At 36.2% G+C, this 72,089-nt stretch overlaps 5 protein-coding genes across 10 annotated transcripts in view; 3 read left to right on the top strand and 2 right to left on the bottom strand.

Moving 5' to 3' along the window:
- Window positions 1-612, bottom strand: part of RB195_021442 (uncharacterized protein) — a gene marked incomplete at both ends in the record, with an annotated part of 9,817 nt that extends 9,205 nt beyond the window's left edge. For both annotated transcript variants that reach the window (XM_064208171.1, XM_064208172.1), the window contains one exon: window positions 510-612. In XM_064208171.1, coding sequence (XP_064064052.1) covers window positions 510-612 — 103 coding nt within the window. The remainder of the gene's footprint in view (window positions 1-509) is intronic.
- Window positions 613-10,659: 10,047 nt separating this feature from the next.
- RB195_021443 (uncharacterized protein) lies at window positions 10,660-12,577 on the top strand (the record flags this gene model as incomplete). Its single annotated transcript, XM_064208173.1, has 3 exons — window positions 10,660-10,812; window positions 12,468-12,514; window positions 12,568-12,577. The coding sequence occupies 3 exons, from the start codon at window positions 10,660-10,662 to the stop codon at window positions 12,575-12,577; spliced, it is 210 nt and encodes a 69-aa protein (XP_064064054.1).
- A 1,288-nt stretch (window positions 12,578-13,865) lies between these two features.
- Window positions 13,866-28,768, bottom strand: RB195_021444 (uncharacterized protein; the record flags this gene model as incomplete). Of its 2 annotated transcripts, XM_064208175.1 has the most annotated exons (18): window positions 13,866-13,942; window positions 14,070-14,085; window positions 14,146-14,217; window positions 15,204-15,320; window positions 16,475-16,609; window positions 17,071-17,211; window positions 17,298-17,376; window positions 17,441-17,578; window positions 17,687-17,818; window positions 18,004-18,147; window positions 18,363-18,426; window positions 18,503-18,638; window positions 18,744-18,836; window positions 19,044-19,172; window positions 20,259-20,324; window positions 21,131-21,214; window positions 22,038-22,051; window positions 22,520-22,571. In XM_064208175.1, the coding sequence occupies 18 exons, from the start codon at window positions 22,569-22,571 to the stop codon at window positions 13,866-13,868; spliced, it is 1,689 nt and encodes a 562-aa protein (XP_064064055.1). The 2 variants fall into 2 exon arrangements, with proteins under 2 accessions (XP_064064055.1, XP_064064056.1); XM_064208174.1 differs by lacking the exons at window positions 13,866-13,942; window positions 14,070-14,085; window positions 22,038-22,051; window positions 22,520-22,571 and adding exons at window positions 21,484-21,585; window positions 28,239-28,347; window positions 28,614-28,768 and having other exon boundaries at window positions 14,113-14,217.
- Window positions 28,769-40,974: 12,206 nt separating this feature from the next.
- RB195_021445 (uncharacterized protein) lies at window positions 40,975-54,022 on the top strand (the record flags this gene model as incomplete). 4 transcript variants are annotated; one of them, XM_064208179.1, is made up of 35 exons in its annotated part: window positions 40,975-41,051; window positions 41,133-41,204; window positions 41,275-41,357; window positions 41,434-41,608; window positions 42,512-42,652; window positions 42,705-42,852; window positions 43,087-43,239; window positions 43,398-43,529; window positions 43,608-43,784; window positions 43,847-43,969; window positions 44,030-44,181; window positions 44,996-45,143; window positions 45,450-45,606; window positions 45,669-45,789; window positions 45,967-46,063; window positions 46,408-46,545; window positions 46,641-46,742; window positions 47,473-47,630; window positions 47,810-47,896; window positions 47,969-48,065; window positions 48,161-48,226; window positions 48,285-48,410; window positions 49,210-49,364; window positions 49,457-49,745; window positions 49,884-49,983; window positions 50,048-50,168; window positions 50,235-50,364; window positions 50,424-50,510; window positions 50,602-50,718; window positions 50,947-51,039; window positions 51,562-51,624; window positions 51,738-51,917; window positions 51,997-52,069; window positions 52,888-52,934; window positions 53,951-54,022. In XM_064208179.1, the coding sequence occupies 35 exons, from the start codon at window positions 40,975-40,977 to the stop codon at window positions 54,020-54,022; spliced, it is 4,257 nt and encodes a 1,418-aa protein (XP_064064057.1). The 4 variants fall into 4 exon arrangements, with proteins under 4 accessions (XP_064064057.1, XP_064064058.1, XP_064064059.1 ...); XM_064208178.1 differs by lacking the exon at window positions 53,951-54,022 and adding an exon at window positions 53,391-53,489; XM_064208176.1 differs by lacking the exons at window positions 50,947-51,039; window positions 51,562-51,624; window positions 51,738-51,917; ... (1 more) ...; window positions 52,888-52,934; window positions 53,951-54,022 and having other exon boundaries at window positions 50,602-50,742.
- Window positions 54,023-67,706: 13,684 nt separating this feature from the next.
- RB195_021446 (uncharacterized protein) overlaps window positions 67,707-72,089 on the top strand; it is a gene marked incomplete at both ends in the record, with an annotated part of 22,399 nt that continues 18,016 nt past the window's right edge. The window contains one exon of the mRNA XM_064208182.1: window positions 67,707-67,709. Coding sequence (XP_064064061.1) covers window positions 67,707-67,709 — 3 coding nt within the window. The remainder of the gene's footprint in view (window positions 67,710-72,089) is intronic.

Below are 72,089 nucleotides of genomic sequence, written 5' to 3' on the forward strand. Positions count from 1 at the left end.
TCAACATTCCTTCTACGAATGTCTATTAAATCCAGAGAAAACAGGCGAAATGGCAGTTATCCTGACACACATGAGGTCACATAAAAGACAATATACACTTCGACGAAACCAATTCAACGCCACCATATTTTTCGTAATCATAAGTTATTGCTGCCTAGAAAATCCAGATTTCACTAAATACATAGCTGGAATGAAAGAATATCTTCACAAATTTTGAGATGTTCCTCGAAAACCGTGAAAAAAACTGTACGGAACAATTTTGTTTTGTTTTTTAAATGTTCATGAACACAAAGTTATTTTCAAGTAAATTTTAAGTAGATAAGGAGAAACAGACGTAAGACGATAAGTGAACGTGTAAGAGAAGCATCTTTTATAAGGATATGATTGTTGTATTCGAAAAAAGAGGAAAGAAGGCTGATTAGAAGTTCATATACGCAAATTATGAGCATCAATGGAACATTGGGGATTATAATAAGTATAGAAGTAAAATGTTACAATAATATACTTACCTGTACATTGATGTAAGATTAATGTAAATATTAGAAGTGAACAGCGCATTCCCAGCAGAGCGAATGAAGCGTTCGGAGGAAAGTAGAGGGTAGTGCGCAGCATTGACCCCGCCTACTGCGCGCCTAGCCTCGCCGAGATAGCCCCTTGACTCCTGCGGTGATGACGACGGTGGTGGTGGTGGCGGCGACTGCGACAGCAGCAGCAGCAGCGTCGTCGCCGTCGTTGTCGTCGTCGTCGAACGGATCCGCGCGACCGTCCGAGAACTTCGATCGGCAGATCAAAAAATATCAATACAACAGATCAATACGATCTACACCTGAGATCGCCTCTTTTGCAGCGTAGAAACTGTAAAAGAGAAACTAAACAACGATTAACTTTACGAATCAAGCAAGACCGACGAGAATAAAAAAACAGAATCCATAGAATTTTCTCGGGCACATCTCAAAAATAGCTTCTCAAGCCGAGAACATGGAACGAAAACATCTATATCCGAACTAATTAAAAATAAATACGCAATTCAAATACGTGTCGAAAATAATGAGCGTCTGAGCCAATTACCATCGCAATGTTATCCAGATCTCTCCTTAAATAAATCACGGATAATAGCTGTAGTTCTATGTATGCAAGAAATGGATCTTCCCTAAGATCACGTTTCGAAAAACGTGCATATTCGCGCTTAGGCGCCAAATTAAACATAAGTTTTCACATCATTAAGGTGTAAATTCGATTTTTAGGCAAGAATGACAACATTGTGGATATGCGCGCTGCGAAACTACATTAGTTCCATGAAAATCGAAATGAAGAAAGGATACACTCCAGTCTAAAATCTGTTCTTTTTTTTTTGCAGCAAGGTTTTTTTTTTCTCATTTTTGTGAGCGCTTCATTTATTTTATTGTTTTTATTTTACCAAACAAAGGATCAACTCATTAGTTATTGGAAAAATTGAATGAAGATTCAATTGCATTTAGAAGGAAGATTTAAAACACCTAAATGAAAAGAAACAAAACATTTAAATACTGCCCATGTTGCAACATAATTTTTTAATCAGAAAAATAGCGATGATGGAATCCTCTTACTCCGTTCTCTGATGCCGAAAGAAATCCAAAGACTTTCGCCATATAACTTGGTAATAAAGTTAATAAGGTCAAATTAATTATCTTCTCATATGCGCCCTTGATCGACATTTCGTTTATTTTCTACGGTTATAACGTTTTTTTTTCTTGGAGCAACGGGCGTAAAGAGGAAAGAATTCCATTCAAAAAGTGCATATACAGGTAAAAAATAGAAGCGTTTAGTTTTAGTTCTTAAGAATCCGATAAAGAAATTTAAAAAAAAAAAACCCTATAACAAACCTCATGACTAGGGTGATTTTCTTCTACCTCTTAGAACTCTTCTTTGTTTGCTACACAAATTGAAGGTTTTCGGGATAACACATGTAGTGACAAGTCAAAAAGAAGTGAAGCTTAAGTCAAACCAATTAGTATCTTTTACACGTTGAGAGATTTTAGAATTTTTGTTTTGTGTACAGAAATACATTTTCGACAATGTTTGTGAACAGTACATAGGATAAGTTTTTTTTTTGCGATTTGACTTTGATGGTGTAAATGCAAGGAACACATTGGGATTTTACAAGAATAACATTCTTTCTACAGACTTCATGAACGCATAAAGAAGAAAGTCAGGTCAACCTTGAACATTACCACGCTTGATCGCACATGCTCAGACGACAACGCATGGATCTATAGGATACGCGAACAGAATTTGTTCTCATATTAATCATTGTTGTTGGGTACGTTTCTCAATGATCTGTGTCGATTTCTCATCAATAAACGATTGAAAAACGAAAAAAAAAACATATCTGGAAGTGTGAAATTGAAGTTGACATCGTCCAGGATTTATGCGTCGCGGAAAGCGTCACACTGCTTTGTATGTAGCAAGTGCAAGCGTAATTGACTTTTTTTTTCCGTCTTTCTTTCCTCAAGAAAGTCATTCAATTCACCAAAGTGTTCGTGGAGTCTGGAGAATCTTTTGCTAATAGCTTATCTAGGATGGTCAGTTACTGGAGTTACAGGATTCTTTCTAGCGAATAATAAAAAGTGCTTCATGGCTAATAACGAGAAATGTCGACATTAATTTGCTGCCGATAATTGAAGAGAACAAGGCATATGATTCGGAACGTTTTTTTTTTTTAATTTCAGTTATCGAACCAACTCTAATAATTAGATATCCTGACAGCTGAACACGAGACTTCATTATGGGAAAATTGAAACCTTCATAGATACATCAAGCCTCTAGTTATTAAAAACAAAGTAAAACATTCCGTTTTTTGACTTCTCGCAGTTCCAGAAACTTCAAATATCCGCAACACATTGATCCAAAAAAAACTCATAAAATGTCAAAAATTTGCTAGAAACCCCTTTCCTAGAGCTCTATCTACATAAATTATCACTACGTACTCCCACATCTGGGAGTCTCCCTATCATCTTATCGATCGCTGGTAAGACTTCCTGAATTCGGCGTATGATTGGCGGGTCTCCTATTGGAGGACGAGAAACCCGCCTCTCTTCACATTTAACTACTTAAAGTGAGTTCTTTTTTTTGAACTTTTCAAATGTTCTCCAACATATACTATTACTTCTATCATTTTCTGCAGACCCTACCTCTGCAGAAATCTTTAGAAAAACGTGGAAATATTTTATATTTTTATTTTATCATGTTCTATTTTTAGAGTAGTCATCAACTTTCTTTATATCTTTCCTTCCCCTGAATGGTTAAGCACTTACACTACCATTTCACAGCAAATTATCCTGAAAGTGTGCTTGGGTGTCAGTTGACTTTGAGACTTCTTATGGCATCGTTTGCGTCAAATGACGTGTAAAATTCCTAAGGAATATACTCCACCTTCACGGTTTTTTTTTTCTTGTGAAAAACCAAAAACAATTATTCGTAACAGTAATTTAATTACCTTTCGGGAAGTTTCGCAATGGTCCATAATAAGAACATTTCCCGCTATTTCCCGCTTACTACTTTAAGAAAAGTTATCCAAAGTTAATTTTACATTCACGTTTTTCGAACGTCACATTTGTCATCCGTGAGTAATGTCCTAAGTGTTGGACAAAGTTCTTCTTTCTTGACTTCTTTGAAAATAAATGAACCATGATTTGTATACGCACGGAACATCTCTAAGAAACAAAATAAAAATTGTAAGGAAGCGGAACAGAAACGCAAAAACGAAAATTTGGAAGCGGTACTACTCTCAAAATATCGACAGTTCCCTCGGTCTCGGATTTTCTAACGCTTCAAGCAATTCAGTTTTTTTTAGAGCTCTTAATGCAGTCTGAATTTGGACCCTCGGAATCTCCGCGCAGTGAATTATTGCCCAGTTTTCGAGGAGGATGCTTCTCCTAATCTAGTTTCCTGGTAAAAGCCGAAGCGCAAATGTAACAATGTTTGACAAGTTTTACTCGCTTCTGAATTCCCCAAATCAGTCTCTTGACGATGGATTGGACCTACAGGATTCAAGTATTTGCATCATATGCACATATAAAGTCTAATCATTACATGAAACGAGAAGAACTGTAGCAAAAACTGAGCCTCACTTTTCCGTTAATTATCCTTGACGTTGAGGATAGTGTTTCTATAGGGGTTTACCTTCATTTTTCAAAATTTCAGCTGCTAAAAATCCCAAAAACTCGATCTTTTCAGCTAATTTAATTTCCAAATGCTTCAAAATCGGAGGAAAGAGTTCTAACAAACCGCATTGTCGCTTGAATAAATACTGAGAAAATTATTCGAGACTCACTTCATTTAAAAATCATGCGTTAGAGCATTCCATCCACATCTTCTCGATACCGAGTTCAATATGAAAAAAAAATGATAGCAATATTGGAAGATAATTGAAGAGGTTTACAACAAATATTGAGATTTTATTTAAACAGTATAATAAAAAATACGGATCGAAGTAGACGACAATGGAAAAGGTTCAGTTTATCTATATACACTGAGGTCAGATACTGGACTTGTTGACAAACGAAAGAGAATGAGCGGTTCAAAAGTTGCCGAAAAAAAATGTACGACAATTTTTTCCTGTCCAGTAGTAAAATTGTCCCGTTTTTCGCTCGAAAGTGGTGTGATTCTGTAGGATTTTACTGTAAATACACATGCAGTAAGTTTATATTAAAAGTCCATAAACCTTCTTGCTAGAGATCCCTCCATTCGCATGTCAGCCCAGTGCTTCAGTGGGAGCTCTCCCGGAAGAAGTTGTTCACTCTGATTTGATACTTTTTGCCCTTTTTAGTCTTTTGCTGTTGGTGTCTAACTTGTAAATTGTTACTTGTGTAAGTTGATTGAAGTGGCTTTAACGGCGAACTGATTTTATTGGATGATGCGATTGCTCGCATCTTCGCCAAAGTATTTCACTCATTTTCATTAGTTCAGAATTTCCACATTCTATTTTGTGTCCCTTTATACCTTGAATTCTGGAGTACTTGTTTTTTTTGTCGTTCTACTTGATACTCATTATAAAAACCTAAGACTGTATGTTCCCCTCGAGCATTCACCTATCAGCTCTTGCAGTGCTGGGTGACAGCTCCTTTTTCCAATGAATGGGAAACCTCCGTCATATAACGGTGCAAACCGTAGCCTTCTCATCCCGACTAAACAGAATACTCATTTCCGTGATTCCCTTTGACATAGTCTGGTCAAAACAACTCGAGGTTCGGTCCAATTGCGTGGGCGGCGCGGTGGAAATAAATAATTAAATCAGTCGGTGCCCCAAGACCTAAGCATTAGTCTTAGAGGATCTATGACATGTAAGCTAAAGTTACTAAGAGAAAAAAGTAAGATAGAGCGTCCAGAAATAAGGGGGCTTCTGAATGCTCCCCCCTCCCCGGAAAAACATTTTCCCCGATAAGAGGCGAGAGCAAGTGTCTTTCCTCCTCTCAATGCTACTCGCTACGCTCCACCGCGCCGCTTCAAACGCAGCCGCCTACGCAACTGCACCCAACTTCAGGACGTTTTCATCCAGCTATACGGGGAGAATCACCAAGAGCAGGTAGCAATCGGAAATTTACGTGTATACGACACCACCTTTAGTGAATAAATGAGTGAATAAATAAATAATAAATGAGTCCATATTGAGAAAAATGTTCTCTGTACTTGTCAAAGGGGAGATATCGATGAATGAGTGCAGAAAGTCACCATTCACCAGAACTGAGTGATTATGTATGTAACGAAGTTATATCAAAATATAGGAATAATGGAAGGGATAACACGAGAAGGTTGGAATGAAAATCCATTCCCCTACGGACTGCTACGTAACGGAGAGCGGAGAAACCGTTACAAAAATGATTCTTCCGTAAAAGCGCAATCTTACGATCAGTTTCTAAGTTGAAGGTGGCTAGTGGCACAGGTACTATGTGTCGGGGTGAGGGTGAGGGTTGTTTGTATACAAAATTCCCCTTTGCGAAATAGTGATATCCAGGCTTCTACTGAGTATTTTTTTTTTCAGTAATCATCCCTAGTTTAGCATTGTTTTTATATAGCTTGAGTTTTCATGATATAGATGCCGAAAACGAAGCAAATCTGCTATCTGACCCCCCCCCCCCCTCTCTCTCTCTTAGGATATATGCTGCCCCGATTTCATACTGTCTGATTGAAGGAGTGATCTCGGTTAGGAGAAAAACCTTCGATTGAAAACGGTGTGAATAATTTCATTACGGGACTGCTCACCACTGTTTTCTATATTCTTCGTTGGCCAGGAGCTTTTTTTTGATAGATGTCCCGGCAAACATTTCTTTTCCGGTGACTAAAACTGGGATTTCAATTAGAGATGTCGTCTCTTCACGGTTATTCTTCGCAACTAGCACCGTCAGATGTTTGAAGGCATCACCCCACGAATCTGAGGTGGTACGGACTTCAGGTGGAGTATTCGTATACGGGATCGTAGATTATAGAGAGAAGTGTGATTCCGTCCATTTCGTCCTAATTGCCGTAAAAAACGGTCCAGAAGATGCGTGCACAAGGCTGGCGCGCTCCAATCGGAATATGTAGTTAGAAAATAGCTCGCCGGAACTCTCGAAGCCGTATCGTCCGGGCTGTTTTTTACGGCAATTAGGAAGAAATGAACGAAATCACACTTTTCTCCATAATCTGCGACCAAGTATAGGCATATCCCACCTGCAACCCGCACCACCCCACCAGATTCGTGAGGTGATGCCTTTAAGGCAGCAAACCACCAATCTAATGTAGTGAGGGAATCCGTAGGAAAACCTAGAGGTGGGGTTGCAGATTCCGGAATTCGGATGGAATCGTTCATCATTCCCTGATCGTCGCAAAAAAAATGCATAGAAGACCACGTTTTTTTCACGACTTCAGCTGCAACGTGACATCATCGTGTCACACTTGTGCACGTGCCTCGCAGTCGAAGGTCATTGATGTCTTCACTGATGTGAAATCAGTGTATGGGCTGCTGAGTGGGCCAGAACGTGTACATGGATGCGCATTCTAACGTACCTCGTAGGAACTAATGCGGTTCTCACACCGTTTTTGAAGACGATTAAGAAAAGATTAGCGGAAGGATGAAACTATGAGGCCGTTGAGAAGGATGGAGAACGAGTAGGTCACAGCATCCGGATCTTATCGATAACCACGTGAACTTGTCGCCTCACCGCTTGAGGATCCATTGTTCTGAGTACTGTAACTTCTCACAGCAATTAGTGTGATCATGGCATAAAGAAATACATATGCGTATTTCTTAGTCCCATCCCTCTACGTGCGCTTATACGTAAAATTTACGACTAAAATTAAATTGGCACCTTAGCAACGTCACCATAAATTATTTTTGACCTAAGCGCGAAACTGTTGTGTGCAGTTCCTAGAGACCAATCAATCTGTGTATCGCACACTACATTTAGTGTACTCGCTAACACATCAATTCTGGATTTTGACTTTATTTCTCGCCATCCTCTCAACTCTACAATCCCTTCCATACACAGTTACCAATAGGCGCGTTCAACCAGTCTGACGCGACGCGTCGGTAGTTCCACTGCTCCCCGTTTCTGACGATTTTATCTTGTCAACACAGTTTCACCGCAGTGCATTTTCGATCTATATGAATGACTTCGGGAGTGAGTATATGTAAGAAAACAAAAATATCAGCGTTTAAAGACAACATACTACAAAACTGAAAAATTTATGATCTTTGTGGGACAACAAAGAGTTCGGATTGTAGATTCGGATTACGAGTATGTACGTGACCACACTCAACTTCCCTTAATTGTTCTGAAAAATTCAGTGGGATGGACTTATTTTCTACGAGTTACTTTTCGTTTCCGGAATACGGCGAAAACTGCGAGGACATTTCATTGCGGACATAGGTATATCGCGGCAAGTTCCTTCAGGCAATTATCCAATCGAGTTGGGACCCTCGCTGACCCCACTTATCTCTGCAGTCAGAGTGGACCTGGGGATGATCCTACATCGATCGTAACCGCTAGCTCCTCAATGCTGCTTCAGGCGTACCCGTCCACCTTTCAGTTCCTTTGGACCCGACTATACTTCAGTTTGTTTTTAATCGACGGACATTCTGCAGTCTGCATTCTAGCGTCAAAAGTTCCATCGTTGGGGAGGCGGCATCATTCACGAGTGCTTCAAACGCCTTTTTCTGGATAACTGCAAGGAATTGAGCGTTAGCACGCTCATATGCATGAATTACACCCCCACTCCTATCTACTCCTGGAGACAGATTCGTCCATTGCGTGATACGTTGCCTTAAATGTTGAAGCGTGGATGATGTACTATAATTGAGGAAACGAAAGTTGATAAAAGGTACATGAAAATAGCGTCGACGAGAAAACGAAATCAAGGTGATGTCAAGTGTTTCCCTGAATTATCCGTTTGAAACATACCCTTCTGAGCAAATAAATCATGATAAAAACTGTGGACAAATTATCCACGAAAGAACACCGATTGAACATTTAACCTATTAAAAGATGATTTGTAGATCTTCCTAAAGACATGAGACAGATGGATTAAATTTCTTATGCTAAACGATCCTACGAATCCTCGTTTCTTCCAGCAATTTGTAGCCGAAAGAGGGATTTTTTGTCCCTCGGAAGTTAAATGGTACCTCAGTTTTTTTCAAGTAATATTTCGAACGAAAAACGTACAAAATGAAGCAGTACGTGTAATTTTTCTCGTAACAAACGATCGAAATTGTGAGAGCGACAGGAGTGCAGTTATTTCAAGTGTGGCTAAGAGTGCTTAGAGGAAAAAGAAAGCCTATTTCGGCCTTTTCCATGCTCAAAGTAAGTGGTTGGCATATTTTAAGGATTCTCCCACGATAAGAGAATGCAGAGTAGAATTGATGCCTGTGAATGACGCAGTATGGCTTGACTCTACTAAGTATGTACTGGAACTTTTGTTTCTGGAAAAGAATATTCAAATTGATGAAGTGTTCTAGAGTAACGCATTTTAATGCATCCTTTCTCGTACTAATCACTTCCAGAACATACATAGAATAGGAAAAATCGAGTAATTAATGAAAAACTCATTTTCGTGCAATATGGTTGTCAATCAAATCAAAAGCAAACGATCCGTTTGCATGTTTCGATGCTATCGAAGAAAAAAAGTATATAAAACGAATAACGTCAGCATAATTGATAACTTGGTTGCTATACAATCGCATTTCACGGAACCTACTTCATTTTTTTTTGCTCTGCGAGAAGAAGATTTCTGTTGTAAATTTCTCCTATAACAAAAAGTTATGGATTTTACAGCTGTTTCCCTTCAGAACTGAGTATGCACTAAAAAGGACAATCACTTCATTATAATCTGACATATAAAATTTTGTTTAAGTCGTTTTAAACACAAAAGGATTTCACTAGCACACAAAACGAGAGCGATTTTCTCCAAGTACGTAGGAAAATAAATATTTTATTATAAATCCAATATTGTGTTGACTTCTTCATGTTTTCATGAAGAAGTATGTATAAATCAAGGAAGATATGTACCAATTTCCGTGAATTTGAATTTCCTTCCATATATTTTCTTTTTCCATCCAACAACAAAACGATATTGTTCCACTTGCAAAGAAAGTGCATTCAATTTCCAAAACAAAATCAAGGATATGATGTTGTGGGCATCATAAAAGCAATTTTGACTTCAACTCGACGACTGAACTTCTAGAACATTCATTCTATTGATCTTCGAAGCATATTAAATTTCATTTATCTTTCCGAAGTAGTAGCGTCAATAATATTTTCCCATTTTCCTTGGTTTTCCTTCAAATGTAACAGCTCGGATGTTCTGGGAAGTACCTTTTCGTTTAGTCCTACTACTTTTTATAATTCTATATGGAATTCTTAGTGATGATATTCCTAAATGAAATTTATCCAATATTAGGACAATTCCAAACACATTTCGCAGTATATAGCCTTCTATCCATGGAAATTGACATAGCTGCTGATGGATGTGGAAGCTGGTTTAGGAGCTGCAACTTTTTTCCATGATTTCATTAATGTCAAAGTCGTAAGCTACATTTCTTTCATTTGACTAAGACATGAATTTTGTTCTCTGGATGCGAATCTTCGGATGCAAAGTGTGTTCATCGGAGGGCCGTGCTCGACTCTGCTGGCGGCCGCCGTCGGCTCCGCGTTCTCCTCACTCCACAGCCAGGGCTCGCGAGTGAAGCTGCGCCCGCTTAATAGAGAGAGAGCTGCGGCAGCCCGTATTTTTATTGATTTCCTAGACTCTCTCCGTCCGTCGTTGTTTATTTTAAGCTTTACCTCACTCTCCACCCTTTCCGTCCTCCTACCACATGTGCTCCGTTAACTCATCAAACTATCCTTAGTTCGTTAATGAAATTAGTCTTTCTTTTATTTTTTGAATGATATATTCGTTCATCTGGAAAGCGTAAGTGGAAATCCAGTAATTACCGCCTTCTCATTCTTTTTTCTCTCTATATTACATCTATTCGGGTATCCAAATAAATAAATAAATATCGCAACAGAAAATGTAGCGACATTTTGCATGCTTATTGCTATTTTGCAATTTACAGGGTGTTTGATTCGATTATGACATGTTTTTTTTTGCTTTAAATGCATTTCTCAGTTAAAATCTTCCACTTTCAGCTACTTTTTTCTTTCAGCTATGGTTGATTTGAAACAGCAACTGAACGCTATTGACTATTTTGGAGTGATTGCAGTATGGTTGAGCTTCTTTTCTATAATATTCATCATCTCTGTAACATGTATTCTTTGGTGCTGTGTCAGCAAAGATGACGATTCGACTGTCTTCGCAAAGGTTTTTGCTTCTTTTCTTTAATTTTTAATTTACAAAAGCGGTCAAAATCTCTTACTATTTCGAAGAAAAAAAAGAAACTGAACGATATTAAAAGAGGAGCGTATTTGGCTTTTTTTTAACAGTATGTGAATGCATATTTGCTGTTTAGAGAGGAAGGTTAGAATTTTTTAATTGAGCTTGAATGAGGTACATAATTTCTGGAAATATTCCACTGCTTTCTCCGCACAGTTTCAATTGCAGGTTTTAGCTTTTTTCGATACTAGCAGTCTAGATACGTAATTATAAGTTTTATAAGCATTGAAGTAGACTTGGTTGCTTTTAGAAGCTTTTACAATAAAATAAAATAAAACAAAAACATTACTTTGTAAGACAAAGTAATGGCTAATGTTTCGAATATATATTACTCTTGTAAAAGCAGCAAAGAAATCTGAAGAAAAAAACTTATAATGATTATGATTCCCATAAAAAGACCACTAAAACATTTGTGCTATTAAAACACCGTTTATGTTACTTGCTAAAAACATAACAAATTCTGTTGACCTAAATCTGCTCGAGATTTGCACTCGGTGAACAGCCCTACAAATTTTTGGGAACTGAATAAAAGGGCAATTTTTCGAAAGTTACACCTACTAAAATAGAATAATTTCACATATAATTTTTTATGTGGCAAGTGATCAAGATTTCACGGACAAAGTGTATTTGAAGCACTGATAAAAAGCATATTTCGCCGCTTTTGTGACGTTTCCCGAAATACAAGGGATGATTTTTCAAATATGTAGAGTTTTTTGTGTGATGTCGATCTGCTACCGTAAAGTATTACTATAGGCTATTCTTAAACATGTACCATATGATCTTTTACAAGGTAGCAGTGAGTCAGTAAGTAAAAGAAGTCTGAACCAATCCTTGGAAATCCTCACTAGGTTGTACAACGTGATGAGAATTTGTGTTACGCCAGGAGTAATACTCACAGTATTAGTAATATTCACAACGAAACCGAAATTTTTAGGTTGCAGAAAAAAGCCTTCAAAAAATCAGATCCTAGCAGTTTTTCTTCTTCGATACTTTCATTTTCTGTGCACTTGTGTTTTCACGTATGCTCCTGAAAATACGTAGTATCCATCCGAAGTTCCTCGTAAATAAATGTAGTAAGCAATAAATTGTCGAGTCGCCTAGCACAAATTCAGAGTTTTATGCCGATTACCTCTTTCTGAAAGATTTATGCGTCAATCCAAAATCCTGCACATGTTATGGTACCGTGAACTTCGGAAATTCCTCACAAAATTTGGAAACTAGACTTGTGACTCTAACCAGCAGACAGAAAAAGTTAAACAAATAAGAGCTCCAATATCAGCAGCTAGCAAACATCGCAAAACAACCAGCGATAGGAGAATCGAACAAATCAAACAATTCTGCTTTGCGCACGGTAGTTTTCTACCGACTCTGTCAGTCGAAAAATTCGAAAAAGAAATTCCAATCACTGTATTCTTCGGATTGTACCCTGTAAACTTGGGAAACTGTAGAAGATAGGTAAAAAAAAAACGTATATTTAGATCCAAGAAGAAATTTTTCAAATTGTGGCAGCTAAATTGCTCTAAATCAAGTACAATGTGACTCATTATCTAGGATATATCCTGACTAATTCTATTCATTTTTAGTATGGTATGGGACCTCGTCAACGTCAAAGGACACCAACACATGTCGAGTAAGGTCTACTAGATAGAACAGGAGCGACGTAGGTACCTGATTTTCTTACAGGACCTATTGAAAAAGTTCACCTCGTCGTTCAATATTCAACAACCTATTGAACTAGTAGTGTTCAAAATTGTGAATTTTGCTTACACATAGTTCGAAAAAAGCTTATGTGCTCATATATGCGTTTGTATTTCTTTTTCTTTTCTATTTAGTTCGACTGGTAACAGCAGAGATTGTCAAGCATAAATCCTCAGATTCTCATGTACCACCGGAATTATCAATTTTTTAACCTCATATTATCAATTCTTTTACTTCACTGAAATATTGATTATGCACGATATTGTTCATTAGAGTCATATTTTGACTTTTATTTAGTTGAATCTAGTAAACGAATGTTAGTATACGGCAATTTTTTCTTACAGTTGAAATAAAAAACACCTTTCTGGAGCACATCTAAGATTTTTAGTGCGTTCGTTTAGTTGTGTAACCTAGAGGGAAGAAACTAAAATGATTAAAGAGGTTTGTAAGGACGCACGCACATAAGTCAGGTGAAATAAAATCCAATATCCATCAAACTCATTCTCGTATTTCAAGAATGTCCATCATTTGTTCATTCATTGAGTAGAATTTAAAAAAAGCAAAAAAAAAAAAACCATGCACTCTAATACTAAGAATTTTCTGGAGAAAGTGAAGAGTGACGAGACAAATTGACATGAATCAGCAGTACGCTCGTTGCTATCAATAGGAATTTTTCACTCTGCAAGATTCTTCTCCTGACTATTACAGACTATGCAATTAAGGATGAGCCATTTCTAAAACAGAAAAAAAACAATAAATCTAGTACATTCAATAAGCCCAACAACAGGCCTTAATAGAATTCATCAGTAATCATGCACCATAAAATCCTCTCATTTACCTCTAACGGAATTAAAAAAAAGGTTCAAATAGATTAATACAAAAATAAAAAAGTAAGATACTACCCTTAAAACTAACATATTCTATGATTGTTTCCAAGCAAGGAGACATTATACCTAACCAAGAATACTTCAAACACAGCTTATTTTACAAGTTCTTTTCAGGACCTTCGAATGGTAAATGTAATGGGGATGTTGAATGATTTTTGTCACATTTTACTCAAAGTGTTTCGGAATATGCATAGAGCCAACGTTCGAATGATTTATAAGAAATGAAAGAACATTTTATTAGCAATAATTTTCAAATACTACTAACATTAAGTCCATATCGTGCAGCTAGTTATGCCACTTGGAATACCTTGCAAGACCCGTAATGCGAGCGGAGGTTGTAACCAAGGTGAATAAGTGCTACAAGTCATACTCGCCGGTTCAACATCCATTCAATTCCTAAGCAATGTATCTTGATATGTGAGCAACGGGTGTGATCAGCAAATGGGAAAGAGCAGTTTTCACAGTTATATGGTCTGTAAATCGTAAACAATCTATCAACTCTAGGATAAATAATAGGCAACTAACAAATGAACACAGAAAATCAAATAAAGCTTGACAGCATAGGAGTGAGTCTCTACTTCGAAAAATAATAAAACTAACAAACTTCAATAAATATCTGAACAGATACAAAACACCCGACTTCCTAAATAAAGTCATGAAGTGCTGATGAGTTCACATAATCAACTGGCGTCACAGCTGACTGTGGTGTGAGAGCAGGTACGTTCACGTAACTCGGATCTCGAGACCTCTGGAAGAAAAAGGATGTAGTTATCCAATTGAGCAAGTTTTTGCCACTTTTAGACCAGATTTAATTACATCACTTCCATCTAAACTATGTCATCCGTGATGCTTTCATCTTAACAGACAACATCAAACCAGACGGACAAGAAGAAAATAATAGAGAGGATTTAACGAGCTTCCTTAATACAGCAGCATATGATAGTATTGTAGAGCGTTATTAAACTCCAAGTTGAGATAAATAGTTGAATTTCTAGGAAGACGGTGACAATAGCTACACTTTGTTACATGCTTAGGGGGACATCATTAACTTTAGTTTCTAAGGAACTAACCACAATGTTAGCACGTTGAAGGCAGCATACTACGAATCTGACGTGGTGAGATAACTCGCAGGGAAATCTAGAGATATGGTTGTAAATTGCCCGATACAGAGTGGTTCAGGATCCCGAAATCTACAACTCCATCTCTACCATCTCTCCATAATCGACCTCCGAACACTCTCTGCAGCCTATTCATTACTTTTACTTGAATATGGTGGTGAGCAGACCTTATCAATTTTCGACCACTCGCTCAGGGACGCGACGCGTGAACAAGAGAGGGGCCTTGCAACTAAAATCGCCGCAGAAATACGCCGTCTTCCACGCCTCCTTTTACAACGATTAGGGAGAGATGAGCGAAATAACGCATTCCCACAATCTACAATCCCATCTCTAGCTTTTCCCGCGTATTTCCTCACCACGTCAGATTCGTGATACGCTGCTGCTTTTAACACACAGAGTCTTCTTGAAAAATTATAGTTAGAAATAAAATGTAATTAAATCTTATGACATTTCAAAGTGAGAGAGGAAGATGTAAGACTACAAATCTGTAGTATCGTTAGAGACATCGTTAAGATATCATAAACACTTAGAATTTTGAAATGAAAACCAGCGAGTTCTAAGAGAATTTCTGACAGGAATGTTAAACAAAAATAAAAGGAAGCAGAAACGCACTCACCGAGAACCTCTCTGGCGCTTGGGTCGCCGATGGCCGAGGTGGCAGTGGTGGTGGAGGGCCGATTGGTAACCCCATCAAAGGGGAAGACAATGCTGAGGCATCCGCATCACAAGATATCTGAACATCCTCGAATGTACATACTAAGTTTGGATGATTTGAGCACAGGAACAAAGTGTTGAATACAAATATATGAATATGCATGAAGAATGTGTAAATACAAAGCCGCTATCACAGGGAAGAAACAAAAAGCCCGAAAACTCAGGCTCAGTTTATAGGATATCTGAAAAAATCTAAGTAAAAAGCAATAAGATGAAAGAAGATGACTCGGACTAAGCGGTTGAAATGAGCAGCTGGAAATTCCCGACAGTATATGCTGAGGTATTTGTGCAAAAAAAAAACACTTCATAATCGAAGCTAATTCAAAATACCACACAAAAATCCATAAAATTTGCCGTTTTGCACTACATTTCTTCTTGTCTGCCCAATGTTTTACTCCGCACTGTCCATAAGGATCCAAAAAGTACCTCTAAAATTCTTCTCTCTCAGAATAACTGAGGTCTTCGCAACAATTCGTGTTGGCTTTCGCCTGTGCAATGGAAACAAAAACAAACAAATTTTTCTCCTTTGCCAGTAGAGCATAAGTAACTGTACTTCTACCCATACTGACGAAGACATACAACTTTTTATCGGCAGGCAAATGTAGTCATTTCAGAGTGTAACTTTGACGAAATTCCACTGTTCCGCAAGTTACTTTCAGACGGTAAAATTACGAAATTATTCTTTTCCTTGAATTACATCACATGTAGAAATATTGTGCACAAAATCAGGGAAAGACACTAGAAAGTTATACATGGATACAAAAAGTTAGGGAAATTCAGGTCAACATAAAGGAACGTCCCAACTGAAAAGTCAAAAAAGATATGCCCTTCTTTCAGGGTTTGTAAGTAAAGCAGAATCAAACTGAACAGTAACCGTACAACCGTGCATGAGTAACTTCAAACCTGTTTTTCCAAGGTGTTTTAATCACACAAATAACAAGACGGAAATAAATGGATGCAATTGATGGAAAATACCATCAACTGCATAAATATGTAGTGGAACATGCTAGTAAGAATTGGATATAAACAAAAAAGGGAATTATTACAACGAGCAAAAAAAGTAGGCCAAAACTTTAAAGCAGAAGAGCCGCATTTACGGCAGAGGTGAAATAAACTTTCTGAATAAAAAAAAGAGGCTGCATTAAATTCTTACTAAAAACAAATGGAACTCACGTTAGGTTGTTTCCGAGGTTTCAGGGAATCCTTCTGTCTTTCCCTTCGACTAGGTCTATAGCGATCAATAATAACTTTGTTTGTACCCTTTATTTCGTATCTACAGAACGGGCAGGTGTTCCCACCTTCAGACTCCTGAAATACAAATATTCTGCGTACGAGCAATAAAAATTCAGAAAAAAAGGATGCACGAAAGGGTCGAAACTGCCTAAATATATGCGAATAATCAACGCAAACTGAAAATACGTGCTGTATATAACAGTAACTTCTGTAGGAAGTATTTAAAGATATTTGAATATTAACCGGAGTGTAACACTGAGTATTCCATGCCGGGAGCGACTGAATTTTCTCATATCTCAAGATCGTCTACTAAGCAGAAAATATTGTATCCTCACTATGTGTCAAAACTTATTGTCCCAGAAATAGGACATTCTCGTAGATTGCTACAGATAGATGAGTTAGATGGAAGCGGGTTTTTGTCCTACTACTCTGTCAAAGTCCAATATCATTTAGATAATGTTTAGCTTCTGGATCTAACGAGCCTTTATCTTATATTGTCCCACCTAGTCGTGCATACCTATGTTAACACTACTCACCTGCCAGCTGGTTAGACAAGGAGTGCATAATAAATGACCGCAAGGTTCAATTTTTACATTTTTATCATTGTCGTCGCATATTTTACATAATTCGAACGTCGTACCCATTTCGCAGTACAAGTCATATTGTTCACTGGTTACCTGGAATTTGCGATGTGAGAAATGAACCTATAGCCAGTAATAAAATGTAAAATAATAAATTCCAGCTATCATTCTTCGACACACACCTTAACTCTATCTGCGGGAGGAACTTCTATAACGGTGCTCAAGTCGATGTCCTTGGGATTACCATTAGGATACAAATAGCTACAATAAGCATGTACCCACAGCAAGTCATTAGTGCAAACCACAAGGAAGCCTGCTAACTCACAATCCTTCCTTTCCTCCCTCGTGAAGTGCTTGGATAAGAGATTTATTTTGTGGTATTGTTTGAAATATTTTCCCATCAGGAGCAACATAACCTATGGCCCATTGTCCAGGACGTGTGCATGAGAGACGAAAGACGTAACTAAAAGAAATTAGCTCAGAAACGGAAAAACGCTTCAAATGGCCTCAGAAGAAACGGAAAAAAAACGACTGATGATGCGGAGCAATGCTAGATATAGATACAGCTCACCTTCCTGGCTTGTCGACCAGTTTTTCCAGCTTCTTCTTAACTTCGTCGTATGTAAGGAAAGCAACATATCCAGGATGTGCGGTAGTTAATAGCTGCCAATTACGGAGAAGAGTTTTCCAGGGATAAAACAATCTGAACAACAACAAATTGGAACAATTCGAGTTCGAAACGCAAGGTGATGAACTAATGAGCATATATGAACCACAGATAGCACGAAGTTTTTCAAACGAGTGAAAGTACCACATTGAGTGCATTTAAAGAAACGGAAAGTGAAATAAATTCCCGGATCTCCTACTCCATTTATGATCTAGACTAACCTGGTAAAAACATCAAATTCAAAATTTGAAACATGATCGTTGCCCGTCAGATCGACTGTGTTCTTGAGCGCGGACAACTTTAACTTGGAGTTCGGTTGAGATTTCTCTATAGCTACTACGAACTCGCTCCATGGTACACAAGTCCTGAAGGGAACATGTTAAGAGTACAGAATTCTGATAAAACAACAATGGTCATTCGAGAAATAAGATGCAAGAAAAAACCTGCTCCAAAAAAAAAAAAACCAAATTCACTTCGCAGAATTTGTAACTGTGCGTTTCTCGTAAGTGTTGTCAAAAACAAGAAGCTAAGTATGTATCCTATAACATTAAAACAGTGAATTCCACGTCCTAAAACACACCTGTTGTGAAAATTTTTGTTCCAGAAATCCTCCGCTTCACGCTTCGTTATTCTGAACTTATCACCTGAAAGAAGTAACTAAGGCTAATCAGTAGCAAAGAGCAATACAAAAGAGATTTGCTAGAATACCTTCCGACATACCTATGAATGTTCCGTCAGGAAATTCAGCTTTTAATTCAAAAAGCATATGAGAGAAAATAAGAGAGAGTTTCGTCAACGTACGCCTCTCTTGCGACTGCTCTTCGAAGATAGCATTTGTTTTAAATAGCTTCAACACCTAAAATAAGTTATTCACGATGACCAAAAATAAAAACGAAATGTAAACGAACGATGAATAATAACAACTGAACGGATGAAAAAAAAAGAAATTAACAAAACAAACCTGTTTACATTTCTGCTGCATATTCTCCAAAAATATCTGTATATAGTAATTGTCCCGTAGAATAACGTGATTTTGAGTAAATATATAAACAAGCTGGAATAAAAACTCTTATCAATCAAAACATAATCTGTCATCACTAAGGGTGCCACTCTGTGCACCCGGGCGAATGAGGAATGCAATATGCGGAAACGCTATTAGTGTTACAATTCCACATATTTCAGTTTTAAATTATTGCGTCAAAGACAGACTGAAGAATGAAATTCTCAACTTAGAAAGAAAATACAAAAGTAATGCACCAACCTGTGTATAAGTATCAGGTAATATATCTAGTATAAATGGTGGCGAATTTTTTAAATTTAAACGATGGTTTTGACATGACTTCACAACATCATCCATCAATTTGAACGTTTTGCATAGAGTTCGGCGATCCTTAAGCACAGTATGTCAGAACGGTTATTTAGCAAAAAAAAAGAAGCTGCAAAGTTTATTATTCTATTGAAGCAAGCAGAACAATAAAAGATAACGTTTCGGCTGCGCAATATAACTGATGCGAAAAGTAGAATTAATGTAGCGTGGACATCTGTTGCCATGACTCAGAGCCAGATGCTTGCGATGGATTATTTCTTTGCAGCTCAACATAGCCGCCTATGCAAACATATTTCATAGATTAGAGAAATATATCAGATAAGATCTAATGGTCTGAATCAACAATGTTAAGACTACACAAGCTAATCTTCTACTCACCATATGAGAAACAGTGTTGATTATTAGTAGAGTGGTTTTAACAGTAGTAGGACGTATATATAGAATTAGTGAATCCGTTACGAGAAGTAGTGCAGCTTATCCGAATAAAAGGTGACTCATATAGATACTACACCAGTTTTTCATCCACACTAACTGCGACATGTGCGCACTTTTTCAAACGATAGATGACTCATCCAGATATTTCTAATTATTGCGAAATTTCAATTCAAGAATTTAAATGTTAAGTAGCGGTAATCGAATTAGACTGATATATAGCGTTTAACACAACAAAATTAGAATTTAGAATGCAAAGGTTTAGTATTACTGAGCTACAAGTTGTTTTATGGCTATTTCCCAATCTAATGACTTATTCTCATATATTCCGCAAATAAATGAGCCTGCGAATTAGCTGTACTGCAAATTTCATTATTAATAACATTTAATTTTTGTTATGGAGGGAGGTGGGTAAGATTAAATACCGGTTGCAGCTATATTGTAGCCTTTTTATGTCGGAGTCAAAGCAAACCGCAAGTACGAAGAAAAATAAACTTCAAGAATTCCAACAAAAAAAGAAACGGAAATGTCTTTACCAACTTGCTGCAAAAACTTGACAGTAAAAGTACTTAAAAAGAGTACTTTGATACGAATACATGGATTTAACAAACAACACAAAAAAAAAGGAATTAGAAAAAAGAGTAATACAATAACAATGTCATAAAATGTAACGCCCACACGGCAGGTAGTGTTATAAAAAAAAGCTTGAGAACTCACATGATTGCTTAACGGAAGGGATGATGTTGCAGGGGTGAACGATTCATTGCTATGAATGTACCTCACCTAAATTAAATTAAATTTGCAGTATAAAAATTAACAACGAAAAATATTGTTAAATTAAGGAGCCTATGCAAGGAGAGAAAAGCAGATGATTAGTCCAAAATTTCGCCGAAAAATGTGTTGTAATGTTATTTTATAGTAATGCCTGAGAGAGCTGAAACAAAGATAACGAATAGGAAGCATACGATCAGGTAGAAATTCGTGTTGTGTTCGTAAATAATAACAGTATGCAACAATATTTAAAGGATGGATAGAATCAAAATTAGAAACGGTTGTTCTTATTGAAAAGATTTCCATGCAAAACGTTTGCATAAAATCCATTGATTGAAATTTAAGGAAGGCGACACCAATTAACGGGTTTTTCCATGTTAGCACGTCAATTGGAAAAAAAAATGACGACCAAGTGATGTTTTGTATGTTTTCAAATTATGACACCGCTGATGGAGCGAGATAGGCGAAAAAAGCCGATTGTTCAACGAACACGAATTAGGGAAGTTGATCATGATACTTGTTTGCTAGGATACTACTTTTTACCATTGCATGTAACTGTAAATTACTGCAAAAGAAAGAAATAACCCAAGCAAAATCCATCAATTTCTGTTCTATTTTTTCTGCTGTGCAAGAGCGTATTGTGACGGCAGAATTTCTTCCAAAAAGAAAAGAAGGTTAATACGATTTTTCCAAAGCAGTACAGTACAGTGCAAAGCATTATTTTTTGAGTCGACTTAATTACACTATTGTCTACCAAAATAGCGAATATAACAACAAAATGGGCCAAAAAAAAACGATGAAAATAGAAGAAAAATTACCCCAGAACTCTGCATCATCCCTTGTAATCTTCCCAGTAAAGAGGCAATTGTGCTCATTTTGACAACATTGACTACCGCATAACTCTGGAAACAATAATAATACAGTACAAGAGCTGAGCTTTAACACTATAATAAAGCGGAACGTAACGATTGTTTGAATATGGATCGAGTATGAATGACGTTTGAGTGGACATCATGTGTTCGTTCGTGAAAAAAAAAAGAAACGACAAACGAATGAACAAAGGAGATGAACGCGCCTTTCTTTACTCGTTCAATCGCGTGAGTAAGCGATACGATAACGGACCGACAGATCGGACGCATGGGCCCTTCGATCCACGATGTACAACGCTTACCGACGCAAATGATAACGCAACCTCATCAAAAACGTCACCATCACCGTCACCTATCCGGTTCACCGAATACTCCGAATAATGTAGAAGTAAATCAATACTGGCCTAATCATACCATACGAATGAGCATTAGAGGCGATAATGTTCAATATTCAAAGAACGAGTCATACAGCGTGTTGTATAAACAGAGCACGTGTGTCGGCGGGTGTTTGTCAGCTGTTGGTTCAACTAATACACATCTAGGAGAGATGAGAGCGCGTGAATGGAGAACATTCGAGAACATGTACCCACAAGTGACAGTTGATTTAAAACCTATACGATAATGTGACATCATTTGTGACTTGTTCGATCATATGTGAGCGTACAGTAACTGTGAATAGGAAGCAATGAAATCCGTAAACTAGACACCGATCTGACTCAAAGGGGTGGCGCTCATTCTGGAATGTGGGCCCGAAAACGTGAGCGATCGGAAATTAAAGGTTAACAGGGAATTATTTGATGTTTTGTTCAATGTTCGATAGAAAAAAAAAAAGAAAGAAAAGGACATCTCAACATACGGGGTTCACATCTGCTTTAAATACTCCACTTTTCTCAGCAGTGATGGTTGGAATCCATGGAGAAAAGCCGTTGATTCAATGCGAGGAGTTGGAAGAGAAATAGAAGAACTGTCTATAGTAAATGGAATAAGAAGGCGAATAGAACGAAAATGGATCGTGAAACGAGGAGGAAAAGAGCGTGGGCGCGCGCACGGACCTGGTATAATCGATCGATGTGCTGTGGTCAGAGACGTGCAGAGGCTGAATACGCATACACGCAGCGGCACTTAAAATGCCGTTCGTATTTTACGCTTATCGTCGTAAGGTTCAAAGCTTCTCTCTATTGTTATTCGAAGCGTTCGTAGAGATCCATCAATCGATTACATTGATTGAAATTAAAGGGTGAAGTTGTAGTTTGAGGGGGGAGGGGGGAGGTATTCATTGGCGCCCTTATTTCTCGACGCTTTAACTTACTTTTTTTCCTCTTAGTAACTTTAACTTACATATCATAGATGCTTTAAGGCCAATGTTCAGGGTCTTAGGGCCCCGTTTCATTCAGCTATTTACTTCGTGAAATAAGGACACCAATGAGTGGTCCCCCAACTACATTTTACTCGAAATTAAATTACATTTATCGGATTTAATTGATCACATCGGAAGAGTTTTCAATTTCACTTCGGCAGCTTAATAGTCTGTATATATATCTATATACGTCCACTTTTCCTTATGCATATAATATATTGTATTCTTAATTCGACATGAAGACTTTAAGACGACACATCAATCAATACTGTTAGTAATTGATGTGTGCTGGTGGATTTGTTTAACTATTTACTATTATTATTTAAATTAATTAAATTATTATTTAATTTATAACTCTCTTTCAATTCTCCGTATGTATATCATTGAATATCATTTAAATCACTAGTCTTACACTTCGTAGTCCGACAGAGTCACATTGGTCCTCAACCGATCATGTCATACGGTACAAATTCACCAGTCTCAAATATAACATAATTGTCAGGTGGAGGCGGTTTCTATGGTCTCATGTCTGCTGTGGTAAGACATATGGGAATCATCCACCTGACTGATGCCTAGGGGTGTAAATAGGTTGTCTGGAAGCGTTACGCATTAGTAAGGACTACGGATACAGTTTCCGAGAAACCTGCGTGAAGGTACACGCCCGAATAAACCATAAATCTAGTTGTGGTTAGAGCGGAGGAAATGAGGATGGCTCTTTTCCACGCCTGCATTCCTACGCCGGTGCAGCACTCGAGGGTTAGGGAAGCTCACAACTGTAGGCAACAGTAGGGCAGAGTAAGTACAGTTGTGATCAAGGCGGGAACCTCGATTGCTGCAGGGGATTGAGGAGATAAGTGACGGTCCCACCTCGCTCCGCAGCAGCTCCACCCGCTCGAATTTGAGCGCAGCAGCTTACTCAATTCCACGAGGTTTCAGGTGGTTTTGACGTGACTCCAGCGACGAACAACAATAAAAATGGATAAAAGATAAAAAAGAACCTTTAGCTACAAGGGGTACTAACAATTTCGGGCAGAATTGTTTCTTCATTTTTTTACTATATGATGAAGAGAATAACATTATAATGTGGAGAAAAAAGATAAAATATGTACTTGCTGACAGACAAATACCTTCACCCTCAACTAATCCCGAGGGCCGAACAATAAGAGCTAGCATGACATTATCAAGCGAACAATTGCTGAAATATTCGCTATTGCGAAAACCACAAAAAACATCTAATTTACGATTTCTCGTCTTAGAATATATTCACATAGAGATCCTGATAAAATCCTGATGATGATGATGTTTGTTATGACGTAAACAAGTCTTCAATCCTCGAAAATCACGCCCTAGACCATGTCTTATGGCGTTTTTGACTAATCATTTTCTTCCCCTTTTAGAAAAAACATTAAAAAAAAAGAAAAATTGTGAAATAGAAAATAGAAAGCTAACAAGGAAATTCCAGGTGGTTATAAATTGGTTCTCCACGTGTTTTCTACTCAGTGCATCCGCTAGAATGAAGGAGAACGCAAATGTAGCGAGCTTGTGAAGAAATTAACGGACCCGAATAATCTTTTTTTTTTCGCCCCATTCTGCTATTTTCCACTAATTATACTTAATTAATTGTTTCATTTACAAAAGAAACGAACGCTAACAGTAAAGTAAATGTTAAAGGTATTCAGCTATTCGAGCGCGATGCGATGCGACTATGTGTACGGCAGAAGGAGGTGAAAAGGAGTGGACCGGTTGGAGATATAATATCGACTGCTATTTGCGCTTAGTATACTGTAAGAAAGTGTCCTTCAGAATACTTTTCACCATGGTAAACAATAATTTAATGGTGATAACGAAAATGCGATCTAAAAGTGCAGAACCAGTTGGAATAACTCTCAGTAATATCCAGTTTACCCCGGATGCTGATCATTGATGTTATGTTATGAGTTCCACACGAAATTACTTGCCAAATGTTAAGGATTGAAAGAATCTGTTTTATGATAAAATCACTTAAAAATGAGTACCTTAGGAACTTCACAAGTTTAGATGTTTATCTCTTTCTCTCTATTGTTTACTAAAATGTTGGCTCGCAGTAAACAAGTGAACAATGTGCAGAACCTCGAAGACTCGCAACAAAGAACGGAAACAAAAAAATTTGTTGGTAGTGGAATGGAGGGAAACAGTGGCGCAAATCTGACAAGAAGAGAAAAAATCAACCAGAACATTTGATTTATTTGTCTGAAGGGTGGATTTGTGAAAATGGAAACGAGATTTATTGGTTTTCATATATTACAATATGTAGTACTGAAGAAAGCCATAGAAATCCATAAAGTCCGTAAAAGAATGGAAAATGACAAAAAAAAGTCAATTGTCGAGATTTTTGCGATCAAACGTTGGGTTTCTCTGGGAATTTAAAGTGCGCTTCTTCGGAGGTGTAAATAACCAAAAAAGTTCTAGTCTTGTTGAAGTGGATCCACAAAAGTTGTTCTGTTTTTGGGAGCTTAAAAGATCGGATAGTGAGTTCGTAAAAGTCGTGGTGGACATTTTTTGATCGTCAAAACTTGCTGGACTTTTGGTGTACAGGGCAAATCCAACATGAAACCTAAGATTTGGGTATGAATGAAAGGCAGGTAATGTCAAAAATGTCCATTTGAGGATGGACGTTCAGTAGTTTTTTTTTTACTATTCGACATCGTCTAGTAAGGCTTGAATGGGATTAGTATAATTCGTCTCCATAGGAACACCACGTTCACCTTGTTTATCCATGCTTGTACAAATGTTATGAGCAGTAGATCTGATCCTAAAAATAACGCTAGCAAAATCACTATGTGAATATCATGAAGTTTGTTTAATCAAATTAGTGGCAACACGTGATATATGGAGTCATTACATTGAAACAGAAGTTTTTTTTTCAGGAAAAAAAAAGAGAAAAAAAAACCTCGAACAAATAACTCCGATGAATAGCGACATCCGATATATGAAATCTCACTCAGCACATCTTTAGAAGGTAGATGTCAGGATTTTTCGCTACGCAACTTGTCATATTGACGAACTCCATCAGAATATGGAAGTATAAAGTTGTGTCACATGTCATTAGACTTCTCTCCTTATATGCACCAATTTTCCGGCATACGGATATGGGAAATGCTCCGCTACGTGAAACCAGTGGACTGAAAGAGGAAAAAACGAGGGACACTGTGGGAATAATCTCAGACTTACGATAAATACGAAGAAATTTAATAAGAAGAATAAGAAAGTACAGGAAAATGCAAAATAATGGCAAGGAATTTTTCGAGACCTTTTTTTTAGCGCTGTATTTCTATAGCTATCTGTGCCTCACTACTTCAGCACAATGATCAGTGGAGAAAGATTGATCTAATGATTACATCTATATATAAACATTTACTCTAGGAAGATCTATCAGCTTATCCTTTGTTTCCGGATCTGGTTTGATTCGCAGTTCCTCGTTAAAAGAAAGGCGTTTGTAATAACCAATTATGGTGAAATCGAGTGTGATTTATCATAAGAATCGTCTGTGACAACAAAATCCTGGATGTACTTTTGAATCTCAAAAGGTTACAGGTTCTAGGAGTTACAATGCGAACTGTACCTTACAATCGAAGTACTCTTGTTATAGCTGAACCTGATAGCTGATAACATTGGTGAGATGATTAGTTTAATAGAACACTCAAAAAATGGGAAAAAAAACAAATATAAGCACAAAAACTTTTAAAAAATACAATAAAAATCAGCAAAATAAAATAATTGTAATATAAATCATAAAAATAATAAAGTTCCTGCTTAGAGCTTCTTTGTTGTTCTAAATGACGTCTCCTTGATCTTTTGAGTAGAACTCGACTGCTATATTTAGATCGGAGGTAGAACATCCTCATAGGAATCAGTGGAGTTTTTGAAGTTTGCCCTGCAAGCTGTTCCTTGAGCTTATTTCTAAAGGAAGATTGACTTTGATCATTAAAGCACAAACTCAGCTAAGATTGGATTTATTGAAGACAACCATGTCTCAAACAAATCTTGGTTGAAATTTAAGTACTGTAAATCGTTGGTGGCTCGCAGAAGCTCATATTAAAAAAAATAGCAATTTAAAAAAGCGAAGCTGTACATGTGATCTCGAAAAATCCAGGTAGTTTCAAAAAAAAAACAGTTATGAAAACCAGAACGCTAGACAGTTTTTTTAAGGACTTTCTTTCTTTTTATTGCTAAATTTTCCCAGTTTAAAATATACGCCTTTAAATTAACTTAAAATATAGGACTATAATCAAATTTTGAAACTTTTAGATCTCTAAAACATACGGATATGTGAGGTATCAAAATGCTCGAAACAACATCTACTTTATGAATATGTAACTACCACTTCAAACTTTCCTGCATTTTATTCGCATAAATTATCATACATTCTCAAATGGCAGTTATGTAAACAAGGCCCTCTGTTCATTATTAATCTTTTGTAGAAGCAGAGAATTCAAGAAATAAGTGCTTTTTAGAAGTTTTTCGAAGTTCAGACTAAATGAAACTGATAAATCCAGTTTTTAGGAATAGATTGTTGTCCAAATATAATGGTTTGCAGCAGAATATACCAAGTTAAAGAGGAAAAATTGGAAAAGAAACCCTGGAATCCGCGTTTTGCTGTTTTCTGTCGAAGAAAGCGCAATTTCTACACAAGTAATCCTATTTTGTTGAAGAGTTTTGAAATAATTTGTCAGAGTATCGTAAATGACAGCAATTTTGAAGTGTCGGTTAGTCCCTACATAGGGGGGACTCGTTCAATAATATCCAGTTTTATCGTTATTATTTTATTCAAAAAAGCTGTGGATTCTGTTGTGTTCTCGTTACTGTGTCTGTCTGTATATTGACTTAGCTGTTCTTATTGTGGTGGAGAAAGGAAAAAGTGTTGAGATGAGGTTGTTGCCAGCATTGAATTTTATCCATTATTATCAACACTCGCATTCTTCCTCAATTGTTTTTTTTTGGTAGAAGCTGCGGGAAATCAATTTTAATTTTCCAAAACTACTGCTAGGTTCTTGACGAAGAAATTTCGGACTGTCACGAGGATTTTGCATTTTTCAGTTGCCTTATTTCTAGAAGTTCATGTTCGTTTGGTTTCTATGATATCCATGTTTAGATGGATGCTACAGAATGTCTTGTACTGTTTCGCTCTTTACTCTTTGAAAAGCGGAAGATTAAAGAATTTTTAGGTGTCTGATTCACGAATATATCTTTAATGTGGATAAAATTTTCTTTTGATATGAGAATATATATACATATCCTAGAAATATGCTTCAATTATATATAATATTAATATTATTATTATTAATATATGTACTGAGAGAGCAGGTGTGGGGCAGTCGGTTAGAGATCCGCTGTAGCCACACGGTCGATTGGTTCGAAACCGCCGCAGTGCAAACCAAGCCTTTCTTCCCTCCGAGGTCGATAAATTGGTACCAGACTTGTCTGGGAGGATAAAAACTCGGACTTGATCATTGGCTGGTCCCCTCGAATCATTGTATAGACCAAGACAGGTTCCAAAACCTCAACGATTACGAATTTCAGTAAAACGCGTTGGCGGATTCCAGGGGGATTGATATGCCACTGACTTTATCTGACTTTTATATACTGGTATTTCTATTATTTTACTGGTATTTTTGTCCAATGTAGATATTTTGATGCAGTGGTTTGAATCGGATTACTAACCAAAGTGAGAGTATCTTTTTCTAGTAAAGCAACTGGGAGAAAAACACAACCGATGAGTCCATGACTTCTCCTGTGCAGTGAATCTACTGGATATTCCCGTAGAATAGATCTAAATCAAAAGGGGAATCTAATGATATTCGGTAAAAGGGATTCCGTTAAAAAAGCGTTGAGAACTCATATTTGTGGAAAAATGAACACCTGTCTTTTTTTCACTATATGGAATAGGTAATTTACTATTTATTTACTTTCCAGTGGAGTTAAGAACGTTCCATTTCGCAACCGTGCGTCAAGAACTGGATCCCCCCGACTACCGTAACCTGTCATGGTGAAATGATAGGTATAATGTTGAAAAAGACTTGCCAAACTATTACGAACTCCAAGCAAAAAGAGAAATCGCTTTTGCAGCCAGCTAAAACTGGAGTCCTTTGATATAACTGCTTGAAACTAGAATTCTCTTTTGGATTGGCAGAGATATCCTCATAGTTTATACATTTTCTTCGCCTCCAAACTGCTCCATTGGTGACAGGCATTGCTGAGTCACTGAGGAGAAGATCATAACCTGACTCACTATTGTGACATCAAGGCAAAAAGCTAACAGCTTTCATCCGCTAGGAACACCATCCAAATATGTGCGGTCGGTGTCGTAGTTTTCAACCAGTTTACCACGATGGATCATCGGCTGGGTAAGGCCAGAAAAGTGTGCGAATAACGGAGGTGTATGGGTGCGCTGGGATGGATGCGTTGTGGATCAACCGGACGAAAAAATTTAATGCCTACGTAGGTTCCCTGAAAATTTACTTTATCACCTTTTAGGCGTTTCCGTAAAGCTTCGTGTGCACTGATGAGATATACAGGATATACGGAATACGATGTAAGAACCAATTAAAGTTAAAGTTACTCATTATTAGTTAGTTATTAAAGATATCACCCCACGAATCTGAGGTGGTGCAGATTTCATGTGGAGTATTAGTATACGGGATAGTAGATATGGAGTGGAGGGTGATTCCGTCCATTTCTTCCTAATTGCCGTAAAAACGGCCCGGAAGATGCGGCGCGTGCACAGGGCTGCCGCGCTCCAATCGAACTCGTTGTGGAAACTAGCACGCCGGGACGCCTGAAACCGTATCTTCCGGGCTGTTTTCTACGGCAATTAGAAAGAAATGAACGGAATCACCCTTCTCTCAATAATCTACATTCCCGTAAACGAATAATCCACCTAAAACCGTATCGCCTTTAAAGTAGATCAAAGCTATCTAGTATCTACGCTAACACCTTCTTCCGCAATCTTTAAGTGTTCAGGCAGTCTGGAATAAATTACACTCATTTTCCTTTTGTCCTTTCACCATTCTCTTCTTCCTACTTTTCTGAGTTCTAAAAAAAGTCGCTGGATTAGAGTTTTGAAGAGCGTATTGCTTACTCGTTTACAACTAGAATTTTAGGCCATGTTCAATCCACTAGTGATTTTCTAGTTATGAAAACACGGGTAAAAGTGGCGTGAACGCACTTGCATGAGCGTATAGGCCTCACTTAGACTGCAGCGATGATTGGTGCCGGCGAAGGTCCTCCCTAGATCCTAACCGCTGCGCTCTACCGCGCCGCATCGAGCGCTGCCGTTTACGTCACTGTGTCAACCTAAAAGTCGTTTTGAGAAAAGAATAATATAATGGGGAATTAATCTCAATGAAGCGACTAGTCTCCACATTCGAACAGGGATCGCGTGCTTTCTGCACTGAAGGGGTTTCATTGCAATTATTAGGTTCAGTCATGAATAGCTTCGTTTTGTTTATCATACATTTATTGTGATGATGATTTGTTGTGATTATAGCGTAACGAGCTCCATTGCTTACTCTCTCGTTGTTAATTATCGCGAATTTTGTTTGAACATTGACTTAAAAATAACGTCATCGAATTCTGAAGGGCGACTCCCCACTTGGTTCGTTTTTCAAGACCAGACCTCCAGAACGAGACCTGACAAACCGATTTCCAAGTAGCCGAGAGGATACCACTCCTTCGCCATACAAACTACATACTTTTTCATCCGTAGCCGCGCTTTAACCTCATTAAAGACGTCATCCTACGAATGGGAACTCGCTCATCTCTTCCTGCTTCACTTGCGCCCCGCCCCCGCCTGCGATTCGTCGAAAATCCATTCGGACGTCTTGATGGGCTACTCATTTCATTTCACTCCCAGGCGGGGGCGGGGCGCAAGGGTGGCGCTTTGCAATGGAGGACGTGGTAAGGAGCCGCATTTTGAAGCCGTCTGTTTACAGTGATGCAGGGAGATCCCAACCGTTTTTGGAATCAGTTCATCCGTATAGTCTTTGGGCGTTGGCACTCCATATCACGTCAGATTCGTGGAGTAATGCCTTTAAAATTCCCAAAACATCACATGGCGTAAGTGTATTTTCTGACTCTATTTTCAAGGTGAACAAAAAATTTAAACGTTACGTGCGCAGTACTGTGCTGCTGTCCGGCGACTATCCGAAGATCTGCGTGCGTAGTGATAACAGAAATCTCTTGTTTGGGTAACACATTGTATGCGTAAACAACAACAATAGGTACAATGTATTTGGGCGGGAGCTAGTTATAACTCAACCTAATCGTTAAGTGAAGAGTGTTTTCTCTTTGGAATCTCATTACTCGTATAGAGTTCATAATTCATTATTCCTTGTCAAGTTTTACACTAACGTGCTACCGTAATAAATAGTTATTGTTCTAAAATTTCACCAAACAACCTCCTCTTATAGACTTTCGCATCTTCTCGCTGTTTTGGTCTCCTCTAAATTGTGGTGGCTAGTCGTTTGAGGATAACGAAAGCTGGTGAACCCTCTTGTTCAAGGTCCCACGTCAAATTCGCTCACTATCCCAACATGCTCCTTTCGCTTTAGGATAACTGGTCGTCTAAACCCTGATATGTAGATAAATAGACGAATTTAAGCGTCCTGGATTGGGGAGTAGATGTGATGAGTGGAATCTTCATTTTCTGGAGTAGGAGAACGACATGTTTGACGTGTTATCAGCCAGGAAGGCTGCACCAGGTTCCGCTGACGACAAGGTTGCCGATTTTTCGTTTTTTAAATGTCAGACAAATGTATTATGCTTTGTTTTTCTTTTATTTCACAATCAGTGTATGTGAATAAGTAAACAAATGAATAAATAGATAAATAAACCAATAAATAAAATAAATTACATTTTCCCATCATTTGAAATTTTTTCGTTGTGATGGCTGATAATCTGCATTGTCGACAACACAGAATTATTAAATGTTAATCACTTGTTAATGCCTTAACCATGAAAAAGAATAGGTGATGATGTAATAAAAGGATAAAGGATAAAGTTTCTGGCGTTAATCAATCCGCCTGGGATGCGCCACCACGTTCACTTCAATTCAGAATCGTTTAAGGTTTACGAACGTGTAACCGGCCTATGCAATGACTTGCGGAGGCTAGCCGTTGTGTCAAGTCAGTGTTTTTATCCTTCCCGACTTATCCCGAATTTATCGACCACTGACGGATGAAAGGCTTGGTGTGCACTACGGCGGATTCGAACCTCTGATCGATCGTGCAGACAGTGGAATCTCTTACCGACTGCGCCACATCCGCCCGGATGTTGCAATATAATAATGTAATATGAATATGTAATATAAGATAATGTTGTAGTGTCATGTCTCTTATGGCTGCTAGGTCCTTATAGTGCACATTTCATCCTAAAAATTCTGATAATTCCGGATAAAGATTTCGTTTTTATTCATTCTATTTGTCATTTATTGCTGTTGTGGAGTTATTTGATCGCAAATCACTATTCACTAGATGACTAACCTAGATAAAAGAGCACTTTGAGAGCTATTTTTGATTCCACAAAAATCGTTTCGTTGAGTGCGCCACTTCTGGATCACGGCTTAGGTATTTCCCGCATTTTATAGCCTTTTCCTCGATCGGACCATATTCTAGAAAAATTGGTATCCAAGATCCTTTCGTATCCAAGCTGTTTTATCTTTTTACGTAAGATATAAAGCCGTAGATGAATGTTTGGGGAATCTTAAGTAACTTTTGAAATTATTTCTGGATTTCAGTTTCATGCTGTTGAGCCTACATGTATCGTCTCAATTTTCCTCTACGTACGTATATACGTAGGTCTGTAGTATGTACTTACTTACAAGTACCTCGGTCTAGCTGCACAATATGGTGAAATATAAAAAAAAATTTGATAATTTTTTCTGTTAAACTATTCGAAGTTCCTTTTATCAAATTAAAAATGTAATTAAGAGTGTAAAGTAATAAAAAATACACTTTAAAAAAATATGAATGAAGGAATTAATTGTACATACCGATAAAACATTTTAAACGGACGATACATCTTTTTTCTGTTAAACGATTTCTGAAAAGATTTTTGCATTACATTATATATGTATAAAAGCTTATTTATGATTCGCTTATTTGCTATATGCAAAAATTTTCTTTCAATCGGTCTTCTTTAATTTTTGTGGCCTTTAATTTTAATTTTTTTTATTTCAAAAGAAAAACTGAGTTTGAACCGAGGTTAAAAACAAAGTTTGGCCAATATTCAAACGATACTAGGATTTCTTCATATAGGATTGCAGAAAATTTAAATGAAGCGAATTAGTCACTCTGCAAAAGTTCACCTGTATGCAAAGCAAATTGAAGAATTTTAAATAGTACTTCAATTACTTTAATTTTAAATACAATTCAATTACATTATTATTGAAAGGCTTGTTGCTGTTATCATTGCACATACCAATTATTTGCAAATACATTTGAATCGCTATTTACCGAAATAAATTTTTTTTTTACTTGACATGTGAAAAAATCTTATTAATGGTCGACTCTAATTGCTTGATCGAGCCTGGATGCAGATTGTGCTCTGTGTAAATATTTTATCGTCTTTATTTCTTTGTTTATTTATTTTTTCGTCAAACACATACATATGTCGGTAAAATTAGTTCTCTATTTTTAAAAAAATTTAAGCGGCGTAAAAAATCGCAGCACTTGTTTTTTGGGGAGAAAGATCTGAATCCAGAGGTGAGAAACAGAGAAAAAAATCGACGTTCTCTGGAACCATACCAACTATTATATTGCTTTATATGTAAGCATTAAAAAGGGTAAGTTTCGCTGCTTTATTATGAAGTTTTTCTGAGAGTTCTTTCTTTTTCTGGATTTGAATGAATGGATAGCGATGCTGACAATTACAGTACAGTACATATGCATATAGTTGAGAGTGCTTACTGTATGATCACTCAGGGCCTAGCCGTTTTTAATTAAGTTTTTTTTCATAATTTCTTTCTATGGATTTCAGGGGAATGCGAGGGCATTTTTCTAATCCTGGCATTGTAGATGAGTTAGTTCCGGTGTTACACTTCTATTTAAGAGGACTTGTTAGAAATGGTCATGTAAAGGATGCTTGCAATATGTCGTTTTGATATGAGACTGCAAATGAATGAGAAAAAAGGGTACATGTGCAAGAAGCGTAAAAATTTCATTTCAGTTACTTAATTTTAAGCTAATTTTAATTCAGCATTCGGTTAGCATGATGGCTGAGAGAATTATTCCTTTTTTAAGTGGTGAAACGAAAAATCGAGGCGATCTAAATTTTCTCTTCAAACTTTTCATTGCTATTTTATAATAACTATAATAATAATCATTATTATTGTTTTAAGACTATCAGGGCAGTCATTATGTATTTTTGCACATAACTCCGATATTTATCCGGTCATTTCGACCTTATTCTGGCTATTGTATAACAACATCTAATTTCAGGGAGCTCACGAAGCTGAAATCTCCCGGATTTGCTAAGTCTCTCCACATATCTTCTGTTTAGGACGGATTCTGTATCGTAGGTTCTTTCTTGCTGTCATTTATGTGCACGAAAATTTCTAATTTGTCTGTGCAAAATTGAAAACGTATTAGATAACGTGAATAGCATTTCTAAATGAATTCGTGTCTCATTTTCGATGAAAAATGGCTTCAGTGTGCTTATCCCTTCTGTAAATTGAAGTTGGATTTTTTTTTCCGGAACAGATTATATCCTAGACATCTTTCATCTTTGAAAACATATTAATTTTCAGAATAGACGATAGTAAAACTAAAGCTGGAAATTTTTTACACCGTAATTTTTCATTCAGTTCACCATTTCTCTAAGTATAAACAGGTACTGATGGTGTAGCCGGATGGATGCTCGGATGGATTCCAATAAATCTGCTTTTCATTCAGTAAAAGCGTTGTCAGAGCTTTGTGAAACCCACTTAGGCCATCGATCAGCCGGACGACGTCATACGTCCGTTCATCATCCGTCCGTCCGTCCGTCCGTCCGTCCATCCATCCGTCCGTTCGTCCGTCCGTTTTGTTCTGGTCGATTCTTATTGTACTTTTCGTATAGTGTATGCGTTAATGTACGCGCGTTATCAATCATCGAAACGATACGGAACATGACGGAATACATCTATTATTGACGTCATCAATATTTTTCATTAAAAATTCAAAATATTACGTATCGGATAGATGTGTATGTGTGTTTTTTTTTTTCGTTATGTGTATGTGTGTGTGTGGTGCGTCGTCTCTCACCTCCATATCCCTTGCTAGCTGGACGATCGATACCCCATTGCTTCGCTACCCTCTATGCCCCAACACACGCCTCCCACCAAACATCCATAATCATGCTTTCACTGTTTTCTCTATATTTTCTTAGCAATACATATGATTAATATTCGACTGTTAACGTATCCCATCGTGAAAATATCGTAACGATCCGCTCCCTCACTCACCTCACCTCACACTCGCACCTCATCACACGGGACTACAGCTGTTTTCTGTTTTCTTAAGCACACTGCCAGAAAAACTAAAAACTACAATACAAATCGCTCATTCATCCACAATATCGTGGATGATTTTTTATAATCCTCTATATTTATATAGTCTAAAAGACGTCGGCGTTTTGGAATTTAATTTCCATTGGATTCCACATTTGTATATAAACGTCATCTATGTAAAATTCTACTTTTTTTTTTCCTTTCGCAACCATGCAAATTGAGTTTGTACTGACTAAAAGTTATCGTTTCATGTAAAATCACATCTTTTCATATGTACATTCATAAAGTTTAAACTATTGTGCACTCATTAATGACTACAGTTCGGATTTATTCGTGTTCGAATGTGTATATGTGCACTATCCTGGATAAATTTAACACATTTTATTGTGGAAACGATCATTAATCGTTCATAATCGGTTCAATTTCAGTCTCTTCTCCTAAAACTATAAGCATCCCGAGAAACGATTACCTTATCTATACATTTCACATATCGCCGATATTTTCTCCGTTCTTCGTTAGGCTGTCGTTTTTCATCGGTCAACTGCCTTCATGCCGTCTTTTCAGCGCCCCTCAAGCAATCGGTCCTCTATTCCTTCATTTTATAATCGACTTTCTGCTACTTATGCAGCTCAGCTTCGTAACTCATCCCCTTTTCCCTCTTTACCAATTTTCGAAATTATTTCTCGTCAATAGTTGAGTAAGTTCCAAGTTCGACCTTCTTTGAATCTTGGTATCGTAGAGTTTGATTCTCAAATTCTCTCGTCAAATTTTCCTACGTCGCACAATCTTTTCCGGATATTCCAGATCTTTTCAAGAAATTCATTTGTCATTTCTTCACCTTCTTTCTTCTTTAACGCAGTAGATGCTCTGAAACTTCAAAAAAAAAAACATGTTATTGATGCGTAGAACGGATGTTAGGTTTATGATCAACATCCCGAATCGCAGTCTAAGTGAAGGATGATGAAATGTTTTTCTGAAATATTCCAGAAAATGACAACCACTGAAAGTGTGCAAAAATGCGCCGAATAAAGCATGGAAACAGAAAAAAGCAGTCTTTTTTTTTGAGCTTTCAAAGAAAGTGAAGATGGCAACATCCCAATGTTACTTAGCCTTAATTATGTAATAACTTCAGCTTACTTTGTGGTTAATTTTTTTTTCCCCTCGATACATATCATGAATAAAATTAATTAAAATTATAATTGTACGATTTTTTCTTTCATTCCCTTCAAAATCAGCTATTGTTTAGTGGAAATCCAAAAAAATCTAATAGGCCCCTCAGCAATTGAGTCCGCGGAGATTTTCCCATCCAGCATTTTGTGGTTTTCTTCGAAAAACATGATTTGAAGTTCAAAACTTCAATCTCGAGTTTCTTCTGAAACTTTTTTGTTATCTCCTGTTTAACTTTCAAATTTTAGGACGTTTCTGTTCATAGGACGAACATTTTACTTTCAATCATACTAGTTCTAGTTTCGTTTCCTACTTTTTTTGAAATGTGGTTGGATGAGGACTTGTGCATAGATTTAAACTGATTTGGTCGACACGTGTTAATATTTCGCCAATTTCTACTGTAAATCAGTCATTTTTTTTTTGCTTGATATTTAGGAGATCAACTCTCAAACAACTCCTTTGTTATTATATCATTATTTTATCATCTGGTAGTGTTTGTATATCTGTGCTGTTTTTCGAAATCTATTTTATATAATTCTAAATGACTCGCGACAGTCGATAAAAGAAAGAAATCGACAAAATATGTCAATTATGTTGCATAAGGATTTTTGAAATTCAATTCTCGTTACTGCATACATTAGTTACGTAGAATATAGGAATTCCGACTGCTTCAATCAAAATTCTGTTCACAAATCGTTCAGAAGCCTAACAATATTGAATAATAGCTTTTTAAACAGCTGTTTTGATGTTTACTAATGAAGTATTGCGGAAGCGCATCATTTCTCCCACGCTGTCTTCATTTGAAGTGAATGTTTTCGGATTTCGTGATGGAAAAAATTTTTGTAGAAAGAAAGAAAAGAACCCGTATTATTACCATAATTGGCTTTGTGTACATACCATGTCGGGTTGATTTCCTGAGTGCGTTTATTCCATATTAACACACCTGTTCCTAATACAAACGATTCCCAAATTGTTTCATAGAAATGAGGAACAAAAAATTCCTCCGATTCATTACGTTGTTCGTTGATGGTAGTATCATTTGTGTGTGAAATACCAATTTGTTTTGTCTCGGTCGAATTGTTTTCAGTTATTAGGAATTTGGTTCACTGATCCTTTATCCATTAACCGTCCTCATTGAGGTTTCCTTCGTGAACGATTTTTTTTGCCACTCAAATAGGTTAAAATTTTAGTCGTTTGATTATTTAGTCACGAGAACACAAAAGAAATAACTCGTCTTGAGAAGAATTTAATTTTAATTTCTTTTTCCTTTTTAAGTTAGTTTCTCCCAGTTCTCTTATGAGACGCTAGATACTATAATAAAATTTCTTTTTATGAATATTTCAACCTGAAACCTGCTGTATGGGATTCATTCGAATTATATGAAATTATCTATTCTAACATTTTCAAACTGCACTCTCCTTCCCCTAAAGGCCATGCTGGGATTCGTTTAATTAGCAGACTTTGCTAATTTGTCGGCATTACCTCATTCGATGTAGGTTTTGAAGTATTCCAGAAAAATGTTATGTTTTTCCACATAATACCCGTCATTACTGCAAGTGGAGTTTGCATTTTCGGAAAATGAATTCGTTTCAGAGCTTGCTGGCCCTCCTAAATACAATTATAGGGCATTCTTTCAGTTTTGCTGCTGCGCCGAGCCTCAATATTGAGGAAGTGCTGGCATGCCAAGCTTAGTATTAGATATTAGCAGTATTATATACGTCACTCGTGGATACCATGACAATATTCTTATTTTTTTGAAGAGAAATAAAACAAGATGGAATATCAGCTACTGTAAACATGTTCATCTTTATTTCATCTTTTTTCACTCTTTGTTACTTTTCTGCTTTCATTCCTTTGACTGGAATGAGCTCCTCAAAGCTATCCTATAAGGAAACTTTTTTTTCTGTAACACTGGTTTTCTTGAGAGCTTCATAGGAGTTTTTCATCCCGTTGTACAATAAGCTGGTAGAAGACAGTTGAACTACGGATTTTCCACTAATGGGAAGGTGTCGAGGATAAGATGTATAGAGGTTGGAAGATAATTTCATGTGAGTTAACTAATGGGGACCGCATGGATTGACGATGAAGCCGACGCTATCGACATTTTCGGATGCAGTCCTCGCTGCCAAATTGACAAGAGTTCCGTTTTTACCTGGTAAAAGGAAGCCATCGTGTTCCTATTTTTTAACAGCACAGGGGTCCTTACAGAAATGTGAAGCTGTATCTGAAGGAATTTTCTCGCGAAATATCATATTGTCGTAAATATTCTCCACAGTATTTTTTAGGGTACTTCCATATATGTAGGTGTTTTTCGTGGCTGCAGTGAAATTCGATCCTCGCACAACAAAGTTCGGCAATTTTGAAGACCCAGAGAGAACGCTATTACCATAAAATACCCATAGTAGCCAAAATAGAGGAGAGCAACAAAACGTTCAGTTGGGAATTTGTTTAGGAAATTTTATGGTGAAAAAATAAACGTCCATGGATCGATAAGCATTATATGGCAGTAAATATGAAAAAAAAGTCTCTTAAGGTGCCATCGAATTGGAAAAATTCGCTTACGTTTTCTAGTTTCTGGAAAACTAATTGTCTTCTCTAGGATGTCTGCCGAAAAAATTAAAGGCGGGTGAGTTTCCAGCTTTCGCTTCTTGTCAGATGGGTTCTCCTTTACATGTGCTTGCATTTTAATTACACAGCGCTAATTCTTAGGCTTTTGTTAATTACAGAGTTAAACCTATAGGATTACACTGTCATGGATCATAAATAAGCTCTTTTCTTTCCAAAAATGACCCTTACAAGATCTCTTTCAGTTATTGTAATACGAATTTGTAAACTAGCTGAAGAGACAACGTCAACAGTTCATTGATTGCGCTCGCAGAGGTAGCGCGTACATGTGAGCGCGCAGATGTGGGCCGCAACTGGGTGCCTCGTTGGAAAATTCGACCACCGAGGCCATTTCTCATGCTGTTTCTCGAGACGATTAAGGGAAATTGGGCGTTATCGAGTTCCTACTCGTGATCTACATCCCTTTAGTTTCCTGGTATGCTGCTTCTAAGTAAACAAAGCGTACAGATGACAATCCTTAACATTGCATTTTTAAAAAATCCATTATAGAATGCCGAGGAAATTTATTGGTAGATGAGAGGAATATATCTGGAAAATATACGGTATTTGACACAATTTTGTTCCACAATTCGTTTGTTTTCTGGAGAGTGACGTGTAAATCGACAAAAACATCTGAACACGCGTTTCATCAATCCTGTTCCATATGTTGCAATAAAAAACTGCTTCGTATACCTACATATTTTGCTCACGTGGCATTTCACCATCATCTGATATTTTTTGAGTTCGATAGCTCTGAGATAAGCTCTCATAAATTTGGTTAATTAGTAAAATTTCAAAAATTCCTCGGTTTATTTGGTTATATCTAAGTTTTTAACAATTTTATCTACATGGATATTTAGGAATGTAGTTTGTTTCAGTTAATGGTAATTTGTAAATATCTGAGTCGAAAAGTGTAAGGAAATAAATTGAAATTTTTTCTTGGACAAGCGCGTACATGTGTGCTTCAGAGTATAAAAGTTAAAAATCCATAATTGACTGAAATATCTAATCTTATTTCAGGAACAATTTTAAAGATTTTAAGGCAATTCTCTACATTTGCACACACCACTAATATTTTTTGTATGCCTATTTTTTAAATGAATACATCTTATAATTTTGGTTATTTTGTTGCTCAACCATGCTGTAGAAAGTAGAAAATTTGATCGTCTACTTCTTTTCGTATGTGCAAAAGTAAAATTAACTAAGTGATTTTGGAAGTATTTGCTTAAGTTGTTGGGAAACTGTCATGGATTGGAGCTGTAAATCTCATACTAACAAGAGCTTGGACATATACTGTCATTCTAGGACTAACTGTGGGACTTGTGGCTGTTTCATGCACACATTTCAACGTTTTCCGAAGATTCCATGACACTTTTTGCTTATTATGAGCGTTTTTTTTAATTGGCAATAAAAATGCATGAGCCCCATAGAGGCCATAGATGAAACATTCTGATTCAATTGATCGTTCCTACCACTCGTTATGTTCTGGATGCATCTGTAATGAAACTGCGGATAATATTTGGATTACGGATCGGTGAATCATTGATGACTCTTAGGAAACATCAACGATGTAGTTTTTTGTGACATTAATGATAATGGTTGTCATTAATCTATCTCATCATTCATCTTCGTTACAAGAACGATCTCTTGATATTAGTAACGTCCAAAGTTGTTAAAAATATATTTATTATTATGGTGACTACTTAAAATACAGTCAATTCCGAAATTTATCCTATCACTAGACCTCTACGCGAGCTCAATGAGGCTAGAACAAAGAAAAAAGGGAGCTTGCGCAGCTCAGAGTATGCGCGTTGCGGATGCGACGCGACCGCCTGGTTGTACAATCTTGGGGCTGAGTATAACTGGTCCTAGTAGTAAACCGAATAAATGGAAAAACGCTCTATGTAAATTGGAATCTTGTGAATTCTGCAATCCTTTGTTTTATGAAGTATTGCTTGACGAGTTGGTGGATTGGTGCTGAAGGAATCATATCTAGAGTGTCTTTCTGTTTCTCGTGCCAGGTCGTCTCTCTGAATGTGTTCCATTCTGATTCATTGTATTTCGTTTCGTCTTCCTTCGACGTTCTTCCATTGAGAAAAATAAATTCGTTATGTTTCTTCTTGTTACAGATGCAGACACGTCATGTCTGACAAAGAAAAAGAGCTTTGCCCACGACTGATAGATTACCTTGTCGTGGTAGGAAAACGCAACAGAATAAGGTATGCCTAAAGTATTTTATGACCAAATCTTCCCTCATTTTAACGTCTCAACATGCTGTGAAGGGTGCCGAAATTTTGCAGAAATACGAGCAAGGGTAGTGGTACTGATGGTCCTATTCATACATCAATTACCTATCCGGAGATACTGAGGAGGTAAACAGCTCTCGAACAGTGCTTTAGAAATAAAAAGTAATGGCTAACATCTGTTTTTCCTTTATTTTAGATACCCGACAGATGACCACAAGGATTTCTTTCTGCCAACTGATGTGACCGTTTTCTGTCAACCAGAAGGATGTGTGACGTTAAGTGCGTAGTAACCTTTACATTTCTTTCCAGAAAAAAAAACATCCTCATGTGGAATCTACACGAATTCACATTCCAGATTCGCACTCGAGAAGAGGTCAGTCACGCGATCCACAATTTTTTGTCTTCATGCTAACGGAAAAGGATTCGGCAAAAATTCGTTATGGAGTATGCCTGAATTTTTATCAATGTTCGGAGAAGAGGCTACTCAATACGGAACGCCAAAGTGGTGGAGTGGGACCTGGAAAGAAAGGGTTGGTTGATGGTAGAATTTCCTCTAGCTCTTTTTTTCATGCTATTAGATTTCATCTTTTCGGGACATTTGCAACGGAAATTGACCGTAATCATTTTATAGCATTCTTTTGAGAACGATCGTTCATGCAGTAATATTTTACGATCACGCAACTATGAAACACGTGCAAATCGCTTTTATTCGAGCGAGTGGTTGCGTCAAACGACGAATTTCAAATTCTCATTGCGACGACTTTTCGAGGGCAAAGGAGAATTTTGTTTTTTTTTTAAATCATGAATTTGAAGAAAAAAGGTTACCTCTTGATATCCTTCGAAATCCTGTACTTCTTTCCAGAGACCCTTATCGCTTAGGAATTCATAAATAATTAAGAATAAAAAAAATATAGTCGGTGTCGAAAATTTTCATTCTGGATCCAAGCAGATACTCTTGTGAAATTTCACCGTCGTAACTGTATGATCAACATGGAAAAATATGTAATAATCAAAGCTTAGCACGCTTTTCTGGTAATACTTTCTAGTACTATTTTCGTAAATATCCAGAATTTATCAATAATATGCAAAATTTGGGAAAAATCCGTCTGATCTATTCAGTTACTTCTCCCATTAGTTCTACCGTAGTTTTTCTAAACGTGTTCCAATGAAATTTTCATTTTGATCTCATTTCACTTCCCTCATTCCTTTATTTCGACTTCTTAAAGATAATTTACTAGGAAGAGGCTTCGGTTAGATCCGCTTAAAAGAAAAAAAAATCTACTTGATGGATTGGTCAATCTTCTTCTACGTTTCATTATTGTTGTGGACTTTTTAATAGTTTTCTAAGTAGTGTTACTAGCAAGTTTTGGATTTATATTTGAATTTGCGTGGGTTTTTTTAAGCAAAGAGGTAATTCTGCTTTATATTTTCAGGAAGGATCATGCTGTATCGTTGACAAGTTTATGCCTGATCTCGCATCATCCATTCGTTTCGATTTTTCACGACCTTCTAATTTTACTGAAGCAAATAATCGACAGTTGCAGTTACCGTGCTGCTCAAAAAAGTAACATCAAGTAAGTTTGGAGGTTTTTTTCTTTGTACATATGTATAACATTATATTTTAAGAGATGTTGTGTGGTCAGTTCTTACGGGACATTGGCAAGATACAATTCCACCGGAAGCGATGCGAGAAATCAAGGAAATTGAGACTTGGATTCTTATGCTGCTTAGCTCACCTGTTCCGGTGCCAGGGAAAACAAAAGTACAGTTGGAGGTTAGTATTAAGTTAACTATTATTTATTTATTTATTTATTTATTTATTTATTCATTTATTTATTCGCATACACCAATGGTGTACCAGGAAAAAAAAAGAAAAAAGGAAACACGTTTTGTCTGAGTCGGGAAATTTTAAAAAGTCGGAACCCAATTTTATTGTCATTGAATCCTGGCGCGGTGCTTTACTTGATTTACTTGAAATCACTACAAATGATGTATTTTTTTTTTATAGGTGATGCCATCTGATATATCTCCAATCTTCGAATTCGCTTTACCGGATCATACTCGTTTTTGTTTGGTGGATTTCCCTCTTCACCTTCCATTCGAGTTGCTAGGAGTCGATACAGCCGTTCGCGTTCTAGCTGCCATCATGCTTGAATTCAAGGTGAGCTTTTTTTTCTTATACACCATAGGCTGTGTTGATGAATGAGCCATGTACATAGGGCTAGGATGCAATTTCCGGTTGCTCTTATTTCGTTTTTTTTCTTATTCTTTTCCTCACATATTAGGAGTATGATCCTCTCTGAGAAACGATAACTTAAGGTTGTGATCCAATCCCGGAATTACAATGCGGTCAGTATGTGCGTACTATCACTTGTACACCTTCTTTATCCACTTGAGTACATGTTCCCGGTAATTCCCTTACTTCCAGCTTACATGCCATCAGCAGAACAAGTGAGACTAATTTTTTTTTCAACATCTTATTCTCGTTGCCCCATCCTAGAATTTTAATTTGTATACTGTAATTTTTAGCTTCTCCTCGCTCCAACACCTTTTGTCATTGGTGTTCCTGCGTCATTTTTCGCTCATAAAAGGATCAAGGAAGTGCCAAGTGACGTCATTCTCGTAGATTTAGACACAAATCACATCACTGTTCCAGATGACCTTTTTATACCAAATCTTCCCGAACCTGATGCATCAACGTTGAAGGTTAAACGATTACTGTTGCTAGAAAAATCTTAACAATATACATTATGAGTGCAGATTTTCAGAACAGCCTTCATGGTGCCCTGAATCGAATGAGTATGAGCTTACGTGAGGAGCGTCGTGGAAGTGTAGAAGCATGTTATGCCGTTGATGCAGATATCGTTGACGTTTCCTGCAGAGTTTCCATGGTAAGAATAATTTTATTTCCTTCTCACTTGAAGACTGATACTAACCTCATACATTATCAGGTCAAATTCTTCAACTCTCCAAATGTGTTCGGTGATTTTTCGGAGCATACAAGAACTCTTCGATTGTATCCACGGCCTGTTGTTGCTCTGCAATCGGAGTCGTTTTTACGAAGTCGCCCTCAGTGCACACAATTTATTACCGAACTATGCAGGTATACTGCTTAATTCTTCTATTTCAATTTTACTGAAACAGATACTTTGAGAAGAGTTCATTAAGTTTATCCTTTAAGCGAACAAAAAGATAAAATATTTCATGTATGTGTGAGAAAAAAATGGAGATGACAATTATCTGTTGAGTCTTTGCATACTTTTTTCCCACTTTTGATTTTTTTTTTGTATTCGGGGGTCGCAAGGTGTTCCGAAAGCTTTTGGAGTGTAAGTAGATATTCAGCGCCAATCTTTGCATGAAGCACATCCAGAAACTGGCCGATGCACTGCACAAAAAAACGCCCAAAATGCGTTGAGGGTCGCACTACTGTATGAGAACGCGAGACCTCACGCGGCAAAGGTCACAAGGGAATATCTGGAGGACCTGTGCTGGACGACCGTGCGCCGTGAAAAGAACTTTCAAAGATAGCGATGACCTCAGAAACGTACTCAACGACATTTTGTTATCGTAGCCTCTCTACTTTCCGGAAGAAGGATATTCGAACTGTGCCAATTAAAGTCTACATGTTGCTAATAATGATGGTAATTGCATTGGTAGTCTTTGATTTGTACTAATAAAATGGAAAAAAAAACATCGTCTTCGTCGAATAGGTTCAACGCGCTCCTTTCCGTCGTGCGCAACCAAGGTAGCGTCGCGGTCGCTCGGTTGAACATTTTCAGGGCTAACTTTTGGACAAGTACAAGTCACGAGTCAGTACAGTAGTTAGTAGTACAGTAGTAGTAGTCACGAGTTAGTACAGTCACTGTACGAGTGCAAATTCTGTGAGGCTCACTTCTATTTCTTTATTTTTTTTTCAGGACACAGGCAGTTGAGTATTTTGCGGAATGTTGTTTATGCCCAAAGAACGAGACGTTTGTTCGTGTTCAAGCTGGCATTGACAGTCCGGCACAAATTGGAGACAAGGCGAAATGGTTCAGCGAATCGTTAATGCCTGTACATTTCACTGTAAGCACTCTTTTGTACAGGATTCACGTATATTTCGACGTAGACTACCGAAACGTTTTAAACAATACAAATACGTTAAACAATACAAATAGTACGATACATTCAGAACATGATATCATGTTTAAACAAATCATTTGTTTTTAATTGATTTTCTTGAGCTGTAGCCAAGATTGCTATTGATCTTCTCAAGAAAATCAATTACGAATTACGTTTCAACATGCCAAAATTCAAAGGCAGTCGAACATAGGCAAATCATCTGTTTTTTTTATTTTCAATAAAGAAAAATATACTTTTTGAATCTTATAGGTTTACCCGAACGAATCTTCTCTATGTTCTGCCTATTACGCTTATACGAGAGAAAGTAGCGGTCTTGAATCGGACAGCGATGATAACGAATCCAGATCTATTGATAGTTCATCCAGTATTGACGATTTGGTGTTTGATGGTCCTGATGAAGCTGTCGGTAAATGAATTCTCCTCTTCCTATTTCACTTAACGTTTTTCTCATGATTCAATACATTTTAGAACGTGATATCATTATTAAACCACTCGCTGAAGTGAATGATGTCTACAAAGAACCGCTTACTTTGGAACTTCCACCTAGTGACAGCGTTGCCTCTATTGGAAGTTCTATTAGTAGTGGCAGGTGAATCCTTTGTTGTTCTTTTATTTATTTTCAACCTCCAGTCTGGATAAAAAAAAACATTTCAAGTGCTTAAAAGCAGTGATTGTTCGAAAGAAAAAAAAGAACTTACTTCTGGGAAAGTAATTTTGAATGTTCCTGGAATGCATATTAGGATATTGAGTTTTTTTTTTGGTTCAGGTCAAGTCCAGCATCTTCGCTTTCTGCTTCTGCTATTGACAGTGAAGCGGACTTTGCAAGGCTTGCCGAAAATCTTGCCTTGAAGTCTGATTCAAAGGTAAATGAATAATTCTTCTTTACCGTAACCTGGACCCGACCATGACTTCGCTTTTCCTACCTTCTCCATAGTGGCCACAGAGCTCTTATGGTTTTTTTTTGCTGGATTCGAAATAGTGTCAGAGAGTTGTGCTTTGTAACTTCGAGGATTTACAGAAAACTACCAATAATTAATTATTAGTAGTTTTGTCGTGGGGACTACGGACATCTTTTTCATTTATTTATTTATTTGTTTATTTATTGAAAAACACCTGCAGGTTGTGCCATAAAACAAAAAAACAAGATAGAACAGAGCTAACTAGAATTTCGTCTGAATTTTACACAATAAGACTTTGAACGATTTAGGGTGCTTTTTCATTTGATCATGGAGATGACGAAGATTTCGAGACAACACCAGTTTCACAACGTAAAAAGACAGTAACAAGTGAATTAAGCACACCAACATCCGTAAAAACACCACCACTAAAAGGAATGCGAATTAAGGTATCGTGCCGAAAGGTCTTATCTCATAAAGTTTTTCCATTATATAAATTTCTGAATTTTTTCTGTCCACAGTATTTCATATATTACTAATTTAGGGTTTATCGTCGTTGACCGATTCCGGTGAGAAGGTTCTGGGTCCGACATTTATGAGTGCAATAAACGGGTATGCCGAAAGGAGCCAAGATATTTTTAGTCAGGTAATTTTATAAATTATAAATAAAAGTGAAATAAATGAAAAAATGTAAATTTAGCTGATTAGAAAAGATTCAAAGAATAACGGATATGTTTGTATATACATATTTTTCTTTAATGGTTGATTCCTGTTTTTTCCTTTCTCTGGAACAAATGAAGGCAGTGTCAGATCATTTATTACGGAATACATGCAATGCTTGCGGTTCTTTTAGAGCGTATTCGTGCTCATTTTTCTGCTCATCCTACAGTAGTTTTCTCTTTTATTGCTCCATCTTTTCTTCTCACTGCTTTTCACATTTTATTTACCTTTTCTTGTTGTTAAGTAATGTAACTTTGGGATTTTTCAACTATGGAATTTTAGACGTGATAAATTCGAATATTTACTCCATACAGCTACGGAGGCCCTACCGTTTACTTTAGGGAACAAATGGTAATAAATAATAAAGATAATAATAAATAACAAATAATAATAAACAACATATACAAATTTAACCTTCTCTTTTTTTTCATGACCACTTTCATTTTCTAAACTAGCGATATCCGCAGATATTTTTTTTTATGAGATAAACGTTATAATGAAAAGATGACAAGAACTGATTTGTATTTGAAAATGATGTTAATTTGAAATTTCGGATCCAATTTCGAGATAAGTTCCCATCGTTTTTGCTGGAATATGTCAGTTGCAGTAATTGCAATCAATTTTAAATTTTCAGCTAATGTAATTAGTATTTTAAGGTGCTCAACAAAACTGCTCCCAAGGCTCAGGCTCTACGTGAACGGACAATGAGACCACTTGCCGCAGCAGCTGCTACAAAAATGGAACAAAGTCAACATCTGGTTAAAAGTAAAACGGCTGGGAATCAGACCAGCACTCAAGCAGCGTCGCAGCAAAGGTATAGCGATTTTTTTTTCGGTTTCATAGTATATTTTACTTAAATTTACTGTAGCAAAACTAACTCCTAACCTACAGCGGAATTTATTTTATTTCTTTTCTTTAGTTATGTATTGATATTATTTTTTATCTTAACTTATATTTCTTTTCTTTAAAATAATTTATTTTCCATGTGTTTAGCAAAAATCAACAAACCGTTCGCGAAATTTGCGATCAAGTTTTATCCGGTCAAGGTGTTGGTGTTTTCACCTATCCAAAGCTGAAACGGTAAGCATTATTAGATTTGTTTGTATTACTAGTTAATTCTTTTTTATAAATACTTATTTTTAATGATGTAAGGTTGATGGAAGACGAAAGCTTACGCGACTTGGTTTGCTCGAAGCTTAATCTTGGTCTGGAGCATCGTCTCACGGATGAAGATTATGTGAAGGAGATTGTAAGTCAGCTTACAAACATTCAAACGAAAGAAGAGTTCATTTTTAATTCCAATTTTATTATTTTTAAAACTATCAAATGGAACTTGTGCTTTAGGCATTGACAAGAGCTCAGTACAAAGGTTACGTACGAGTTTTGCAAGCATGTATTGCTGGGATTGAGGTAGTTCTAAGCAATATTTTCTGTTTTCTTTGAAATTATTTTTATGCTACATGTTTAGGTATCGTTCAACACTCCTGGATGTTGTGGATTAGCCAGTGTGTTTCATGTGCTTGAGATAGCTCATACACATTACTGGTGTAAGGGAAGCGACATAACTTCTCCATGTAGTTCGACTCCTAGCACTGTAGGTTTTTTTGTCCAATCTTGTTGACTTTAACTTAGTATGATAAGACGGTAAGAATCAAAGGAAAGGAAGCGTTTTTTCCGACCACTTAATTCCAATAACATCGGAGTTTCTTTGAAGTGAAACCTATTAGCGCAGTCGGTAGAAGGTTCCGCTGTGTCTGTGCAATCGTTCGAAGGTTTGAATCCGCCCTAGTGCCAACCAAGCCTTTTATCGCTTCGGGGTCAATGAATTGGTACCAGACTTGTCTGGAAGGATAAGCCACTGGCTTGATGCATCGCTTAGCCCCCAAAAGTCAGTGTACAAGCTAGTTACGTGTTCGTTAACCTCAAAGAAATCTGATATCCATTGAACGGAGTAATGCCAGACACTTTATCCTTTATCCTTCATGTTTTAATTTTTACATTACTCCGCCATTCATCACGTAATGAAAAATAATAATAATTAATAAAAATTAGAAGTTAGAAACAAAGAAAAGAACAGCGCTCATGAAGTCAAGTGCGATTCAGTCCCAAAGTTTTGATTTATGGTGCAACACCACGTAAATTGTTATAAAGAAAGTGGTGCAGTTAACGGATAACTCCTACCGGAGAGTGGAGTTAGATGTAAAAACACACCACACTGGCGCCTACTGTAAGTCCGGCGGAACTACAGTTGGATGCAACATAGCCATGTGTACAAAACGGAAGCGCCTTGTTATGTTTAACCCACAAGTCCAATTTATTCGGTTTTTTAAGCCTGAAAAAATAAGCATATTTCAATCCGGTTTGTCTAGTTTTTTTATCGGATCTCGTTACAGTTGGTCACTCCGTCTGCCTCGTCGCCCGACCTCAAGGAATTGGGAGATCGTTCAAACAGGACTAAACTACCGTCCTCTTCTGTCGATACTCGAACACCTACACGTCCAGTTGGAGCTCAAAATGCCGTTAATGGGTCGTCGTCGCGAACGGCTGGGTCAGTTATTCAGTTTTGTTTACCCGTAAACAGTTCATCGCATTGCCACATGTTACCAATGCTTGTTCTACGTCCATTCGCTTTTGTTTTAGTTCGGAAACGTCTTCGGAACTGTCTACACCGGTCCCTATGGTCCCACCTCCGTTGCCGCCTCGTGAACTTCCGCCACGGCCACCACTACCACCACATCCCACAACACTTCAGAATGGGCCTCCATCTACTCCACCTCCACCACTACTTCCCTCGAGCTCGACAACAGGACCACCCAAATTCCCTCCACCTGAGCGCAGACCTCCACCTGTGCCACCGAGACCGGTTTCAGCATCATCGGCGGAGTCCAGTGAGAACGTATCTCGAGTGGAGAACGCTGCATCACTTAGAGTGAGTTTTTTTTTAAAAGAATTTTCTTCTGATGAACATCAGTGGAACCGCAATTTGAGATTCTGCGGCCAGAAAAAATCGAGGAATATCTTTTTTCCCTCATGTTTTTTTTTAAATCTCCATGTTGTTCTTTTATAGGTGCCACCTAACAGTTTACCTGTTGGCAAAGCAGAACCACTGAAAGTTCCAACGACACCTCTGGAGCCGATACGACATTACATTTACCAGGATCTTATATGTAAAACTTCTTTTTATCGAACATAAAATTGTTCCAGTGAATTTGAAAAACTCCATTGTTTCAGTGCCGGCACAAAATCCGCTCTGGCAAAAAGTTGTTTTCTGGGAAAATGCCTTCGTCGATGTGGTAGCACAGGAAAGAGATATTGTCGGGATGGATCAAGAACCTTCGGAAATGATTGACAGGTAATGAATGTAGAAATCATATTTTTGTCGTTTTTTTCTTTAATATTTCACGGTACGGTGCTTCAGATATGCCGCATTGAGCGATTCCGAAAAGAAAAGGCTGGAATTGGAAGAAGATCGACTACTTTCCACTCTGCTGCACAATTTAACCGCGTACATGATTATGTGCGGTACAGGGCAGAAAGCAATTCAACAGGTTTTATTTATGATCACTAGCTAATACTATTCTCTTAAATTTCCCATATTTCTATCTAGAAAATTCGTCGACTCCTCGGAAAGGCTCATATTGGCCTTGTTTGTTCAAAGGAAATCAATAAGCTTCTGGATGAACTGCCACAAACTGTAAGTTTTGGTGCATTTTTATGCATATATTTTGTGCTTATCTTCGTCATTGTCCTGGCTGCATGTTCAGGATTTTCTTTTGAAATTTCAGCAGGGGAATTCCATTCCTTTGAAACCGCTTGGAAGTCGATTGGTGCAAAAGCATTCGTTTACCGTTCATGCAGGGTCAAGCTCGCAAGATGATATGATGTTTATGGAAGTAAGCGATATTTCAGGAAATTCAACTCCTTAGTTCCTCCATGTCCCGGTGTTGTTGAGATTAAATTTCCATTTTGTTTTCATCAAGAGATCCCCGGGTGTTTTCATTCCCAAAATTCCATCTAATAATACACACACATTTTCCCTTCTACTACTTTAATTTCTCTTTTTTAATGAAGGCAACAGTCAATTAGATTTGAACAAATAAACTAACTAATAAATATTTAATGTTTGCGACGATGCTGTCGTGTTACGAGCGGTGACTGGTGCAGTTGCGGAACGATGGTGGTATGAACGACTCGTTAACATGACTTATTCTCCGAAAACAAAGGTTCATTACTCGAGGCTTGAAGGCAGCGTATCACGAAATTGACGTAGTGTTAAAATCTTATGGGAAAATAAGAGATTCGATGTTTAGATTACGACTATGGACTTGTCTCCGTCCAGTTTCCCCTAATCTTCCTAGAAAACGGCTTGGGAACAGCCTATGTTCCTAAGAGGTATGTTAGATGACGCTTCCTTGTGCACACTCCGATCCCCTCAGCAGCTTATTCGCTGATTTTGCTTGGATAAACTGCTGAGGTGACCTCATTGATTTCGGACCGCTCGCACGTGGATGCGGCGCGTGCACAAGGGTGGCACGTTCCAACTTACCTCTTAGGAACGAACGCTGTTTCCCACGATATTTCTTGGGACGGTTAGGAGGGACTGAGCGGGGTCGCGCTTGTATTCGTAATCTAACCCCTGAACCCTCTATTTTACATGACGTTTCTCCACTTCGTCAGTTTCGTGATACGCTGCCTTTAATTTGTTTTTTTTTTTCTGGATTCATCTAGGGATTGTATGAATTTAGGTTCTCTGTTTGTGGCGACGTCATGAAGACAAAGTTCACATGCATAAATTCTACACGAAAAAGGTTTGTGAAAGTGGTGAAGTGAAGCAGAAGGAAAGAAATGTACCAACGGCTTTCAACCCTCATTGTTCCTACCAAATTTGATATGATATGAAAATAAAAATGGAATTATACAGTGTCGAGAGCTCTATCAATGCGTGAAGAACGCTATGGAACGTGCAGCCGCCCGTGGACGTGTCTCAGTAGAGGGTCGAGCTCTCGGAGGCGAATTTCCGGTGCATGATACGGAAACCAATCAAGGCGGACTTCTTCAAGTTCGTTGCGATGGTGTCGCTATTATTTTTGCTAACAGCCAAGTACGTTTTATTCACAGATTTTTTTTTCTGGATAAATTACATTTATACCCTTTTTCCAATCTAATGTGTTTCGTTACAGCAATTCATTGATCTCGCAAATATTAAAAAGTGCAATACGTTTGGGGGCAATGTTTTCCTGCTTGAAGAGTTTGGTACGTTGCTTTTAGAAGATCTGTCATAAATTCTTCGTTTATTTTTCGTTTTTATTCCACGTAAAGCTGGCCCAGTGTGTATGCAAGGAAGAGAGTGAAAAAGGGGCGGGGCAGGTTTGTCATGATTGGGTGGCTCGAACGGTTCTTCCCCACGGCCTAGAACGTTTTTTATTTTTTGGTTAGTCTTTTAGTCTGCTCATTGAGGGCGTTCAAATAGAAACCCATTTCCACATATCCATTGTTAAAGGATAAATGGTAATGTTTCTGGCGTTAATCAATCCGCTTGGGATGCGCCCCCACGTTCACTCCAATCCAGAACCGTTTGAGGTTCACGAATGCGTAAGTGGCCTATACAATGACTTGCGGTTTCTTGCCGATGTGTCAGGTCAGTGTTTTTATCCTCCCAGACAAGTCTGGTACCAATTTATCGACCCTGGAGGGATGAAAGGTTTGGTGAGCCCTAGGGCGAATTCGAACCTCCGATCGATCGTGCAGGAAGCGGAACCTCTAACCGCTACACTACACCCTCCCGTATATCCATAGTTACTTTGAGAAATACAGGATTATATCCATACCATTATGTTTTTTTTTTCTTGACATCCGTAATAGGCGATTTGAAGTGAGCAAATGGGTTCTTGTTGGGCTGAGAAAGTGCGATAATGGAACGGACGCGATTCTGTTGTCCGGAAAAGAAAATTAGACACTGTATTGTACTAAAGTCTGGATAGATTATGACTCTTCGTCCATGGAAAAAAAAACTATAAGGAGAAATCAAATGTGACTCTGTCTCATGCGTATGATTTTCTTTTTATTTTCAGATCGAAAGAGAAACGAACTCATACAACGGCGGTATTACTCCCAAATGGTATGGATTTTTTTTCTGTCTTCTAAAATACAAAGTTGTGTTCGGATGATGAGAGTTGACTTCTATGCATGTTTGTGTGGTAAATGTGGTTGTGTTCGGAACGTTTCTCATATGTTCAGGATAATAGATTCAGATAATTTAAATAAGGCGTGCATTATTTATAGAAATATTAAAGTGGTGCGTAATGGTGTTATTTAGTGGTTGTAGTAGGGAATTTTGCTTGCTAATTTATGGCTGAAAGCATCATTGCCTAAGGATAGGGTGTTGTGTTAGCATCCTAGAATTTTGTTGAATGAGATTTTTTTCTTCTGCGATTTTTTTTTAAAAAACAATATAGGCCAGCACTTTTTTTTTGTTCTTTGCTAGAATTCAACGAAATTTTACTAAGAGTTTTTTTATGTAGTAAAATTATAACGGGATCGTAGGTTTTGTTACATTGGTGGTCTCACCTTACAGGCACCTTCGATTGCATGGGCGTTGCACCGCGTGTTTAGTGTACAGTTTGCTGCCGGTGGTGCTCCTCCAGAAAAAGTTCGCCCTGTTGTCGATAGCTAGTGAGTGTACAGTATGAAACTTGTTCACACAGTCAACACAAAATATCTGTACCGTTCTAGTAAAAACTTTTATTCTCGATCTTCAATGGATAATCGTTTTAATGGTTGCTTCTTTCATGTTCATAAATATTCAGTCGTCTTTCAGTTGTTCTCCTCAAACTTTCTTCTTCTTCTTTTTTTTCCCCCTGCTTCTCTTCCAGCTTATTGATTTCTGTAATCGTTGTAATTCTGTTGTTCGTGGTTTTGCTATGCCTGCTTATAGTGGCTTTTTATAGTGGATTGCATTCAAGAGCTAGTTCTATAGCGGATAGACTAGATCAAATTCTTCTATTATATATCCTATAGCCAGATCTAAAGCTAAGTTATCTGCTCGAATGCCATCCATTTCTTGTTCGAGTTCTATTCGCCTTGAATAATCACATTCAGTGCTAATTTTTTTGTTTTCTTTCCAATCAATTTTAGGCTGATCAGATTTGTTACGCGGTGCTATGTGTGTTCAGCTTCGCAGCAGCTGGTCACAAGAAACCAGAATGATCAAATTTATATTTCTCAATTTCTTCTTAAAGAATTAATTATTACTTACAGTAGGAATTCTGCTTAGCCGCTTCAACTATACAGTATATTACCAAATTTTTAGCCCTATTCACTTCCCTTATTACAAGTGAGTTGTGTATGATACGTTGTCATTTGTTGTTCTTAGAATTTATTGTAGGATTACAGCTTTTTCTTCCATAGGATTTCATCTCCATCTAATATTTGCCCGTGATCTGTACATAAATTTCGAATTTAAACGTTTGGGTATTCTCTGCACGCTTCTGAACATCAAAATAGAATTGTGAACATCTAGTCATTGTTTGTAAATATGTTTAATTTATTTCAATGATTTCTCATTAATTCACAATCTAGAAAGGCTCTCAGCCTACAGCGTATATAGTGTTGTAGAAGATTAGGATAAAGCATTCCAGAATCATCATGTATTTATATTTTATTGCTTTCAAATACATCTGGAAAAAAATATCACATTAAGCGGTAAAAATTAGCCCATTTCTATCGTTTTTGGGAGAAATCCAGGTCGGAAAAATCTAGAATGTCCATGAGAAATATTACGGATAAAGGACAAAAGACATAGTGCCCATCAATCCCTATGGGGATGCACCTACGCTTTCGACTTCACTTCAGAATTGTTTGAGGTTTATAAATGAGTGTTTGGTCTATATAATGAATTGAGGTTAGCCGATGTGTCATATCAGGGCTCTTACCCTTGAAGAGAACTCTCGTGCAAATTTTTGGGCTCCGGGGTGATGTAAGGTTTGGTTGGCACTAGAGCGGTTTCGAACCAACGACCGATTGTGCCGTCATAGCCGATCCTCTTATCGACTGCGCTACACCCGTCCTTTTGTAATCATCATGAACCCATGAAAATTAGCAGTTTTGTGCAGTGATTAGTAGAGTGCCCGTGTGCCTGAAGAACTATCATATCAATAATATTCTTGTGATGCCATGTACAGCCCCCATTTAGGGTATCGTGTCTACCGGTCCATCTATCTACCGTTACGGCAATCCATAAACTCCTTAGCTTCAGAGCTCTTTTTTTCCACGTTCTTTGATGGATTTCCGTTTTTTTTTTGCGTGCAAATATGCACGGGTAGAATTACTCCTACTCCTATCCAAATTCTAGCCGTCGTCGAAATCGCTTTATCGATTAGCATCCCATCGATTGGTGGAGACGGTTCAGGGAAAAGTTTGACTAATAAACACTCATTGAAGTGCCATTGAGGTTGATATTACTCCGTCATAACGATACTTACATATAAATGGTCACCGATGATCGTGGAGTCCAGATCCAGATCGGACTTTAAGAGATTCATTTCAAATTTAAAGAAGAAATCAATCGAAAATTTATGGTGTTGTGGTACAGAGCAGAAATACGAAGGAATAGGGGCAACATAAATGTGAAGGTTCGTTCCATTAAACCCTGATCAATGAAACAAAAAAAAAAGCTTTTTTAAAAACTCTTTTAACAGGGAGAAAAATCCACGCATGGGATGTCACCTTTCGTTATTGATAGGTATTGATAATTTTATTTTATATTTTTGATAAAACCACTGAAATAACCGTGTAGTAGTGTAAAAAGCTACAATCTTACAATGCAACGATTTCTTCTCAAAACAAATAATTTTCTTGATTTATATTTCCTAATTGTTGGAGTATGTAGAATCACATGAAATAGAAAAATCATATCTTTCTTACACGGTGAAAAAATTTGTCGATTGCAAGAGATCGCCGGCAGACATCTTGGTTCTCAGCCTTTTTTTTTGTACGGAAAAAATGAGCAGTATCCCCATAGCCTCTACGCCTTTGCAGGATGTTGGTAACATTTACAAAATCCTGTTAATAATCGACCACGATGTGTTGGTAGCTGAGATTAATGAAGTTATAAAATTACAATATTACAAAATTATGAAATTACAAAATACAGAGTTAGGTTATGATTTATGTTCTGTTATAAGCAATGACGCATTGCAGCACTACTTTGTATGTATGTATAACGGAGTTTTAAGAAGAATACGTGAAAAACTTGTCTTCCTAACGTCTACATTTTTTATCTGAAGTGTCACTTTCATCTCATATTCGGTTAAATGTATCCCTTTGATGGTGTTTACGAATTCTTATTGGAACAGGTTGAAAAGAATCATTGGATACATGATGAGATTCGATGACGTGATACCTGAAAGAATCAGAAAATAGAAGAAGAGGAAAGAAAAAGAAGGAAGCGTCAAGTGTCTGGATTCGGTCGAACTACCGTAGTCCGCCGGTCGGCGGACCGTTTCGCGATTAGCTCCGCCTTCCGGTTCAAGCTCATTCTCTCGTTACGTCATACTGTTGTTATCCAAGCGTTCATCTGCGAACGGCTAAGAATCATTCTCAGTACAAATGTTTATCCCATATTTCATCTCTTAGACCAAAGCAAATCTTCTGATCGGTCCTCCTTCGCTATCGTTTCTCTGCTTTCTACCGTTGGGCAAACGAAGCAGCACATTTGTTCATAGAGTGTAAAATTTCAGGACTTGATGGAGATTTTTTCGGAAGAAATTGATTGTTTATTCATTCATACGCATTAGTGGTACACTAGAGAAGAGAAGAAAGAAAAAGGAAAATCTAGTTAGTCTGAGTCCGATCAAGAAGGAAAGGAAAAAAAAAAATCCTGACTCAAATTATTGTTAATGGAACCAGGCGCTGTCCATCCAGGACGGATAAATCTGTCAAGGATTATCTTGTCAAACATTATCGCAATAGTTTCCCTCCCCGTCCCCCCACTCCAACCAATGAAGTTGTTTGGTGAAAGAGTTATTAGCAGAAGTCCAAATAGTACTGTACCTGTCTGGTGTGTTCCAGTTTTGTAAACCTACCCTTTTCTTTTTCTGGAAAGATGAGGATGATGTGATGATATCCACTATTCGAGTACTTTCTCGTAGACAACGAATTCGAACAAAAAGAGTTAACTTCCTGAGCGTACTCGAACACCCTTATCATCGTATCCTGACCTTTTTAAATTAAACATTCCGCTGAGGAGTCACAACATTAACATATTCCTAGAACTACATATTCCTGAGTTCTAGTTATAATATATTGTTTTATAACACACATATATATTTATGTTTATAATATGTTTTTTTTCCTACATGGCAGAATTTAAGTAGTCATTTGAAGGAGTGTGACTATGAAACTAATTATTACGGAAATTACGGAAAAAGTTATAGAGAATGTCGTCGTGTGTTTATCACAGAATTTAAGTTTAAATTTTTTTAAATGCTCAGTGAGAAGACACGTGCTCAGTCTTATCGTCGATACATAACAATTTGATATCCTTATATTCCTAAAAAACGCCTTTCTGGAAAGAATACCTTTTTTGAAATTGTTTGAAAGACGCGATGTTTAAATTCAATGATGTTATTTTTTTATTTTAAAACTTTTTAATGCGATGTAACTGTAAAAAGTCTTTAAAAATATTAAAAATTAAACGGTTATTGTTTGGTCCGGGTCTAGTGCAGTCGGTAATAGATCAACTGTAGCCGCCCGGTTGATGGTTCGAAACCGCCCTCACGCCAACAATGCCTTTCATATCACTAGGGTTCGATGAATTGATACCTGAGAAGCCTAGGAGGATAAAAATACTGATTTGACACATTGGCTGGCCCCTGTAAGTCACATTTTATATCCCAGAAAGCGTTCCATATCCTCAACGATTACGTCTACAAGTGTATAAACGGTAAGTGTTGCCTAAATCACTCCGAACAGACACATTTATATGAAACAATGGTGGTAGGAAAAAGATTTTTTTTTTGAAGAAAAGTAAAATAGACTATATTATGCTAATTCTCGTCGCTAAAAAGTGTTCATTCACTATGTGCTGATTTAATTGATTATTGATTGATGAATCAGATAAACTGTTAAAAGTTTAATGATTGGAGATAGTGTTCAGCATTTAAAACATTGTCAATGTTTTCATAATCGTCATATTTTAAAGGATTAAAAATTTGAAAAGTAAATATTTTCACCTTTAACTTTTTCCATTAGCTATGAAATAAAGCTGTATTGATCTGACGAGAGAGCTGTTTCAGTTCTGTTTGAAGTTCTAATAGGAATTAAATGCATTCATATATATATATTTGTTTTTTACTATATGTATTTACAAAGAAACCAACGTTCATTTTCATTTTTCAGGATTTCACACGGGAAAACTTATGCGCATTTTATATCATTTTATTTGCTTGCTCTCATAATGCTAATGCCGAGCCTTCTATTACAAAATAGATCCAACCATATTCTTACATTCTCATCTCATCCGTGAACATCTTATGCACACATATATTAATCTTTTTATTTTTTATATTCACCTGTGTATATCAAATCACAATATCACTGTTATATTGTGATCCTCTCTCTCAATAATCGATTTCTGAGAGTATATTTGAATTTTTACACCGTAAACTTCTATGTTTAGTAAATTTTTGTCTTTTCCTTTTATTTTTGGATGACTCGCTCTTAAGACAAACATTTCTGAGGCAAATAATTCTTATAATAAAGAAGAGAAATGTCTTTAGCTACACTATTTTGGTTTCATAGAATTTATGTAAAAATAAAAAAATGTCAGTCTTCACAAAATATTCAGAAGCAGCAATGGAACATATCAGAAGTGCTTGACATCTGTAAAGTCTATGGTTTGACAAATGCACTGCTATTGATACTATGATTAATTAGTTAAATGTTCACTGAAGTGAAAAGTACTAATGTCATTTTATTAAAATTCATTTGTGGCATGTGACTAATTACTTATTTTTACTAAGGTTTACTCTATTTGTTTTGTTAAAGTAAATTTTTAGGCATATCAATCAGTTTTGTGTTAATTTTCCTTGATTTGTTTTCTTCTCTGTAGGTTTTTTATGCAGTGCTAAAAAAAAAATGATTGGATGGCCTTGTACTTTATTCAGGACGAATCTTGAAGGTAACAAAGAAAAGAGTGTTGTTCAATGACGTAGTTGGGCTTTTTTTGTTACGGTTGATCAACACAAGTTGTCTTCTTTCAATTTGCATCTTCAAGGAACACTTTTCTGGATGAGGGTCATCAAATGGTTTCTTTAAGAACGCATCTTAAGCTGTTTGCCGATGTCAGAAAGTTGCATTTTTGAACATTTTTGAACATTTTGAATAAGTAATCGAATTTTTTCCCAATCAAAATTCTGAAAATACTAACTTCATTGTGTAGCTTAGCCAGGTTCCTAGAATTTCCCATGCACATTTTCGCTATGAAGCGTTTTTGAATTCGAGTTTGATGTTTTGAAGAAATCATTTCAATATTCATTGACAAATTACATTGTAAATTATAAAATAAATATGGCGATCCATTGTAAGTAAGTGAATAGATTATAAATTTACATATATATTTATAAAAAAAAGCGTGCGTCTTCATACTGAAGAACGCCATGTGGGAAACTTTGTGGTGAAAATGTTGAGCTGTTGAAATGTTCAAATCCTTTATCAAAGTCAAATTGGCAACAGAACATCCTCTTTTGCGTTTCTGGAATATTAGGATAACTAGTAGTTGGGACATAGCAAAAGGTTACTGAGAAGGATTTACGTTCATAACTTATGGATGCACTTTTTTATCCGCAATTTTATTCACTTTACCAACCACTGCAGATCCTCTAATGGTCTAGGTGTAGTCTTGGTCAAAATGCTGGATGTAATCCAGTTCAGACTGTGTAGACTCTACAAATTGTCCTGAAGAGATGTTGTAAAAATGGATAATTTTTTTTCAAAAACATTTTTTGTAACCTTACAGAGACTAACTTCGAGGACAGCTTATCATGCGTAAAAAGTAAACAACTCAAGAGAATGTTTCAAATCACTGAATGAGTCTTGAGTTTCTATACATGGAGAACTCTGATTTTTTTTTGATAGATCTAGATATAAAGTAGTAGATGTCATGATAGGATTCTTCACTTTCTGGAGTAGGAGAAAGACATGTTGATGCGTTTTCGCCACGAAAAGGACTGCGTCAGGCTCCACTGACAATGAGTTTGCCGACTTTTTCTTTACTATCCTGACATAGACAAATGTGTTTTCTTTTCTTTTTGATGCATTATTTGTGTATGCGAATAAATAAATAAATAAATAAATAAATATAGGAAACATTTGAAAATGCTTTTTAAAAAGCTTAAATGGTAAATATTGTATTCTTGTTGGTAACGTGACTGACTCAATTCGATATGGGCGCGCTTTTCCGTATTTCTATGTGGATATAAATTCTGGAAAAAAAAAACCTGGAGAATGACGAAATCATAGATATTTCACGAAAACGGCCAATATTGTTTTTTTGAATGCACAACACCTGATGACTAGAATTGGCTGAGCATCAATATTCCTAGGAAATATTGCTGTGTTTCTATTGCCTTCAAAGTGCGCATTTTGGTTTGTGGTGTCTTTATTGGCTGACATTCTAGAAAAATAGCTGTGTTCAGTATTAAATTACTGTTATACAAAATTGTTCGAATGTCGGATGTCCTTATTCTATTGCTCTGTCAGTTCTGATATTTCATGTTTATTGTTCACCATGTGGATCCATCCTTGATTCATGAAAAAACGTTTCTTTCCTTATTTTAAACAATTCTTGTGAATTGAAAGGGACTTGACTGACTTCTGATTTTTGTTTCCAGAAAACAAATTCTATCATTATAATCTTTTTCTGTTTGTTGTTTGTACAACTGTTTTTTGTTCAACTTATTTAATATCATTAAAACTTCTTGAAACAGTTCTACCGCAGCAGTAAAAGATTGCTGGTTGCTTCTGCAAGGCAGACAATTCGAAAATGCCCAAGAATAAACATTTTCCTACACAATTTTTGAGGCAGATAAGTCCTCTGAAGACTTATTTGGGAGGACAAGTGCTCTAAATAATTACTTTGTTGAATTCTTGGAGTAATTATATAGGATATATACGCATTCATTGACCTCTACAATCCCGAATTGAAATCGAACGAGTTAGCACCACTGAATGATTTACGAATAGTTTATACATGATGTTTGGAGGAAGAATTTTCTGGAAGATCTATGATGTAACATCTTTCCGGTGATTCGTTATTTCATAGCACAATTAATAGTCTAAAATTTCTCGTGGGATCAGATGTACACTATATTTTAGAAAGTCGACAAAATTTGACATAGTAAGCATAAAAATTAAGCGCAACATGTTCGAATGTACAGTATCCGGTGATGGTCGAAAGTACAGAAATTGTTTGTATTTATAATGTAGTGTCAATTAAACTTTAGCGGATTTATAGAACCATACAAACGTCCCGTACAGGCGCTATATGCTGAAGTCGTAAATTTGTCTCTCAGGATAATTTTAATACGAGACTTTAGTCAGGAGGACCTCTACCTATCAGGACGTGTACGGATGCGGTCCTTGACAAAGATACGGCTACAACTTCCTGTTAGAGCCTTTGCTTTTCACTACTATAGATTTATTTTCAATGTATGTGGTAAACTCTTTTTCTATCATGTCTGTTTATCTGTGAAGAGTCGATTATGTCAATTTTTAGGGAACCTTAATATTCTACTGTACGAGACGAGGCTGCACTTCAAATTTGTAAAAATTCCTATTATAAAGTGATTTTAAAGGCATATATTTACCATTTGCAAAGATTGATCGAATTTTCATATAAATATGTGATGACCAACAATACAATCATTTCATCCACGATGTAATAGGAGAAGTTTGCTTTTTTTTCAGCCGATCCGGCTAAGAAGTGACCTTGAAACTCTATAGGGAGAGGAATTCTTCGAGAATTTCCTATTTGTTTCAGAAAAAAAATATAAGCCGCTTGAAATTGAGATTATACGGCTATGTCATAATTTTGATTAACAATTTTTCCCATGAAGTCTTCAGGTTGCATAGATTTCTCATTTTTGCGTACATCTGATTGTTTATAACTTTTTTTTCAGCATAGAAAATAGGACAAGAATCTGGAATACGTGAAAGTGAATAATAACCGACGAGCTGTGCATTTTGATGAAGCACATGCTCATTAAAAGAACATTTGTTGAAAAAACATCAATTTCAAAGAAATCCGTGAAAAATATATTTTTGACTTTAACAGTTATGTAAGCGCTTATCTACAACGCATTTCCAGGAATATTTGATTAAATAAACAAACAAATAAAAATTTAGAGGTGAAGTGTAAGTTCACTCATGGATCTGATGATCGTACACTTAGTAAAAGTTAGTAGATTAGTGTATAAATAAAAAACGGCTGTTTTCCCATGTTTTCCCTTTATTCCATTTATGAACTGTTGAAATCGGAGTACTGTATGCAGTTTGCATAAATCGGGATTATTATTCGCTACGTGAAGTCAAAATCCTCTTCTCTTCACTCTTAGAAATTTTCGTTTCCAAAAATCCTCGTAATGTACTTTTAGTTATTTTTACTGAAGAATCACAATGATTTTAGGAGTTTCCATAAGTCATTAAAATCTTACAAACACGTGTTTTCAAAAAGTTTTTTTTTCGAAAGTTTTGAAAAGGTGCTTTTAAAGAAATTTATGAAATTGCATCTTATTTAAACAATTATATTTCTATGTCTTTGTATTCCATTTTAGCAAAATAAAGGAATATTTGGATCAACTAAACTAGGTTTGAAAGCTCAAGAATAGGTCTAATAAATCTTGTAAAGTCTTTTTACAGATGCAAAGATTATGCCACAAATATGTTGTCCAGGAAACAGTAGTAATTACGCGTATGTTTTTTTCCTTATTTGCTATTATGTACTTTAGAAATGTTTTAAATTGGATTAAACTTCATGGTATCAGAACACTAATGCAGCATCGTAAAAAAAGAGGTTACTGAAGTTCTTTTAATTTTAGACATTGTGTAATATTAGCTACAAAACGGTCATATAACTTGAATATTCTATGTTATGCCATACATATGTGATGCACATGGTGCCGCAAATTTCTTAAAATATTCTTTTTACCATTAAATAATATGTCGCCACATATAATCTTCTAATCTTTAGAAGCTGTTAAAGAATAAGGATAAAAATCTGGTCGAAAATATAATTTTACTAAATCAAAACGTAATTTTGCTGCATTGAAGCAGTAGGAATTTTCAATCGTAATGAAATTTTTACTGCTTCAATATGGAATCAAAATGAGCATATACAGTACATTTATAACCATGAATACAAGCCCTGTGCAACCGGATTATCCAAGTCTTGTGAGGAACTCTGGATAAGCCGACCAGAATCATCAGTAAGTCCTAGAAAAATAAACTTCTTTGATACTGTCAGTAGGAAAAAGTAGAAAAAAAAAACTGGTGATGGAACCAGAAAACAGAAAAGAAGTTGAATCGGATGAAATTCTAGATGGATGGATTGAGAGGATAATGAAAGTTTAACTGAATATTTATCTTCACACGGCAGCCTAATATAATATCATAACAATGTAGTGTTTACTCATCCTGGGAAAGTTTCTTGGAAGGTTGCAAAAGTTATTGTACATCCGGGATTGTAAAGTATACATTGGAAATTCTACAGGAAATTTATCCCAAAGATTCAGCAGCTTTGTACTTTATGATATGAGAAATGATTAAAATAGGCAGAAAGATGTCCTAAAAAAAAATTAATAAAGATAAAAATAGCATTGAAATAGGGATATGAGTAGTGTGAACGTTCTTTTCGTGCACTCCTTTTTTTTCAAACGGTGTAATCCGAAACAGCATAGGATCGAGTATACCTTTCGCGTGACCATCATATGTGTAAATAGATAATTGCTCCACACTTATTTTCACTTACACTTTCTATGTGGAAGTATAAGTATATTTTAACATTTATTCACTTTAGAATAGTGCTTAGATGTTTAAATTTTAATTTTTTTTCTAAAATAATGGAGATTTGGCGTTTGTAAGTGCAAACAATGGAGCAATGAATCTTTAAAATCTGCGGTCTCGTCAAAATTTTCTTGATTTTGTTGTGCACTATAGCGTAAAACGGTTACGTACCATAATCGTACAGTTTTTCACATAGGAATGCAAGTATCTCACAACGGTTCACATCCATACTTTGGGTGGATTTAAGCGGAATTAATCGTTAGCGTTGACTCCTCTGCTGTAGATCTACTGCCTACTGTAGAGAGATCCGTTCGGAAGCGTGACAGGACTGTGAGCTTTCGACTAGATTGTGTAGTTAGCAGAGAACTAACTAACTAACTGCTAATTAATTATTATTATATTTATTATTATTATTATTAATTATTGTTTATTAACTGCTGCTACTTTATTACCTCTTTTCTCATTTTTCTATTCTCTCTTTTTCCTCCTTTTTTCACTCCACTACCGGATTTTTCCAAATATTAGCGCTACTCGATGTAAATGTATACCACAGCTGCTAGTTTTCGGAAGCTCCGCCCTTTTTACTCCTCACTTCCTACTTCTGAGTGCTATCTCTTTACAATTTTTCCCACAATTATCTGGAATCGCTCATATATTATTTGCTCAACACTTATTTATTTATTTATTTATTTATTACAAAAACCTCGTAAATTCATAAGTGTTCATAAGGTGAGTTACAATATAGTTAATATCTAAATTTTTAGAAATAATCGAATTGAATCGGTACTTCTCAAAGCTTACAGTGCTCATATTGCTCATTTCTGATTTTAAAGTTTTCATTTTCTTTCTGCAAAAAAGAGACGAGAAGAAAAAGTAAAAAAAAACACAATGGAATTCAAAAATACAAAGCAAAATTAATTCCATGTAACTGGATTTAAAGGAAGGTCTATACCGAAGAAATTATTTTTAAAAAAAGAAGCTGTTTTAACTTCCGTTGCTTTACAAGAAACAGAAAAATTACATGCAGTAAGAAGAATAAAAGTCGCTAAAAGAGGTCCTATAAAAAGTAATTTCCTTTTTTCAACACAAAATCAAAATAGAATAAAAAAAAACGGATTTGATCCCGACAATCTTAAATTATCTCCCGGGAAACATTTTCTTTAATAGACGGCGAGATCATCAAGTTTTTGTGAAATCTTGTGACTTGGTAAAATCTTAGGACTTGTCATTAAAATTTCTACTTTCAGAAAAGAAAACATGTACAAAATTTTTGTATTGTATTCAATTGAAGTTGTACAACGTATTGTTTTTATATTAAAAAAAACAGTCAAAGCTCGCTCGCTTTTTTTTGTTCAAGAAACGGCAGCCTTATTCCGTCACATACGTGTTTCCAGACATCTTTCTGGAACAAGTTTGAAGATGTTTGAGCTATATAGTTAAAAAGATAAAGAAGAACTTAGTTGACAAGAAAGGAGTTCTATAGCACGACTGAGAAGATTTTCAACGAAAGAAAAACAAATAGTAGATCACAGATCAAGATCCTAAAATCTTGTCTTACTCATCAATATCTGTTTATCTACTAAAAGTCCCTTCATTTTCAGAATTGTGAATTTTTTTTTGTTTTGTATTTGGAGTTGTACCCGGGTCATTGTACAAAAAAAAAACTATTTTCTAGGATAAATTGCAATTCAAATAGAATTCGACAAAGACGTAGGAAACCCGATCTGCTTTTGATCATCGATTTTTTTGATCTTCCGTCCCATGAGGATACTTCGGAGCCGATTTGCTCTCTGTTCGATTTTCCTATTTTAGTATCCGATCCCGTTCATTTCTATGAACAAAATAGTTATTTTTTTGTATTTTTTCGACTGTTTTTTCCCTCATTTTTTAAATCAAATCCTTTGAAATTAATACTTTCGTCATTCTACGTGTGCTTTCCTGGAACAATCGATCTGCGTAGAATTATGTAATGGTGAAAATTCAGGAATAAATTTTGTCTATGGAACGTTTTCGTACAATTTTTCCACTTTAACACAAAATTGACAAAATTCAGCAAAAAGAATATATTTCAGTGACAAATTGAAATCTTTCCGAAGAGTATCCAAGAACTGTTTTGAGTGATAGTTGAACTGTAATTGATAGTGAGTAGGAACCGTAAAACATAGTTACGTAAATGTAATCAAATAAGATAGGTCAATCTATGATCATTAGTTGATTTTTTTTATTTAAAATGAATATCATACAATACGTGAAATAATATATATTTATTCACGCCAAAATGTAATCTAGAGAAGAGAAATAAAAAGGAAGTGGAAATTTAAGATTTATGTTGCTTTTACTCGAATCATTTGATATTATTCATATTGAATAGGCGTACTGTTCGTGATTCGAAACTACCGTTTTTCGTACTTCACTAAATCGATGATCTTTTCAGAAAACGTTAAATCGTTAGACTTCAATGTTTCAATTTAATTTAGTAGCTATTCAGATGTTTTACAAAGGAATAAAATCGAAATTAGTTTTTTTCCTTCTCTCTATAGAGAAGAGGAGTTTTATTATTTATTTTATGTCGATTATAGATGCGTATCATAGTTTAAAGGAAATGTAAACAGAAAATTGACATTTTTACAGTATGTCAACAGAAAAAATTGTCCATTCCATTGAATAAGTTGGTTTATTTGGAACCATTCATGATTGAAGACACTATGAACGTTTCTAGAGTATTTTTTTTAGAATGGATAGACAGTTGGAGAAATTTTCCATACAACTTTTTTTTTGCTTTATATGAGAAATATCTAAATTATTTTCACACGTATCTTGAACTTAACCGGTTTTTCCAATAACATTCTGGAACTTTGAAACTTACATGAAATATTCTTTTATTTTATACATGAAATATTCAGTATGAATTTTGATTGAATCTATCCTCATCCTTTACTCGATGGTCTTATTTTTACTTTTTTTAAAATTTTTTAGCAATAGGATGATCTTATTTTTCTTGTTTCCTCTTCCTGCTCACCATTTCAGTTTGTTTGATTTTATTAGTGTTCTTGAAACTAAATAATTCATCTCGAAAGTCCTAAAATTAAATCTGGAAAATTCTATTTAATTGAAGGTGGCTTTTGTTCTTCCTTTTACACTGGGCTCTAGTCCTACTTCACCAGGTCAACTATGTTGATCAATATTATTTATCAGTCATAAACAAATCTCATCGGTATTCCAATGTCCTAGTACGGCGTGTGAAATGGTTGAAATATTTATGTTCCATATTCCAAGCAAGTGCTGCGACTCTCGATTGGAAGTAAAGCTTGAGGCTAGCACGTAAATTCATAGTTTTCACGGATGAACTATATTGCCCTTTCGGACCTTGGGGGGGGGGGAGGGAATAAAACAGCAGGATATTTGTACGATATACAAAAAATATATGTATAACAATTTAATTATGCCCAACTATTAATTATATTGCTGTTACTTTTATTAGCTTTATATGTAATAATGTGTAATAAGTATTATATTATATAATAATCAATGAAGAGTTTAGAAATGTAAAGTAACAATCCCAAAATCTCGAGTAATTAAAATCCACAAAAGTGTTCCAAAAAGGTTCGAGAAACTTCTTCCACCTTTTTGTCAGGACATATTTTCAACTGTGATGACAATTTTCTCTCATAGAGCAATACTATCTCATTTCTCTTTCGTCATCTGTGCTCTCTTCCGTCCCAACTCTCTCTAGCTTAGTGTGTGCATGGACACAGCAATTTTTTTCTGGATATTGCCTTTTTTGGCTTGGTTTTTTTTTCTGAACGACTTAATTAAAAAAAAAACGTTCAGCATGGTTAGTAGGTAATCGATATGAATTCCCCCCTCCCTCATGAAGTTGTAGGTAAGGATTCTGGAAGCGTATGATAAAATGACATTGTTTTCCAGACAATTTCCTTGTTGCTACGTTGATGTGCTGTGTAAAACAGCGAAATTTGAAACCAAGTCTAACTCTCATAAATAAAGGTCTTATTACACCTTGAGGTGCAGGAAAAGAGAGAAATGGACGGATCACCTTCTTTTGCAAAACTAAAGTGACAGGTTTCAGGGAAAAGCTGACGAAAATTTCAAGCTCAAATTTCAGGAAACTTAAATTTTCAATGACGGCGACAGACGCGACTCTCTCTCTCTCTTCTCAAGCCGACTAACCATTTAGAATTCAATATAGTGCAGATTTTTCAACTAACTCTTGAAGAAGCTGGCCGTTTCGTCTGAAACTGAAGATGTAGACCAAGGTTATTCTGTCTTTTTCCATATAATTCTGTTGGACCTCATTTACACCTATTTGAAACTCATATTCAAACTTTACATGTCAATTTTTCCTTTTCACTTATTTTTAGGTGGTAATAGATGAGGATTAACGTTTCGGCAATGATTTTAGTTCAGAGTTCGAGGCAGATACGTGATCACAGTTCCTGTGAACTCCTTTCAGGAATTTGAATGAACAACTACGTTCTCCTTTCAGGAATTTGAAAAATTTCAAACATTGATTGTATTTTGGCGAGTTCAAATATCCTGGTTCTTTTTTTTGGCGGATTATTTTTCTTGAAACATTTTATACATAGTTTTGAAAGCAGGTGTTTTTTTTTTCCTATGCAAAAGAAATAGAATGATCAAAAAACTGAATAGCGTTTCATTTGGCCGAAAATGTTATCATAGGAGTCTTGCCGACTCCAAATGTGCTATAAAATATTTACTAGCAATCACGTCATTGACAACTTTATGAAAGAGCCTTACACTATGCTTAACACTTTTCCAGTGAGTATGTTTAAAAATCTTTCACACATTTTTTTTATATTAGTAATTTAACGGCAAAAATTTGAATATCATATGATAGTTGTTTGCGGCTAGTAAGGTTTTTTTTTCTCTGGAAATTATTGTGGACTCTATGCAAGTAGTATGTCTGATCAATTCCAGAGATGTTTAGAATGCAAACAGAGTTATTCACTGATTTCATTAGTTCGAAAATTTGTCATTTTCCAACTTGATTTTTTGAGCTATTTCGATACAAAAGCTTTGAAAATGCTCACTTTGAACATCATCTCGTTTTGTTTCGTGATTTTGTGATTTTTTACTTATCTTAGTGTTTAGAATTCTCCTCTGGTGATGTTAATGTGAGAATCCATCAATGTAGACATTCATCTCCTAATTTACAAATATCCTGTGAACTTTGTATTGTGAGTTAACAAGTATAGTAGAGTAAAAACGGCATGAAGCACGGTGCAGTTGCGTAAGCGATTGCGGTCGATGCGGTGCTGTGAAGCGCAGCGGTTCGTATCGAGTGAGGACCATCGCTAGACTCACCATTCCTTGCTGCAATTGGCGATGGTCCCACCTCGATTCCAACCGCTCTCTCTATCGCGCCGATTCGAGCGTGGCCGCTTACGCAACTACACCGTGTCGTTTCCATTCGGCAATATGACATTCTTCCTGGAGGATTCTTTGAGTAGAGAACCGTGGATGTATATATTTCACCTCCTCAAAATCACTCAAAATAATGAGAAAATAGTAAAATTTTGAAATTAGCCGCAAAAGAGAAAATTTTGTTGCGATAAAAAAAAACCAGAAGCAAAAATAGTTCACAAAAACGGGTCCCTTTCCTGATTCTACAGGATATATCTTTTTTAGCTACTAATTTCAATAATTTCTAGAATTCAACAACGCGACGGTTGAGTGAAAAATTTAAAATCTCCAACGTTTCGGAACTACTGAGCTACTAAATTGTTCGCTATAACCTGTACATATATTACAAATGTGTAACTCTTATTTTACTATCTAACCAAAAACCATTTACTCCTACCGCTATGAATCTGAATTTATTCCTGATTTTCTGCGGTTCAGCTTTGCTAAAATATAGTCATAGATGAATTTTTTTTTTTGCTGAAAAGTTTTTTTAGTGGGAGATTTCAAGATTGCTGACTACATTCAGTCAATAGATCTATCGTTCATGATGAATTCGAATCTAAATATAGTGATTTTATACAGCAAATTGTTCCGTAACATGATCGTAGTTTAGCATTAAATGAATATTTAATGATTTCAAAAGTTTCATTCCCATGAGCTTGTTTAACGTTTTCGAACAATAAGTGATGCTGAACGGAAATGACGTGGTGGTTTTTCTTTAAAAGCCTGTCAAATGTAAAAGGCTCGTTGATTCTTTCAATAGCAAGTTTATCATGCTAAAAAAGTGGAACTCACTTAAGAAAGGTCTTAATGGTTCGAAGCTTTTTACGATGATGTGAGAGTGTGCATCGTGCATCTTCTGACGATATGCCGCTTTGACGCTTGCTCTCCATTAATTTCTCTTCATCACTATTTCAGCTACCGCTATCTATCTATCTATCTGTTGAGGTCATTTTCTTTGAAATTTTTGTAAAAGTGATACTGTAATGTTACAGTAGAAAAAAGTCAAAACGCCCTATTCTGTACTAAAAAGTCTTGACTTCAAAGCTTAGTTGCTCTAGATGCTCTGTCAGCGTTTATGTAATCTGTTGAGAACTTGAAACCCAAAATCTTGCTTTTTTTATAGCTCACACTAACAAAAAAAAAAAGAGAACAAAAACTGCACTATTCACTTTCAATTATGTATCAAATATCCTTCACAAATAAGTCTTTATTATGCAAATTAATAATCAGTTGAAAATAAAAGTTACTCCATTTTAAATGAGCATCTTAATTATTTACATAATTTCAAGAAATTCTTATGCATCAGCAATGCTTCCTTCGCCTTCGGCTAATCTTTTCGTGGTTTTTTTCTGAAGCAGGGGGAAAATCTTAATCTTCAGGAAATCTATAATTAAACTTCAATAAAATAAAAAAAACTAAACCTGTCTATATACGACATATTTTACTATCAATTATTAATAGTAGTTATTAAATTCTCCTGACTGCTTTGAAACTTTTTTCGCGATAAATAAACATTAAACATCTACATATTTGCGCTACGAAAAAAAAAAAAACTTTGCTGTTTTCTATTCGAAGGAAATATTTTTTTAAAAGTCTAACTGACAATATAATAACATATGAGAGTAAATTAAATAAATAAGATCGATTCGCAGTAACTAATGAAATTATCAGAAAATGCGTTTTGTGTTCATAGTTTTTTTTTTGTTTAATTTTCTTCTAAATTAATTAATTTTAATTCTTTGATTTAATTTTTTAATTTTAGAAATTTTTTGTTAGTGATGTTCCGTTAATACTGTTTAAGTGATTTGTTATTCAACAAACAATAGCTTGCTTATTTTTCATCATAGCTTCACTTCATTCTAGAGATGCTAAACGAAGATGAGCGCACTTCAGCCCAGCCTAATTCATACGAATTCGCAACGCTTTCACTTCTACATGCAGTGTTCTTTTAGACCAGGTGTTCCTAATTTATGTCCTTGAGAAAAGTTCAGCAAAATCTTTGATCTTTATGAAAATTTTATTCTTTGCTAACGTCTTTTAAGAGAAATTTTCTGTAAAAAATTTTCCCACTATGTGTTTTTAACTCAACAAAGTGAAAATGGGAAATTAGTGATGGTTCATTTTGAGCCAGATACCCTGAATAATAATATAATGTGATCGCAGGGAATAGCGCTAGCCATAATATCAATTTTTAAACATTTTAAACAAACATTCTTTAATCAATAACATTTTTAAATTGGAAGTAACGGTTACTGTATAATCTTATCCTATCCTTATATTTTATATCTTATATCCTTATATCTTATGAGTGCTTTTGGAAAAATGAGCCAATTATGAGTTCTTTTAAGCTCCATAACATATTTTTTAAAGAATTCATATCTTTGAAAATAAAAAAGAATCATTTTAGAAAAACAAGAAACTTAGCAACTAAAGTAAATATAGAAATAAACACAAATAGTTGGAAATAAATTGAAAACTCTTGCACAGATTCAGTTATGAATGCTGGTGATCAATGAGGGATAGCAATTTTGAAGAGAATCCGGACTTGGGAAAGAGAATAAATGACAAAAAAAACATGGATCCTTTTTTCACGGATCAAGAGAATCATCTTCACGAGAAATTTGAATTTTGGCTTCTTTGTAAGAAGTTACATATGTATGATGCTCATTTACAATGGCTTTTTAATGACTAATTTTGACTAACTAATTTTTGCCATAAGTTATGAATAAGGTGTATTTTTAAGGAAATCTCCGTCAAAAAATTAGAGAAT

This window comes from Necator americanus, chromosome X (assembly GCF_031761385.1).
Source record: "Necator americanus strain Aroian chromosome X, whole genome shotgun sequence".
Lineage (NCBI taxonomy): Eukaryota > Metazoa > Nematoda > Chromadorea > Rhabditida > Ancylostomatidae > Necator > Necator americanus.